This window comes from Salmo salar, chromosome ssa14, assembly GCF_905237065.1.
Source record: "Salmo salar chromosome ssa14, Ssal_v3.1, whole genome shotgun sequence".
Classification (NCBI taxonomy): Eukaryota; Metazoa; Chordata; class Actinopteri; order Salmoniformes; family Salmonidae; genus Salmo; species Salmo salar.
The window spans coordinates 74959412-75031500 of NC_059455.1; the positions used below are offsets into that span (position 1 = coordinate 74959412).

General features: G+C 43.4%; 3 protein-coding genes across 10 annotated transcripts; 1 reads left to right on the forward strand and 2 right to left on the reverse strand.

Annotated features, from left to right (window-relative positions):
- Positions 1-6578: 6578 nt before the first annotated feature.
- On the reverse strand, positions 6579-26606 carry sdhaf3 (succinate dehydrogenase complex assembly factor 3). 2 transcript variants are annotated; one of them, XM_014142445.2, is made up of 3 exons: positions 26469-26606; positions 26042-26225; positions 6579-7537 (listed from the first exon to the last, which is right to left on the reverse strand). In XM_014142445.2, the coding sequence occupies exons 2-3, from the start codon at positions 26216-26218 to the stop codon at positions 7337-7339; spliced, it is 378 nt and encodes a 125-aa protein (XP_013997920.1). In that variant the 5' UTR covers positions 26219-26225; positions 26469-26606; the 3' UTR covers positions 6579-7336. The 2 variants fall into 2 exon arrangements, with proteins under 2 accessions (XP_013997920.1, XP_013997921.1); XM_014142446.2 differs by having other exon boundaries at positions 26042-26572.
- A 341-nt stretch (positions 26607-26947) lies between these two features.
- On the forward strand, positions 26948-38986 carry LOC106570288 (glycoprotein-N-acetylgalactosamine 3-beta-galactosyltransferase 1-like). Its single transcript, XM_014142441.2, has 4 exons — positions 26948-27303; positions 27602-27794; positions 34377-35041; positions 38585-38986. The coding sequence occupies exons 2-4, from the start codon at positions 27626-27628 to the stop codon at positions 38759-38761; spliced, it is 1011 nt and encodes a 336-aa protein (XP_013997916.1). The 5' UTR covers positions 26948-27303; positions 27602-27625; the 3' UTR covers positions 38762-38986.
- Positions 38987-39590: 604 nt separating this feature from the next.
- LOC106570290 (collagen alpha-1(VIII) chain) lies at positions 39591-58647 on the reverse strand. 7 transcript variants are annotated; one of them, XR_006758930.1, is made up of 9 exons: positions 57775-58647; positions 55606-55691; positions 55452-55530; positions 54305-54373; positions 53471-53539; positions 53077-53369; positions 49102-49187; positions 45404-45458; positions 39591-40137 (listed from the first exon to the last, which is right to left on the reverse strand). XR_006758930.1 is itself a non-coding variant. In XM_045694799.1 (9 exons), the coding sequence occupies exons 5-9, from the start codon at positions 53354-53356 to the stop codon at positions 39965-39967; spliced, it is 423 nt and encodes a 140-aa protein (XP_045550755.1). In that variant the 5' UTR covers positions 53357-53369; positions 53471-53539; positions 54305-54373; positions 55452-55530; positions 55606-55878; the 3' UTR covers positions 39591-39964. The 7 variants fall into 7 exon arrangements, 3 of the variants coding, with proteins under 3 accessions (XP_045550755.1, XP_045550757.1, XP_045550756.1); XM_045694799.1 differs by lacking the exon at positions 57775-58647 and having other exon boundaries at positions 53077-53126; positions 53298-53369; positions 55606-55878; XR_006758931.1 differs by lacking the exons at positions 39591-40137; positions 57775-58647 and adding an exon at positions 40885-40963 and having other exon boundaries at positions 53077-53126; positions 53298-53369; positions 55606-55878.
- Positions 58648-72089: the final 13442 nt, after the last annotated feature.

Here is a 72089-nt window from a genome sequence, read left to right on the forward strand (position 1 = left end):
TTTCCAAACGGGCCAGCCTCACCTTTAGCCTGGCGGTCCCGTCTGAACAACCCGAAGCAGAAGAGAAAAGGTCAAATTGGGGCAATGTAAAGGGGGTACGAGCAACCCCTTCCTCCGTGCCGTCCTCAAACTTGGCATCGGAAGGTCAACCCGTCTCCTCTCCTGAAGCCTCCCTCATCTTTCAACGAGAAAATAAATTCTCACTAAACCCTCCCTGACTAGCACCAAAAGCTCAGCCTTTAGGGATTTCATAATGAGAGAGTCCATAATGGTCAGCTATGGTGCAAAGGTCTACTTTACGCAACACCAGCAACCGAACACACGTAACCTAAACAAGTTATCCAAACTCACAACCTTACCACCACGCCTCAATCACCAATCACAGAGAGCTCAGAGCAGCAGGGTCCGGTGGGTTTAATGATCCCGGATGAGCCCCCATTATGTTACGCACTCCTCTTGGAGGGAACGCAACACCCCGCTACATCTCAACTCCCTGTGGAGTAAAAAAGTATGTGATCATAGGTGCGGGGAAGGACAACAGAGGAAGAGATTAGACAGATTAAATACTATGGGTTATGTATGCCCGTAGGCCTCTTGCCTAAACACTCCCAAGGTGCATTCCCCTTCCCCCCCTGGGAACAAATGAAACAGAATAATAACGAATACTTTTAAGTGAAAAATTTCATCAACCAAAAACACTAAGTCCTATTGGCATACACATACCCCTGAAGGAGTGGCTACAAAATAACATCAACAAAACTTTTACTGACCGCCACAACAACCAACACAGGACATAAAAAGTGCTCCTGGAGAAGGAGTGGGTAATTGCAGACAGCTGTATCCTCTGATGAGAGGGAGGGGTCATTACTCCAATCAGCGATGGGGCTGACCAATCAGCTGCTTTGGGAATCCAGGAAGCCATTTCCTGAAATACACACACATACAAACCCACAACAACACAGAAACTGGGGAACGTAACAATCACGGTATAGAACAACATATGCCTCTAAACTATGTGATCATGATGCAGGAGCATTCTTGTTTGTTTGTGTATCTACTGGTCTCATTAAGAGTTCAGTATTACCACATAGACTGACATTGATCAGTAAGAGGGGCAGGTGTGGCTAAAGGGAATATTCCTCCATTCAGCTAACATAAAGACAGCAAATAAAGCTGTACAGGGGCCATTGATTTTTGTCACTTTGTTGAAGATCTTCTCCCCTCGCTCTACAGGGTAAGCAGCAGCAGCGCGTCTGAAAAGTTTCCAAACACGACCCTGGTTGATCACTCCTTTTCTCCTTTCCCAGTGTTCACAGACAGAGGCAGAGAGATTACACGCTACATCGCTCCTCTCGCCCCCTAATCCCCTGGATACACACTTTTTTTCTGGCTTGTCGGAACCACTCAGAGCCAGGTGACATGGTTCAGTATGGATCTATCCGCTGCTCCCTCTGTGTGTGAATCTTGCTGAAGTAAAGAGTGCTGCTTTTAAAGGGATACTTCAGGGTTTTGGCAAAAAGGCCCTTTATCTACTTCCCCAGAGTCAGATGAATTCGTGGATACCATTTATGTCTCTGTGTCCATTATGAAGGGAATTAGAGGTAGTTTCATGAGCAAATGCTAACTAGTGTTACCCCATAGACTTCTGCTAGCATGCTGTGTCTGCATAACATTGTTTGCGTTTCCTGAGCAGGGTGTGTGATCTTAGAGGTTTTGACACCTATCTCCCACTGTGTGAGCGTAAGGTGCAAAAAACTAACCAATTTATGCAATGATGCAATGAGGGAACATTTTCAGTTTCAGGTGTGTGTGTGTGTGTGTGTGTGTGTGTGTGTGTGTGTGTGTGTGTGTGAGTGACAGTACAGCCATACACTACAGACCAGTGGTCCGTCAATGTGTAAGATTGAGTACATAATACTGGGTTGTGAAAACCAAGTATAAAACGTCTGACCAGGCAACAGACAAAAGGAAAAACAGAATGGAACATCGGATGGAATATTGTAGATATGATCATGAAACAGAATCTTTCAGCAACAAAATACATTGATATGAAGAATATACCTCAGGTCCCAGACTGACACCAGAGGGTACTACAGCCTCAGTGCTATTGCGATATGATCAAGCAATACATGAATGGGCGACAGGTAGCCTAGTGGTTAGAGCGTTGGACCAATAACTGAAAGGTTGCAAGATCGAATCCCCGAACTGACAAGGTAAAAAATCTCTATATATATATATATATTTTTTTTTTTATATATATATATAAAAATATATATATATATAAATATATATATAAATATATATATATAAATATATATATATATATATAAATATAAATATATATATATAAATATATATATAAATATATATATATATATAAATATATATAAATAAATATAAATATATATAAATATAAATATATATATATATTTATATATATATTTATATATATATATATATATATTTATATATATTTATATATATATTTATATATATATATATATATATATATATATATTTATATATATATATATATTATATATATATATATATATATTTGTAATAATGACAATTACAACAATACTGAATGAACAATGAACACTTATTTTAACTTAATATAATACATCAATAAAAATCTATTTAGTCTCAAATAAATAATGAAACGTTCAATTTGGTTTAAATAATGCAAAAACAAAGTGTTGGAGAAGAAAGTAAAAGTGCAATATGTGCCATGTAAAAAAGCTAACGTTTAAGTTCCTTGCTTAGAACATGAGAACATATGAAAGCTGGTGGTTCCTTTTAACATGAGTCTTCAATATTCCCAGTTAAGAAGTTTTAGGTTGTAATTATCATAGGACTATTTCTCTCTATACCATTTGTATTTCATATACCTTTGACTATTGGATGTTCTAATAGGTACTTTAGTATTGCCAGCCTAATATCGGGAGTTGATAGGCTTGAAGTCATAAACAGCGCAATGCTTGAAGCATTGCGAAGAGCTGCTGGCAAACGCAGTAAAGTGCTGTTTGAATGAATGCTTACGAGCCTGCTGCTGTCTACCACTGCTCAGTCAGACTGCTCTATCAAATCATAGACTTCATTATAATTTAATAACACACAGAAATACGAGCCTTAGGTCATTAATATGGTCAAATACAGAAACTATCATTTCGAAAACAAAACATTTATTCTTTCAGTGAAATACGGAACCGTTCCGTATTTTATCTAACAGGTGGCATCCATAAGTCTAAATACTGCTGTTACATTGCACAACCTTCAATATTATGTCATAATTACGTAAAATTCTGGCAAATTAGTTCACAACGAGCCAGGCGGCCCAAACTGTTGCATATACCGACTCTGCGTGCAATGAAGTTACACAATTTCCCTAGTTTAATATTGCCTGCTAACATGAATTTCTTTTAACTAAATACGTAGGTTTAAAAATATATACTTCTGTGTATTGATTTTAAGAAAGGCATTGATGTTTATGGTTAGGTACATTCGTGCAACGATTGTGCTTTTTTCGCAAATGCGCTTTTGTTAAATCATCCCCCGTTTGGCGAAGTTGGCTGTCTTTGTTAGGAAGAAAGTCTTCACACAGTTCGCAACGAGCCAGGCGGCCCAAACTGCTGCATATACCCTGACTCTGTTGCACAGAACGCAAGAGAAGTGACACAATTTCCCTAGTTAAAGAAATTCATGTTAGCAGGCAATATTAACTAAATATTCAGGTTTAAAAATATACTGCTCAAAAAAATAAAGGAAACACTAAAATAACATCCTAGATCTGAATGAATGAAATAATCTTATTAAATACTTTTTTCTTTACATAGTTGAATGTGCTGACAACAAAATCACACAAAAATAATCAATGGAAATCCAATTTATCAACCCATGGAGGTCTGGATTTGGAGTCACACTCAAAATTAAAGTGGAAAACCACACTACAGGCTGATCCAACTTTGATGTAATGTCCTTAAAACAAGTCAAAATGAGGCTCAGTAGTGTGTGTGGCCTCCACGTGCCTGTATGACCTCCCTACAACGCCTGGGCATGCTCCTGATGAGGTGGCGGATGGTCTCCTGAGGGATCTCCTCCCAGACCTGGACTAAAGCATCCGCCAACTCCTGGACAGTCTGTGGTGCAACGTGGCATTGGTGGATGGAGCGAGACATGATGTCCCAGATGTGCTCAATTGGATTCAGGTCTGGGGAACGGGCAGGCCAGTCCATAGCATTAATGCCTTCCTCTTGCAGGAACTGCTGACACACTCCAGCCACATGAGGTCTAGCATTAGGTGGAACCCAGGGCCAACCGCACCAGCATATGGTCTCACAAGGGGTCTGAGTATCTCATCTCGGTACCTAATGGCAGTCAGGCTACCTCTGGCGAGCACATGGAGGGCTGTGCGGCCCCACAAAGAAATGCCACCCCACACCATGACTGACCCACCGCCAAACCGGTCATGCTGGAGGATGTTGCAGGCAGCAGAACGTTCTCCATGGCGTCTCCAGACTCTGTCATGGCTGTCACATGTGCTCAGTGTGAACCTGCTTCATCTGTGAAGAGCACAGGGCGCCAGTGGCGAATTTGCCAATCTTGGTGTTCTCTGGCAAATGCCAAACGTCCTGCACGGTGTTGCGCTGTAAGCACAACCCCCACCTGTGGACGTCGGGCCCTCATACCACCCTCATGGAGTCTGTTTCTGACCGTTTGAGCAGACACATGCACATTTGTGGCCTGCTGGAGGTCATTTTGCAGGGCTCTGGCAGTGCTCCTCCTGCTCCTCCTTGCACAAAGGTGGAGGTAGCGGTCCTGCTGCTGGGTTGTTGCCCTCCTACGGCCTCCTCCACGTCTCCTGATGTACTGGCCTGTCTCCTGGTAGCGCCTCCATGCTCTGGACACTACGCTGACAGACACAGCAAACCTTCTTGCCACAGCTCACATTGATGTGCCATCCTGAATGAGCTGCACTACCTGAGCCACTTGTGTGGGTTGTAGACTCCGTCTCATGCTACCACTAGAGTGAAAGCACCGCCAGCATTCAAAAGTGACCAAAACATCAGCCAGGAAGCATAAGAACTGGTCTGTGGTCACCACCTGCCGAACCACTCCTTTATTGGGGGTGTCTTGCTAATTGCCTATAATTTCCACCTGTTGTCTATTCCATTTGCACAACAGCATGTGAAATTTATTGTCAATCAGTGTTGCTTCTAAGTGGACAGTTTGATTTCACAGAAGTGTGATTGACTTGGAGTTACATTGTGTTGTTGAAGTGTTCCCTTTATTTTTGTGAGCAGTGTATATACTTGTGTATTGATTTTAAGAAAGGCGTTGATGTTTATGGTTAGGTACACATTGGTGCCACGACAGTGCTTTTTTCGCAAATGCGCTTGTTAAATCATCCGTTTGGCGAAGTCGGCTTTGATTCAATGATAAATTAACAGGCACCGCATCGATTATATGCAAGGCAGGACAAGCTAGATAAACTAGTAATAGCATCAACCATGTGTAGCTAACTAGTGATTATGTTAAAATTGATTGTTTTTTATAAGATAAGTTTAATGCTAGCAAGCACCTTACCTTGGCTCCTTGCTGCACTCGCATAACAGGTAGTGAGCCTGCCCCGCAGTCTCCTCGTGGAGTGCAATGTAATTGGCCATGATCGGTGTCCAAAAATGCCGATTACCGATTGTTATGAAAACTTGAAATCGGCCCTAATTAATCGGCCATTCCGATTAATCGGTCGACCTCTACAGTTAACCACTGTTCCTAGGCCGTCATTGAAAATAAGAATTTGTTTTTAACTGACTTGCCTAGTTAAATAAAGGTAAAATAAAAAAATGACCCATTAGGTAAAAGCAGGCTCTGTCCACCTTGTTGATAATCCCCATTAATTTTGCAATGTGCCATTCTGTCTGCCTGATGCAATGTCTATTTCTTTATCCCAAAATATTTGCGAAGTGCAACGCCATACAAATTGCTCTTCATTGTAGAATAAAAAATGTGAGCTTTTGAGCAATATGACATGTGTTGATGCACAATGACTTCTGTCACATTGCCTTCACTCCCTTAATCTTGGTTCACAGCGTTCGCTGCTACGCGAACGGACATGTTCATATTTCCACATGACTGACAATGAAACGCAAACACAAAGACAGACACAAAGAGAGACACAAACACGATTCCCTGACAACGGAATAGATTATGCAGGGGGACTGAACAAAGGTGGCGTTATTGATTCAATACTTTTTTTTAAATTCTTCGCATCTTTGGAGGAAAGATGCATCTTCTCTCTTTGCTCTCTCTGTTTCGCCTCTATATTGAGACATGAGTACGCTCCTGCGAGAAGCTTCCCATGAAGCTAATTACTGACAGTGCAAGGGTCCAAAATGGCACCCTATTCCCTAAATACTGCCCATGGGTCCTGGTCAAAAGTAGTGCACTATTTAGTGAATAGGGTGCTAGTTGTGACGCAGCAGTGTGACAGTGTAGTGACAGTTTCAGGTCCTCCACAGGAGCCTCCGTTGTCCTCACAAACACAACGAGAGAAAGAAAGGAAATGAACACAGAGATACTGAGCACGCAGTGGTATTTTTATTTCACAGACAGTACTTTAATATAATTACAACATTTCCTAAAAGCATCCATTTCATTCGGGGCTTGAGTACAGTTAGTTTCTTCTGAGGTGTACCAGTCAGAGTACCTCAGATTTTGCAGCAAGCCTAAGTCACACATCCCTTACTCTTCTCCCTGGCTACAGTGCAATAGTCTAAAGCAGGGGGGCAACTAGATTCAACCGCAGGTCAATTTCTGGCATTTGCACACTGCAAATTGACCAAAAGCAAGCCCAAAACCAGACTATTTGAAAATAACAATAATTCCATACCTTGATTACATTGAGACACCATCACGTCTCGCTCTACATTTCTGGGAATACTTGGGAACAAATTTTCCAGAATTTATTTTTTGGGCTGAATTCCTGGCGATGCTAGTCTTTTTGGCAGGCCAAACAAAATCACTTGCGGTACGGTTTTGCCCCGCGGCTCACCTGTTGCCGACCCCTGGTCTAAAGTGTCTTCCTCCCTCGCCGCCTTTCTTCATCTGCACCGATGAATTGGACATATCTGTGGGGTGTCCACTGTGTGAAATGAAACGTCTCTCTTGAATAAGTGACTAAATGAGACTAACCTGTCATGTAAAAATACAGGTTCAGTGAAAAAAAATAAAAAATGTGTATATGAAGGAGAGGAGACAAGGAAAGAGACACTTTAAACTATTGAGATGCACCACCTCCCTCTCTGTTCAGTATGGGAGCATCCTGTCTACTCCTTCACTTCTTGAATCCTTCCTCCTGGATGTCGAACTGTCTGTTGGGCTTGGTGGACTCCAGCATCAGCTCATACAGCTGTCCCACCTGCTCGTCCTGGAACAGTTTGAGATCCCCCTCTGACAGCTCTGCTCCAAACTCCACCTTCTTCACACGGTCCCTTGCAGACTCCAACACCTGGGTCTGCAAGGTGTCACGGTAGTTCTAGCACAGAGACAGAGAAGGAACATTTAGACTGTCCTGGTAGTTCTAGAGCAGAGACAGAGAAGGAACATTTAGACTGTCCTGGTAGTTCTAGCACAGAGACAGAGAAGGAACATTTAGACTGTCCTGGTAGTTCTGGAGCAGAGACAGAGAAGGAACATTTAGACTGTCCTGGTAGTTCTAGAGCAGAGACAGAGAAGGAACATTTAGACTGTCCTGGTAGTTCTACAGCAGAGACAGAGAAGGAACATTTAGACTGTCCTGGTAGTTCTAGAGCAGAGACAGAGAAGGAACATTTAGACTGTCCTGGTAGTTCTAGAGCAGAGACAGAGAAGGAACATTTAGACTGTCCTGGTAGTTCTAGAGCAGAGACAGAGAAGGAACATTTAGACTGTCCTGGTAGTTCTAGAGCAGAGACAGAGAATGAACATTTAGACTGTCCTGGTAGTTCTAGAGCAGAGACAGAGAATGAACATTTAGACTGTCCTGGTAGTTCTAGAGCAGAGACAGAGAAGGAACATTTAGACTGTCCTGGTAGTTCTACAGCAGAGACAGAGAAGGAACATTTAGACTGTCCTGGTAGTTCTAGCACAGAGACAGAGAAGGAACATTTAGACTGTCCTGGTAGTTCTAGCACAGAGACAGAGAAGGAACATTTAGACTGTCATGGTAGTTCTAGAGCAGAGACAGAGAAGGAACATTTAGACTGTCACGGTAGTTCTGGAGCAGAGACAGAGAAGGAACATTTAGACTGTCCTGGTAGTTCTAGCACAGAGACAGAGAAGGAACATTTAGACTGTCACGGTAGTTCTAGAGCAGAGACAGAGAAGGAACATTTAGACTGTCCTGGTAGTTCTAGCAGCAGAGACAGAGAAGGAACATTTAGACTGTCCTGGTAGTTCTAGAGCAGAGACAGAGAAGGAACATTTAGACTGTCCTGGTAGTTCTAGAGCAGAGACAGAGAAGGAACATTTAGACTGTCCTGGTAGTTCTAGCACAGAGACAGAGAAGGAACATTTAGACTGTCCTGGTAGTCCTACACAGAAAAGATAAATAAAAGGATCATTAACACTTTACTTGACACCTGTCATAACACGTTATGACATGGTCATAACCATGTCTTAACAGCCGACATAAAACTTGTCACAATATGGTCGTAACACTGTCATGACCTATATATTTACACCTGTTGTGACATATATAGCGTTTTATGCCTGGTTATGACACCTACATAAGAGTGTCAAAACCCACATTTATTCAAATGTTATATAACATAAACATAATGTTGACAGTAGGTGATGGTGTAATGGAATGTTTTGCCTTGTGTGGTAGGTTTTGAAAGTCTTATGTAGGTGTCAAAACCAGCCATAAAATAATGCAATATACATATATGTCACAACAACTATAAATACATGTGTCATGACAGTGTTTTTATGCATTTTATTTAGGGCTCTGGCAGTCATGACATTTTGTCAGCCAGTTACTGTCATGTAAAAGACTGCCGGTCTCACGGTAATTGACCATTAATTAACATAAATGTTTAGCATCTCCAGGCTTCCATGCATACAAGCCACTGATGCGTGCTTTTTGAACATCTACAATTTATAAAGTCTAATAAATCAATTTAATATACACCATCACAATAAATCCATTATTTATTTTAGTCAGGTCTAAAGAAACATTATGATATGAAGAAAATGCATTTCAGAAGAACAGAATATGAGTTGGCCTACTGTATGTTATCTGGCCTACTGTATGTTATCTGGCCTACTGTATGTTATCTGGCTTACTGTATGTTATCTGGCCTACTGTATGTTATCTGGCCTACTGTATGTTATCTGGCCTACTGTATGTTATCTGGCCTACTGTATGTTATCTGGCTATGTGCCATGCCGTAGACTGTAGGCTTGTTCAGTTAGCAGACAAGATATGCTTATATGTTCCGTGGCATTATTTTATATTATATGATTTTATAGTAAGAAGAATATTATTGAACTTAGCTGAATAAAATAGAAAGGATATTTATCCCATTACGGAGCGACTGCGCATATGATGTGGCTATGTTGAGTGTAAAAGTGATTTGAAACAGGTCTTATACTCTAGAAACAGGTCCTATATGCTAGAAACAGGTCCTATATGCTAGAAACAGGTCCTATATGCTAGAAACAGGTCCTATATGCTAGAAACAGGTCCTATATGCTAGAAACAGGTCCTATATGCTAGATTTAAAGTTATTATGCTACTTTAGTTGTGAATGATACAAACCTTAGAATGTCTTAGAAATCAAAAGATATATGGGCTGCATGATGCGACTAGAGACTATTGATCAAGTGATCGATCATATTTTCACCCATCAGACTATTCTCAATTTAATCTCCTATTTACTAATACGTAAAATGTCTTTCGATTTAGAATGGCCCATTATCAAATGAGCAGGAGCAGGGGGAAAAAGACATATCTGCATGCAATAGAATAGTGAATGGAGGCGAGTGCTCTCCCACCGGTCCGTTCTGTAGCCTACTTCAATAGAATAGTGAATGGAGGCGCGTGCTCTCCCACCGGTCCGTTCTGTAGTCTACTTCAATAGAATAGTGAATGGAGGCGCGTGCTCTCCCACCGGTCCGTTCTGTAGTCTACTTCAATAGAATAGGAATGGGGCGCGTGCTCTCCCACCGTCCGCTGGTCTACTTAATAGAATAGTGAATGGAGGCGCGTGCTCTCCCACCGGTCCGTTCTGTAGTCTACTTCAATAGAATAGTGAATGGAGGCGCGTGCTCCCACCGGTCCGTTCTGTAGCCTATTAATAGAATAGTGAATGGAGGCGCGTGCTTCCACCGGTCCGTTCTGTAGCCTACTTCAATAGAATAGTGAATGGAGGCGCGTGCTCTCCCACCGGTCCGTTCTGTAGCCTACTTCAATAGAATAGTGAATGGAGGCGCGTGCTCTCCCACCGGTCCGTTCTGTAGTCTACTTCAATAGAATAGTGAATGGAGGCGCGTGCTCTCCCACCGGTCCGTTCTGTAGCCTACTTCAATAGAATAGTGAATGGAGGCGCGTGCTCTCCCACCGGTCCGTTCTGTAGCCTACTTCAATAGAATAGTGAATGGAGGCGCCTGCTCTCCCACCGGTTCGTTCTGTAGCCTACTTCAGTTTTATAATGGAGCATGTGCTTAATATGAGCAGCTGAGAAATAAATATAACACTCATTTCACTCCACACATTACCACTGTTTGAGGTGGTGCTCTCGCTGCGTGACAGGTGATATTCCTGTTTGAGGTGGTGCTCTCGCTGCGTGACAGGTGATATTCCTGTTTGAGGTGGTGCTCTCGCTGCGTGACAGGTGATATTCCTGTTTGAGGTGGTGCTCTCGCTGCGTGACAGGTGATATTCCTGTTTGAGGAGCATGCTCTCGCTGCGTGACAGGTGATATTCCTGTTTGAGGAGCATGCTCTCGCTGCGTGACAGGTGATATTCCTGTTTGAGGAGCATGCTCTCGCTGCGTGACAGGTGACATTCCTGTTTGAGGAGCATGCTCTCGCTGCGTGACAGGTGACATTCCTGTTTGAGGAGCATGCTCTCGCTGCGTGACAGGTGACATTCCTGTTTGAGGAGCATTCTCTCGCTGCGTGACAGGTGATATTCCTGTTTGAGGAGCATTCTCTCGCTGCGTGACAGGTGATATTCCTGTTTGAGGAGCATTCTCTCGCTGCGTGACAGGTGATATTCCTGTTTGAGGAGCATGCTCTCGCTGCGTGACAGGTGATATTCCTGTTTGAGGAGCATGCTCTCGCTGCGTGACAGGTGATATTCCTGTTTGAGGAGCATGCTCTCGCTGCGTGACAGGTGATATTCCTGTTTGAGGTGGTGCTCTCGCTGCGTGACAGGTGATATTCCTGTTTGAGGAGCATGCTCTCGCTGCGTGACAGGTGATATTCCTGTTTGAGGAGCATGCTCTCGCTGCGTGACAGGTGATATTCCTGTTTGAGGAGCATTCTCTCGCTGCGTGACAGGTGATATTCCTGTTTGAGGAGCATGCTCTCGCTGCGTGACAGGTGATATTCCTGTTCGTGGAGCATGCTCTCGCTGCGTGACAGGTGATATTCCTGTTTGAGGAGCATGCTCTCGCTGCGTGACAGATGATATTCCGCCCAAACTATGTATGCCGTGGGCCCTCCAACCTTGTTCCTGCAGCTAACCAGTGCTTCATTTGTGAAACATTAGGACCTGATGGAGGCACAATAGAGCCCTGAGTACCAGGCCGTTAGGACCTGATGGAGGCACAATAGAGCCCTGAGTACCAGGCCGTTAGGACCTGATGGAGGACAATAGAGCCCCGAGTACCAGGCCATTAGGACCTGATGATCGTTAGCGAGTTGGGTACTACCAAGACATGTCCAGAGTGCATGAAAGCAGACTCAACGGTCATATGGAATTTTACTGCTGGCATGACTCATGACTGCCGGTGTGGCGGTAATACAGTCACCGTAACAGTCCTATTTCTGATTACTGTACCCCTAATCACATGCTCAAAGTACCCCCTGATGTGCAAAGGATCAACCGGCTTATGTCTTCCCAAGTACCCTGTGTGGATAGGCCAGGTACACACAGAGAACCACTGCTTTAGACATATCAAAGAAGTAACCATTCCATTCCCCTCCAGCGAATCCATTCGTCTGGCAAACCTATGCCGACAGAGGATTTTCAGTAGCCAATTCCACTGAATTAATGAAAATGATTAAGGAAACACAACAGATGGTGGCACTGGAATCCTCATCTCTCCCAAGTGGACATTCTCTCTTTCTCCCCTGACCCATCTGTCTATCTCCTCATTTGAATTCCATGCTGTCACAATCACTAGCCCATTCAAGCTTAACATCCTTACCATTTATCACCCTCCAGGATCCCTTGGAGAGTTCATCAATGAGCTTGACGCCTTGATAAGTTCCTTTCCTGAGGATGGCTCACCCCTCACAGTTCTGGGTGACTTTAACCTCCCTACGTCTACCTTTGACTCATTTCTCTCTGCCTCCTTCTTTCCACTCCTCTCCTCTTTTGACCTCACCCTCTCACCGTCCCCCCCTACTCACAAGGCAGGCAATACGCTTGACCTCATCTTCACTAGATGCTGTTCTTCTACTAATCTCACTGCAACTCCCCTCCAAGTCTCCGATCACTACCTTGTATCCTTTTCCCTCTCGCTCTCCTCCAACACTACTCACTCTGCCCCTATTCAGATGGTATTGCGCCGTCGCAACCTTCGCTCTCTCTCTCCTGCTACTCTCTCCTCTTCCATCCTATCATCTCTTCCCTCTGCTCAATCCTTCTCCAACCAATCTCCTGATTCTGCCTCCTCAACCCTCCTCTCCTCCCTTTCTGCATCCTTTGACTCTCTATGTCCCCTATCCTCCCGACCGGCTCGGTCCTCCCCTCCTGCTCCGTGGCTTGACGACTCATTGCGAGGTCACAGAACAGGGCTCCGGGCAGCCGAGCGGAAATGGAGGAAAACTAGCCTCCTGCGGACCTGGCATCTTCTCACTCCCTCCTCTCTACATTTTCCTCCTCTGTTTCTGCTGCTAAAGCCACTTTCTACCACTAACTTCCGAGCATCTGCCTCTAACCCTAGGAAGCTCTTTGCCACCTTCTCCTCCCTCCTGAATCCTCCCCCCCCTCCCCCTCCCTCTCTGCGGATAACTTCGTCAACCATTTTGAAAACATGGAATTTCGAAATATGAGCTTCAAAAAATAAAATAAAATACAAATAAAATAAAATGCTCATCTGTTATCATTTGGTCAGATAAAACATGTATGTTTGACACGGCCGGATAAAAAAACCTACCCGATTTAATCTGGTTACTACTCCTGCCCAGTAACTAGAATATGCATATAATTATTGGCTTTGGATAGAAAACACCCTAAAGTTTCTAAAACTGTTTGAATGGTGTCTGTGAGTATAACAGAACTCATATGGCAGGCAAAAACCTGAGAAGATTCCTTATAGGAAGTGGCCTGTCTGACAAGTTGTTGTTCATCTTGGCTCTTTTTATTGAAGACTGAGGATCTTTGCTGTAACGTGACACTTCCTACGGCTCCCATAGGCTCTCAGAGCCCGGGAAAAAGCTGAATGATATCGAGGCAGCCCCAGGCTGAAACACATTATCGCTTTTGGCAAGTGGCCGATCAGAGGACAATGGGCTTAGGCGCGTGCCCGAGTCGACCCCATGCTTTATTTTCTTTCGTCTGTTTACCTAAATGCAGATTCCCGGTCGGAATATTATCGCTTTTTTACGAGGAAAATGGCATAAAAATTGATTTTAAACAGCGGTTGACATGCTTCGAAGTACGGTAATGGAATATTTACAATTTTTTTGTCACGAAATGCGCCAGGCTCGTCACCCTTCTTTACCCTTTCGGATAGTGTCTTGAATGCACGAACAAAACGCCGCTATTTGGATATAACAATGGATTATTTGGGACCAAACCAACATTTGTTATTGAAGTAGAAGTCCTGGGAGTGCATTCTGATGAAGAACAGCAAAGGTAATAACATTTTTCTTATAGTAAATCTGACTTTGGTGAGTGCTAAACTTGCTGGGTGTCTAAATAGCTAGCCCTGTGATGCCGGGCTATCTACTCAGAATATTGCAAAATGTGCTTTCACCGAAAAGCTATTTTACAATCGGACATATCGAGTGCATAGAGGAGTTCTGTATCTATAATTCTTAAAATAATTGTTATGCTTTTTGTGAACGTTTATCGTGAGTAATTTAGTAAATTCACCAGAAGTTTGCGGGGGGTATGCTAGTTCTGAACGTCACATGCTAATGTAAAAGCAGGTTTTTGATATAAATATGAACTTGATTGAACAAAACATGCATGTATTGTATAACATGATGTCCTAGGGTTGTCATCTGATGAAGATCATCAAAGGTTAGTGCTGCATTTAGCTGTCTTCTGGGTTTTTGTGACATTATATGCTAGCTTGAAAAATGGGTGTCTGATTATTTCTGGCTGGGTACTCTGCTGACATAATCTAATGTTTTGCTTTCGTTGTAAAGCCTTTTTGAAATCGGACAGTGTGGTTAGATTAACGAGAGTCTTGTCTTTAAAATGCTGTAAAATAGTCATATGTTTGAGAAATTGAAGTAATAGCATTTCTAAGGTATTTCAATAATGCGCCACAGGATTCCACTGGCTGTTACGTAGGTGGGACGATTTCGTCCCACCGGCCCTAGAGAAGTTAAGTCAAACGACACCGCTGGTCCTGCTCACATTGCCCTACCCTATGCTTTGACCTCTTTCTCCCCTCTCTCTCCAGATGAAATCTTGCGTCTTGTGACGGCCGGCCGCCCAACAACCTGCCCGCTTGACCCTATCCCCTCCTCTCTTCTCCAGACCATTTCCGGAGACCTTCTCCCTTACCTCACCTCGCTTATCAACTCATCCTTGACCACTGGCTACGTCCCTTCCGTCTTCAAGAGAACGAGAGTTGCACCCCTTCTCAAAAAACCTACACTCAATCCCTCCGATGTCAACAACTACAGACCAGCATCCCTTCTTTCTTTTCTCTCCAAAACTCTTGAACGTGCCGTCCTTGGCCAGCTCTCCTGCTATCCCTCTTAGAATGACCTTCTTGATCCAAATCAGTCAGGTTTCAAGGCTGGTCATTCAACTGAGACTGCTCTTCTCTGTGTCATGGAGGCTCTCCGCACTGCTAAAGCTAACTCTCTCTCCTCTGCTCTCATCCTTCTAGACCTATCTGCTGCCTTTGATACTGTGAACCATCAGATCCTCCTCTCCACCCTCTCCGAGTTGGGTATCTCCGGCGCGGCTCACTCTTGGATTGCGTCCTACCTGACGGGTCGCTCCTACCAGGTGGCGTGGCGTGAATCCGTCTCCGCACCACGTGCTCTCACCACTGGTGTCCCCCAGGGCTCAGTTCTAGGCCCTCTCCTATTCTCGCTATACACCAAGTCACTTGGCTCTGTCATATCCTCACATGGTCTCTCCTATCATTGCTACGCAGACGACACACAATTCATCTTCTCCTTTCCCCCTTCTGATAACCAGGTGGCGAATCGCATCTCTGCATGTCTGGCAGACATATCAGTGTGGATGACGGATCACCACCTCAAGCTGAACCTCGGCAAGACGGAGCTGCCCTTTCCATGATCTCGCCATCACGGTGGACAACTCCATTGTGTCCTCCTCCCAGAGTGCTAAGAGCCTCGGCGTGACCCTGGACAACACCCTGTCGTTCTCCGCTAACATCAAGGCGTTGACCCGATCCTGTAGGTTCATGCTATACAACATCCGCAGAGTACGACCCTGCCTCACACAGGAAGCGGCGCAGGTCCTAATCCAGGCACTTGTCATCTCCCGTCTGGATTACTGCAACTGACTGTTGGCGGGGCTCCCTGCCTGTGCCATTAAACCCCTACAACTCATCCAGAACGCCGCAGCCCATCTGGTGTTCAACCTTCCCAAGTTCTCTCACGTCACCCCGCTCCTCCGCACACTCCACTGGCTTCCAGTTGAAGCTCTCATCTGCTACAAGACCATGGTGCTTGCCTACGGAGCTGTGAGGGGAACGGCACCTCCGTACCTTCAGGCTCTGATCAGGCCCTACACCCAAACAAGGGCACTGTGTTCATCCACCTCTGGCCTGCTGGCCCCCCTACCTCTGCGGAAGCACAGTTCCCGCTCAGCCCAGTCAAAACTGTTCGCTGCCCTGGCACCCAAATGGTGGAACAAGCTCCCTCACGACGCCAGGACAGCGGAGTCAATCACCACCTTCCGTAGACACCTGAAACCCCACCTCTTTAAGGAATACCTGGGATAGGATATAGTAATCCTTCTAAACCCCCCCCCCCCCATAAAAATATATAGATGTACTATTGTAAAGTGGTTGTTCCACTGGATATCATAAGGTGAATGCACCAATTTGTAAGTCGCTCTGGATAAGAGCATCTGCTAAATGACGTAAATGTAAGATATTCATACATGGCCTATATCACATCAATATGGAAAGCCCATATCCCTTGAGTCTATAGAGAAACATCATTGGCCTGCTTTACCACCCTCACTGGGGAAAATATGATATGCATGAATCAAGCCATTCTACAGCACGTATCTATTCAATAGCACCACGTATCTATTCAATAGCACCACGTATCTATTCAATAGCACCACGTATCTATTCAATAGCACCACGTATCTATTCAATAGCACCACGTATCTATTCAATAGCACCACGTATCTATTCAATAGCACCACGTAAGGTTGATTGGTAATAAAGGAGTATTCTCTGATTCTTATCTCTGAATTCCTGGACTGACAGTATCATGGGATTTGATACAGACACTACAGGGGTCACTGGCAGGTGATGAGGTCATTTTAAGGGTTAATAGAGGTCATAGCCCACACCTAACCTGCAACGCAGCCAGTCAGACCTGGTCAGAATTGGAGCGCAGGTCATACATAGAGATTGCCGTGTCAAATAAGCAATATACAGTGGTATTTGCAGAGGCGTGTGGTTCAGAACTGTTCAGGGCTAGCAGCAAATACTTTGGCAACTCAATGATGTCCTCCAACATGCCAGTCTGTCACACTACAGTCATTCTCCAAACTTTTGGCCGCGACACAAATATTAATTTTCACAAAGTCTGCTGCGTCAGTTTGTATGATGGCAATTTGCATATACTCCAGAATGTTATGAAGAGTGATCAGATGAATTGCAATTAATTACAAAGTCCCTCTTTGCCATGCAAATTAACTGAATCCCCCAAAAACATTTCCACTGCATTTCAGCCCTGCCACAAAAGGACCAGCTGACATCATGTCAGTGATTCTCTCGTTAACACAGGTGTGAGTGTTGACGAGGACAAGGCTGGAGATCACTCTGTCATGCTGATTGAGTTCAAACAACAGACTGGAAGCTTCAAAAGGAGGGTGGTGCATTGGAATCAATGTTCTTCCTCTGTCAAACATGGTTACCTGCAAGGAAACACATGCCGTCATCATTGCTTTGCACAAAAAGGGCTTCACAGGCAAGGATTTGCTGCCAGTAAAATTGCACCTAAAGCAACCATTTATCGGCATCAAGAACTTCAAGGAGAGCGGTTCAATTGTTGTGAAGAAGGCTTCAGGGTGCCCAAGAAAGTCCAGCAAGCACCAGGACCGTCTCCTAAAGTTGATTCAGACCTGCTGTTTTCAACTCTCTAGAGACAGCAGGAGCAGGTAGAGATACTCTCAAAGATCGGCTATGAAAAAGCCAACTGACACTTACTCTTGAGTTGCTGACTTGTTGCACCCTCGACAACTACTATGATTATTATTATTTGACTATGCTGGTCATTTATGAACATTTGAACATCTTGGCCATGTGCTGTTATAATCTCCACCCGGCACAGCCAGAAGAGGACTGGCCACCCCTCATAGCCTGGTTCCTCTCTAGGTTTCTTCCTAGGTTTTGGCCTTTCTAGGGAGTTTTTCCTAGCCACCGTGCTGCTACACCTGCATTGCTTGCTGTTTGGGGTTTTAGGCTGGGTTTCTGTACAGCACTTTGAGATATCAGATGATGTAAGAAGGGCTATATAAATACATTTGATTTGATTCCGCTGCGGGACCGGGGCACCACCAGCACAGAGCTTGCTCAGGAATGGCAGCAGGCAGGTGTGAGTGCATCTGCACGCACAATGAGGCAAAGACTTTGGAGGATGGCCTGGTGTCAAGAAGGGCAGCAAAGAAGCCACTTCTCTCCAGGAAAAACATCACGGACAGACTGATATTCTGCAAAAGGTACAGGGATTGGACTGCTGAGGACTGTTGTAAAGTATTTTTCTCTGATGAATCCCCTTTCCGATTGTTTGGGGCATCCGGAAAAAAGCTTGTCTGGACAAGACAAGGTGAGCGCCCACCATCAGTCCTGTGTCATGCCAACAGTAAAGCATCCTGAGACCATTCATGTGTGGGGTTGCTTCTCAGCTAAGGTAGCAGGCTCACTCACAATTTTGCCTAAGAACACAGCAATGAATAAAGAATGGTACCAACACATCCACGAGAGCAACTTCTCCCAACCATCCAGGAACAGTTTGGTGATGAACAATGCCTTTTCCAGCATGATGGAGCACCTTGCCATAAGGCAAAAGTGATAACTAAGTGGCTCGGAAAACAAAACATCTATATTTTGGGTCCATGGCCAGGAAACTCCCCAGACCTTAATCCCATTGAGAACTTGTGGTCAATCCTCAAGAGTTGGGTAGACAAACAAAACCCCACAAATTCTGACAAACTCCAAACATTGATTATACAAGAAGGGGCTGCCATCAGTCAGGATGTGGCCCAGAAGTTAATTGACAGCATCCCAGGGCAGATTGCAGAGGTCTTGAAAAAGAAGGATCAACACTGCAATATTGACTCTTTGCATCAACTGCATGTAATTGTCAATAGAAGCCTTTGACACTTATGAAATGCTTGTAATTATACTTCAGTATTCCATAGTAACATCTGACAAAAATATCTAAAGACACTGAAGCATCAAACTTTGTGGAAAATAATATTTGTGTCATTCTCAAAACTTTTGGCCACGACTGTACATTGTACAATATCAGGAAAGGCAAGAGTCTAGGGCTGATAATGACTATAAGAAATATGGGGGACGGGAATCAATTTTTATGTCTAAAATGTCAACCCTTCAGAGTACCCTCTTGCAGCTCTCAAAGCACACATTACTACATAAAGAGGACCAAACCACTTAACTAATACAGTGCAGTGAGTGCACTCCGCATAGTGATCACATTTGTGCAGAACAATCTGATCAATATAAGGGGTTGATCACTGTAACCGTTGGAGTGGCAAATACAGGTAAAAGAACAGTCAACCAATCCTTTTCAGTGATTCCTTTCCCCTGGTATCCTCCTTGCTATGCTACTGGGACAGATGATGTCCATCAAGCTAGTGTGATCTCTGCTGGACCGTGTCCAAGACAACATAGTGTGTCTTGGACATGTTAAATCTGTGTCAAGACCATTTACCAATCATTTACCAATCAACAACAAGGAGAAAACATCTGTTTTTATTCAGAAAAATGAAATACAAATCCCTGTCTGGAGTTGGAACAAATCTTAGGACCTCACATCGAGCCATTCATAAAGACATTGTAAGGTTCTGGAAGCGGTTCAATTTAAGAAATAACAGGCCATTTGTCTAAAAGGCTTTCTCCTGTCTTATGCATAATGGAATTATTTTGAGTGTTGGCCAAGGGGTCAAATTTTCTTGGAGACAGAGGAGAGCAGTCGTGTGCTGGAGTCACTAGTAAAATCATTTTGGGGTTGTCGTGGAGACCCAGGACAGACATTTCAATGTCACATTTATATTAAAACTTTTTTGGAAACCTGTTGACTGTGATGTAGAAATGACTTTCTCAAGGTTACAGTACAACTTTATTTGTCCATTGATAACAACAAATTCAGTATAAAGCTGATATCCAATCTATTCTACTTTCTCAGAGTAAGTTTTGAACAACAGACAATCTGTGTACTTTTTTAATGCATCTCTTCCGTAAACCTATTTAGTCTAAACTACACGACTGGATTTGCTCCAAAGCAATATGGGTAAAGTAGTCCCTAGTCTTGCTAGGGTAGCTTTGGTTGGTCAAAACCTCCCTCTGACTCTAGACAACTCAAACGCATGGTCGGCTGCGAATCTCTCTCTCTCTCTCTCTCTCTAAAGGTAATTCCCACTCCACTCTCTCTCTCCCGAGTCCCTAACATACTGGCTGTATTAAGCAGACCTGGTCCCTGCTTCTGTGGCGTCTCTCCCCCTCATGTGAGAGCTTGTCTGTTTTGATACAGGGCGATTTATTAGGAGCAGCTCTATTCCACGGGGTCCTATGTAACTGAATCAGACTGAACACTCAGTGCTTGTAATCTGGTTAGGAGTCTGTGTGTGTGTGTGAGAAAGAGTGTGTGTATGTGTGTGTATCTAAGAGGGTATATGTGTGGGTGTGTCTAAGAGAGTGTGTGTGTGTGTGTGTGTGTATGTAATCACATTTAGGAGTCTCGCTCCTTGTCTGTTCTTTGGTCTCTGCCTGCCGCCCTTCCGCACTTCCCTGAGGCAGCTTGGACGGAGGAAGGGAGCGGTGGTTCACCCACTCCTTAATGAATGAATAGAGAGAAAGAGAGGGGGAAGAGAGAGATAGGAGGATTCTGAATCTGAATGCATTGGTTACATCAGGGCTCTACAGCGCGACCATATTACTGACATTTGCGACAAAAAAATATGTGCAAAATAAATTGCTGCCGTAGCTATTTTGTTTCACTGCATGGTAATCGCACAAAGAAATACCAATCCCATTTCCCATCTTGCATAGCAGCTGTGCCTGGGGGGGGGGATGTGCGCTACAGTAATCTATATTTTTTAAATGTAGAAATGTTTTATTTAAATTGAACCTTTATTTAACTAGGAAAGTCAGTTAAGAACAAATTCTTATTCACAATGACAGCCTACTGGGTTAACTGCCTTGTTCAGGGGCAGAACAACAGATTTTTACCTTGTCAGCTCGGGGATTCGATCCAGCAACCTTTCAGTTACTGGCCCGACGCTCTAACTACAAGGCTACCTGCTACCCTAAATAGAATGAAAGGACGGGCTTGGAACCTCGAACCCAGGTAGCCTAGTGGTTAGAGCATTAGACTTGTAACCGAAAGGTTGCAGGATCAAATCCCCGAGCTGACAAGGTAAAAAAATCTGTCGTTCTGCCCCTGAACAAGGCAGTTAACCCAATGTTCCTAGGCCATCATTGAAAATAAGAATTTGTTCTTATTAACTGACTTGCCTAGTTAAATAAAGGTAAAATAAAAAAAAATGACTGGTAAACTCAGCGGTACACTTAATGGCTGCCTGGTATTGTGATGCAATAATTTGACCAGAAGAAGATCTGTTTGGCATGGAAACGTTGTCAATAAAGGAGCTTTAACAGTGTGAGGGCCTTCTTGTTCTATACTAGTATTCTTTATTAGCCCAGCACCTATGTTTTTTAAGGATGTGCGTATGACCAAACTTTTCAACGTAAAGGTAACTGCCAAAATAATGGAAACTCTTGCGTATATGAGGGATACTGTCACGTCCTGACCAGTAGAGGGTGTAGTTGGGTCAGGACGTGGCAGAAGGGAGTGTGTGTGTTTTATTGTTTCATTGATTTTGGCCGTGTGACTTCCAATCAGGCACAGCTGTAGAGGGTTGTGGTTGATTGGGAGTCACACATAAGTTGCCTACGTTTCCTTTGTGTTTCGTGGGTAATTGTGCTTGTCATTGTGGTTGCACCTGACAGGACTGTGTTGGCTGTCAGTTTTGTTGTTTTTGTAAATTGCATAGTGTTCATGTAATTAAATATGACGAACCCTAACTCCGCCGCATTTTGGTCCACTTCTTCCTCAGACAGCCGTTACAGATACAAAGTACAGTGTATTTGGAAAGTATTCAAACCCTTGACATTTTCCACATTTTGTTAAGTTACAGCCTTATTCTAAAATGGATTAAATCGTTTTCTTTCCCCTCATACCCCATAATGACAAAGCAAAAATAGGTTTTTAGAACTGTTTACAAATTCTTCATTAAAGATTAACTTAAATATCACATTTAAATAAGTATTCAGACCCTTTAACTCAGTACTTTGTTGAAGCACCTTTGGCAGCGATTACAGCCTTGAGTCTTCTTGGATATGACGCTACAAGCTTGGCACACCTGTATTTGGGGAGTATCTCCCATTCTCCTCTGCAGATCCTCTCAAGCTCTGTCAGGCTGGATGGGGAGCGTCGCTGCACAGCTATTTTCAGGTCTTTCCAGAGATGTTCAATTGGGTTCAAGTCTGGGCTCTGGCTGGGCCACTCAAGGACATTGAGACTTGTTTCCAAAGCCACTCCTACGCTGTCTTGGCTGTGTGCTTAGGGTTGTTGTCCTGTTGGAAGGTGCACCTTCACCCCAGTCTGAGTTCCTGAGCGCTCTGGAGCAGGTTTTCATCAAGGATCTCTCTGTTCTTTACTCTGTTCATCTTTCCCTCAATCCTGACTAGTCTCCCAGTCCCTGCCGCTGAAAAACATCCCCACAGCATGATGCTGCAGCCACCATGTTTTACTGTAGGGATGGAGCCAGGTTCCCGCCAGACGTGACGCTTGGCATTCAGGCCAAAGAGTTTAATCTTGGTTTCATCAGACCAGAGACTCTGGTTTCTCATAGTCTGAGAGGCTTTAGGTGCCTTTTGTCAAACTCCAAGCGTGCCTTTTACTGAGGAGTGGCTTCCATCTGGCCACTCTACCTTAAAGGCCTGATTGGTGGAGTGCTGCAGAGATGGTTGTCCTTCTGGAAGGATCGCCCATCTCCACAGAGGAACTCTGGATCTCTGTCAGAGTGACCATCGGGTTCTTGGTCACCTCCCTGACCAAGGCCTTTCTCCCCCGATTGCTCAGTTTGGCCGGGCAGCCAGCTCGCGGAAGAGTCTTGGTGGTTCCAAACTTCTTCCATTTAAGAATGATGGAGGAAACTGCGTTATTGGGGATCTTCAATACTGCAGACATTTTTTGGTACTCTTGTCCAAATCTGTGCCTCGACACAATCCTGTCTCGGAGCTCTCTGACAATTCCTTCAACCTCATGGCTTGGTTTTTACTCTGACATGCACTGTCAACTGTGGGACCTTATATAGACAGGTGTGTGCCTTTCCAAATCATGTCTAATCATTTGAATTTACCACAGGTGGACTCCAATCAAGTTGTAAAAAGATCACAAGGGTGATCAATAGAAACAGGACGCACAGGATTCGAGTCTCATAGCAAAGGGTCTGAATAATTACGTAAATAAGGTTTTTCTGTTTTGGATTTGTAGGAGATAAAAAAAAAAAAAAAAAAACAGTTAAAAGACGGTAAAAACAGTAGTGAGGCAACATACAGACACAGGTTAGTCAGGCTGATTGAGGTAGTATGTACATGTAGATATGGTTAAAGTGACTATGCATATATGATGAACAGAGAGTAGCAGTAGCGTAAAGAGGGGTTGGCGGGTGGTGGGTGGCGGGACACAATGCAGATAGCCCGGTTAGCCAATGTGCGGGAGCACTGGTTGGTCGGCCCAATTGAGGTTGTATGTACAGTGAGGGAAAAAAGTATTTGATCCCCTGCTGATTTTGTACGTTTGCCCACTGACAAAGAAATGATAAGTCTATAATTTTAATGGTAGGTTTATTGGAACAGTGGGAGACAGAATAAGAACAAAAAAATCCTTAAGAAAAACGCATGTCAAAAATGTTATAAATTGATTTGCATTTTAATGAGGGAAATAAGTATTTGACCCCCGATCAATCAGAAAGATTTTATACAGGCTTCATTGCCTCGTTAGATAGCCTATCTCCACATACTACGCACAGGGGGCTTGGAGCACGCGAGTCACCTGTCACAATAAAGCCATATTTTAGGTAGGACATCAGATTTTCTATAGAATGAGGCTTTTTTCTTTCTGCAGTCTCTGTATTATCAACATCGTCGTTGGGCCTTTTATCTCCCATACTCCTTCCGAAGAAGCTCTCCAGCGACGTTTGTTTGTTTTTATTCATGTCAGGTAACGTAGCTAGCTAGTACAACGTTGTCAGACAACACAACTCACGAAGACTGATGAACTCGCAGCGCACGCATTACTCAAGTTCAAAGTCTGTAAACTGTTGTGGGCCTGACAGAGATATTAGAGTGGTGAGAAAGGGACCAACAGACCAACAGGTACCAACAGACACCAAGTTAATGTAATTACTGCACAAATAGCCTATAATTGTATATAATTATTATTTTACCAATAAAAAAAGATATAATAATAATATTGATCCTTTCCGTGCAGCCCGGTAGCGAATGTCCGCGGCCCGGTGATTTGGGACCGCTGCTATAGACTACAATATTATGCAAAGCTAGTGTTGATGATATTGAACATTTCTTTATTGTCGTTTACATTCTGTGCTACTGCACCCTTTAAGCCAGTGGTCACCAACTGGTCGATCGCGATTTCATGTGTCTGAAGGTACAAATCAAGTGCACTATAGGCCGACCGCTGGCTAATTGGATGGCTCAGATTACCGTGTCTGCATTAACATAGCAGGCGTAAAAGAAATTCACTGCAAAGTTGATACTGTGAGATTTCAAAACATTTAAAACCACGACTAGAGAGAGACTGTCAACGAGCTGAGCAAAGAGCTTCTGTTTTTAAAAGTGAGTTTATGTTTAAGTTCTTACTCAGCACTGTCAACACCTTTTATTCAACACTTTTATAAGCCATAAAATGTGCATTCTTCCTACTTCCACTCCTGCTACAACCAGCACTGCAGCTGTAATGAAGGAGTAGAAAAGTGTATCATGAATTTGTGCATGAGGCGACTCGAGTTTCGCCATCAGCTGGAAGACGGCGTCCCTTTTTGGTCAGTGTCAGTGGAGGAAAGGGAGAGCGGAGGGACGTTGAGAGGTGGACCCTGTGACTGACCATCAGTATAATGTTTTTAAATGGTCTGAACAACAATACATGTGAGCGCTAGATCTCGGCTTGCATTTTGACTCAGAAAGTGATCTTGAGTCAGAAAAGGTTGGTGACCACTGCTTTAAGCTCACCTGAGATAAATGTCAAACTGACAAAAATGGTATGTATGTATAACAATGCAAGGTTCATTTAACAGTAAAATAAGACAAAATGTATTTCAAAATGTAAGCTGTGAATGCCTGAAATCTATTATCTTGATATAGTTAACCAAAATATGTTGCTATTGTGTGACTGTGACATACAGGCTCGACACTTAGCATGAAAAATATTTTCAATTGGTTAATAAATAGTAATTAATGCCAATGAAATGTGCTATCCTGTGCATATATCTGCGCATGAACATTTTAATAGTACATGAAGTATGATCAATTATCTGAGAAGATACAAAACATGTGTGAAAAATGTGTTTATCTGGGGGTCACCTCAACACCAACGTTTTTTTACAGCTTTGAAACTGGTAACTAGTGGTTACTTACACAGCTGTCAATAACCTAATAATAAAACATCTGAATGGCTTAAAATAAAAACGGTTATGGATATAACAACCAGATAAATTGGTTGAACACAAAGATTGAAGTGGGCTCAATGGCTACGTGAGCTTAATAGATACGCTACATGTACTACAATACTGATGATAGATAACATATCTTCATTGTGTGCTGTGCTAAAATCTTGAATCAGAGATGCAGAGATATTGTCCAGGCTCTGGAATTATGGTAAACACCGCCATCGTGCGGCGAGGGATTAAACGGCACATGTTCTTCTATAAAAAAGTGACCAAAGATATTAGTTAAATCTCCTGTCCCCTCAAATATCCTCTATTCAATGCAAGAAATAGCATGACCATAAGTAGAAGGACGTGCTTATCAATTTCATTTATTAGCTACACATGTATATGTATTGATCGTGCACAAGCAGTTCTGTAGTGTTGCCAACTTACCCCCCATTCACTCATGAAGACAGTGACCTCCTCGGGCGCCGCCGTTTTGTTCCTTCTGAATTCATCTTTGACATACTGGTCTCCCAGCGCTCTCAAGTCAATGGGCAGGAACCGGTGCAACAGTAGAATCCTCTTATACAAAGACAAAACTCTTGATACGTGGGAAGGATTCGCCATGAAGTTCCTGGCAAGAGAAACACGCAAAACAAATAAATGTAGTAAGATCGCAAGCCAACTATGTATGACGGTTAGCTACTTGACCTTCCTTCAAAGACAACTCGGTGGCTGATTGTATGACTAATCTGTGACTGCTGGCTCGAACTCACAACTTTCAGGTTTCAAGCTATGCGTCGCGTTCACTACTATGTAAGGCAAGTCCTTTCGTGACAAATGTCGCATGACACATTCAGATAAAAAAAACAAATACCTCTGTAGATGTGCAGTTTTGGCAACTTAGTCACATTAAAATAAGGACAGTTATTCAACAAAACAGCGTTCCCTTGTTTATCCCGGAAGTAGAATTTTCTTTGACCATTCATAGACTTGGATGGGAAAACCTTTTCTTATAGGGCCCCCTAGCGGTGACTTTGTATTTGGACGTAAAGTTATTAACGTGAATTGGTTACATTTATTGGAAATGACTCGCACCAAATTATATATGCATTGCAGCACTAAGCAGTAGCCTAAACGACAAACACCAAATCAGTCAGGGGAATCTCAATGTCCATCGTAGCCTTAGACACAAGTATTATAAAGAGTGGTTATGAAAATGTTATAGAACTGTTACAAAGTTGTTATTTATAAAAACAGGACATTTTTATTTGAGCTCCCTCTCCCAAAATAAAGAGAAAAAAATAAAGGCGACACTGACTAAATCGATGTGTTGTTTCCTAGAACATTCTTGTGATTGCAGGTAAATGGATGAAAGCACGATCCGTGTACCGTTCGTTCAATATCCGAATTTAAACAACAAATACGGATACCATTTGGATCTGTGGATATGATCATGCACTGACTGAAAATTTGTCAATTATAGCCTACTAGTGTACATACATAATTTCAGTCTCATCATCAGATGTATCAGACAAGGCAAACGCAATAACTGCTTGGTAACATTCCATGCATGCGTATTGGAGGAATTAACCGGCCTATAAAACTCACTCCCACCACTATGTGCTCTTATTCTTGTCACTCCATGTTTCTACTCCGGCGTTATCCACAATCAGAGGAGAATATATTTTTTTACATTTTTGTGTGAACTGGTAAGCCCATTTTTTTCATTAAAAATTACCAACGATAATGTCAAAATATTTTCATATCAAAATGTTGCAAAATGTTTTATTGTAACTTAAAAAGTAACAATGACTTTGATTGAGAGTCATTATTACAATCCTTTATTTTAAATACATCCCCCTTGTAAACTGATCTTGAACATGATAGCACAGTCAACGTCAGTTGAATACTGTATATAGCATATTGGCAAATTATTTTTGACAGGTTGGAAGTAACAAGTGTTTGTTCACCTGCCCTAACTCACTTATTTTTTTGTATCACTCACAGGGTTTGGTCTAAAAGAGGGGAATTATGATCACTCTTTCACCTGTACCCTTTGTGTCTGGGCTGTGTATAGGATTTCTGTCTATTCAATACTTTGTTTACTTGGACACCAGCACTGCAAAACCAGCTGTTTTCTCACTGGGTTACTCCAGTGGAGTTCATTATGACAAAAGGGTTCCAAGACACATACACTCAGGTAATTTACTTCTGAACATCCATTCACTGCATTTTATTTGTGGCTTTCTTAATCCCAATATTGTAATAAAATGTTATTCATCAAAAACGAATGTAATGTAAACAAATGCGTTTTGAGGTTTTCTCCACTTGCTATGACGATGTAAGGTCTAAGTCTAAGTAGAAAGCTTTTTTTGTGTGTGTGTGAGAGAGAATCTTCTAACATCTGTGATTCCTGAAAGAATTCTGGTTCCAAGAGGCCAGTGGATTAGAGCACAGTGCTGGGAACACTACTGTTAGGGGTTTGATTCCTGCATAGGCCACATGCAGTTGTTTCAATGACACAACCAAATACTTTGGATAATAGCATCTGCTAAATCAGTTTCCCAAACTCAGTCCTGGCCCCAACTTAAAAATGTGGGTGCTCTAGCACAACACAGCTGATTCAAATACAGTGCCTCCAGAAAGTATTCACACCCCTTGACTTTTTCCACATTTTGTTGTGCTACAGCCTGATTTAAAATTGATTAAATTGAAATTTTGTGTCACTGCCCTACATACAATACCCCATAATGTCAAAGTGGAATTATGTTTTTAGACATTTTTGCAAATGTATAAAAAATTAAAAGCTGAAATGTCTTGAAAAGTTGAAATGTGCTTAAGAAGTCACATAATAAATTCATGGACTCACTCTGTGTGCAATAAGTGTTTAACATGATTTTTGGTACCTCAGTCGAGCAGTGAAGTTCAAACATAGATTCAACCACAAAGGCCAGGGAGGTTTTCCAACGCCTAGCAAAGAAGGAAAACCCACCTATTGGTAGATGGATAAAAACTAAAATCGGACATTGAATATCCCTTCTAGCATCAAGAAGTTATTAATTACACTTTGGATGGTGTATCAATACACCCAGTCACCACAAAGATACAGGCGTCCTTCCTAACTCAGTTGCCAGAGAGGAAGGAAACCGCTAAATGTTGGAATATTGCTGTGGAGACTTGCTTCCATTATGCCACAAGAGCATTAGTGAGGTTGGGCACTAATGTTGGGCGATTAGGCCTAGTTCACAGTCGGCGTTCCAATTTATCCCATAGGTGTTAGATGGAGTTGAGGTCAGGGCTCTGTGCAGGCCAGTCAAGTTCTTCCACACCGATCTCGACAAACCATTTCTGTATGGACCTCGCTTTGTTCACAGGGGCAATGTCGTGCTGAAACAGGAAAGTGCCTTTCCCAAACTGTTGCCACAAAGTTGAAAACACAGAATCATGTAGATTGTCATTGTACAGAATGTACATATAGCTAAGTATAAAGTAACTAGTTAAGAAGATAGATAATAAACAGTAACAGCTGTAATGTCTGCTTCCAACTCACACGCTCTGTAACGCCCTGATCTGTTTCACCTGTCGTTGTGATTGTCTCCACCCCCTCCAGGTGTCGTTGATTTTCCCCAGTGTATTCATCCCTGTTTCCGGTCTCTCTGTGCCAGTTGGTCTTGTATGTTTCCAAGTCAACCAGCATTTCTCCTTTTCTAGTCCTCCCCGTTTTGACCCTTGCCTGTTTCTGGACTTTGTACCCGCCTGCCTGACCATTCTACCTGCCTTGACCACGAGCCTGTCTGCCACTCTGTACCTCCTGGACTCTGATCTGGTTTTGACCTTTTGCCTGTCCATGACCAGTCTCTTGCTTACTCCTTTTGGATTAATAAACACTGTAAGACTCCAACAATCTGCCTCTTGTGTCTGCATCTGGATCTCACCTTGTGTCATGATACGCTCAAACACATAGATCCCCTGAACGCAGCTCACTCCCCATCACCTGAATTCTGATCATCTGTTCACACACCTGTATGTCATTATCACACTATTTAGTTCAGTTCTTTGCACCCCATCTTTGTGAGGTATTGTTTGTTTTGTGACACACTTCTATTCGGAGCTCTGTTTTTCCCCGTAATTTAATCCTCCCATGTATGATAGTTTTTGCCTGCCTCACTAAAAACGCATTTTGCCTATTCTCTGCCTGTACCTTAGCCTATCGGATATTTAGCAGTCTTACTTCCGGTGCCGACAGAGATGGCCGCCTCGCATTGCGTTCCTAGGAAACTATGCAGTATTTTGTTTTTTGTGTTATTTCTTACATTGTTACCCCAGGAAATATTAGGTTTTATTACATATAGTCGGGAGTAACTATTGGATATAAGAGCAAAGTCAACTCACCAACATTACGACCAGGAATACGACTTTCCCGAAGCGGATCCTCTGTTTGGTCCACCACCCAGGACAATGGATCAGATCCCAGCCGGCGACCCAAAACAACGACGCCGCAGAAGGGGCAGACTGAGCGGTCTTCTGGTCAGGCTCCGTAGACGGGCACATCGCGCACTGCTCCCGAGCATACTACTTGCCGATGTCCAGTCTCTTGACAACAAGGTAGACGAAATCCGAGCAAGGATTACCTTCCAGAGAGACATCAGAGATTGTAACGTTCTCTGTTTCACGGAAACATGGCTCACTCGGGATACGTCAGAGTCAGTACAGCCACCCGGCTTCTTCACGCATCGCGCCGACAGAAACAGACATCTCTCTGGTAAGAAGGGCGGGGGTGTATGCCTTACGATTAAAGAGACGTGGTGTGATCATAACATACAGGAACTCAAGTCCTTTTGTTCACCTGACCTAGAATTCTTTACAATCAAATGCCGACTGCATTATCTACCAAGAGAATTCTCTTTGATCATAATCACAGTCATGTATATCCTGCCCCAATCAGACACAGACGGCCCTGAAAGAACTACATTTGACTCTATGTAAACTGGAAACCACATATCCTGAAGCTGCATTTATTGTAGCTGGGGATTTTAACAAGGCTAATCTGAAAACAAGGCTCCCTAAATTTTATCAGCATATCGAATGCGCGACCCGGGCTGGCAAAACCCTGGATCATTGTTATTTTAACTTCCGCGATGCATATAAAGCCCTCCCCCGCCCTCCTTTCGGAAAATCTGACCACGACTCCATTTTGTTGCTCCCAGCCTATAGACAGAAACTAAAACAGGTAGCGCCCGTGCTCAGGTCTGTTCAATGCTGGTCCGAACAATCGGATTCCACGCTTCAAGATTGCTTCGATCACGTGGACTGGGATATGTTCCACAATATGCTGATTCGGTGAGCGAGTTTATTAGCAAGTGCATCGGTGATGTTGTACCCACAGCGTCTATCAAAACATTCCCCAACCATAAACCGTGGACTGATGGCAGCATTCAAACAAAACTGAAAGCGCGAACCACTGCTTTTAATCAGGGCAAGGTGACCGGAAACATGACCGAATACAAACGGTGTAGCTATTCCCTCCGCAAGGCAATCAAACAAGCTAAGCGTCAGTATAGAGACAAAGTAGAGTCGCAATTCAACGGCTCAGACACAAGAGGTATGTGGCAGGGTCTACAGTCAATCACGGACTACAAAAGGAAAACCAGCCCCGTCGCGGACCACGATGTCTTGCTCCCAGACAAACTAAACAACTTCTTTGCTCGCTTTGAGGACAACTTAGTGCCACTGACACGACCCGCTACAAAAACCTGCGGGCTCTCCTTCACTGCAGCCAACGTGAGTCAAACATTTAAACGTGTTAACCCTTGCGAGGCTGCCAGCCCAGACGGCATTCCCCAGCCGCGTCCTCAGAGCATGCGCAGACCAGCTGGCTGGTGTGTTTACGGACATATTCAATCAATCCTTATCCCAGTCTGCTTTTCCCACATGCTTCAAGAGGGCCACCATTGTTCCTGTTCCCAAGAAAGAGAAGGTAACTGAGCTAAATGACTATCGCCCTGTAGCACTCACTTCCGTCATCATGAAGTGCTTGAGAGACTAGTAAAGGACCATATCACCTCCACTCTACCTGACACCCTAGACCCACTCCAATTTGCTTACCGCCCCAATAGGTCCACATACGATGCAATCGTAATCACACTGCACACTGCCCTAACCCATCTGGACAAGAGGAATACCTATGTAAAAATGCTGTTCATCGACTACAGCTCAGCATTTATCACCATAGTAGCCTCCAAACTCGTCATTAGTCCCGTGTGGCTCAGTTGGTAGAGCATGGTGTTTGCAACACCAGGGTTGTGGGTTCGATTCCCACGGGGGACCAGTACGGAACAAAACATTTATGAAATGTATGCATTCACTACTGTAAGTCGCTCTGGATAAGAGTGTCTGCTAAATGACGTAAAATGTTTTTAAAAAATTAAGCTCCAGACCCTGGGTCTCGACTCTGCCCTGTGCAACTGGGTCCTGGACTTCCTGACGGGCCGCCCCCAGGTGGTGAAGGGTAGGAAACAACATCAACACCCCGCTGATCCTCAACACTGGGGCCCCACAAGGGTGTGTTCTCAGCCCTCTCCTGTACTCCCTGTTCACCCATGACTGCGTGGCCATGCACGCCTCCAACTCAATCATCAAGTTTGCAGACGACACTACAGTGGTAGGCTTGATTACCAACAAAGACGTGATGGCCTACAGGGAGGAGGTGAGGGCCCTCAGAGTGTGGTGTCAGGAAAATAACCTCACACTCAATGTCAACAAAACAAAGGAGATGATCGTGGACTTCAGGAAACAGCAGAGGGAGCAGGCCCCTATCCACATCGACGGGACAGTAGTGGAGAATGTGGAGAGTTTTTAGTTCCTCGGCGTACACATCACGGACAAACTGAAATGGTCCACCCACACAGCACAGTGTGGTGAAGAAGGCGCAGCAGCTCCTCTTCAACCTCAGGAGGCTGAAGAAATTCGGCTTGTCACCAAAAACACTCACAAAATTTTACAGATGCACAATCGAGAGCATCCTGTCGGGCTGCATCACCGCCTGGTACAGCAACTGCTCCGCCCACAACCGTAAGGCTCTCCAGAGGGTAGTGAGGTCTGCACAACGCATCACCGGGGGCAAACTACCTGCCCTCCAGGACACCTACACCACCCGATGTCACAGGAAGGCCAAAAAGATCATCAAGGACAACAACCACCCGAGCCACTGCCTGTTCACCCCGCTATCATCCAGAAGGCGAGGTCAGTACAGGAGCATCAAAGTGGGGACCGAGAGACTGAAAAACAGCTTCTATCTCAAGGCCATCAAACTGTTAAACAGCCATCACTAACATTGAGTGGCTGCTGCCAACATACTGACTCATCTCTAGCCACTTTAATAATGAAAAATTGATGTAATAAATGTATCACTAGCCACTTTAAACAATGCCACTTTATATAATGTTTACATACCCTACATTACTCATCTCATATGTATATACTGTACTCTATACCATCTACTGCATCTTGCCTATGCCGTTCGGCCATCGCTCATTCATATATTTTTTATGTACATATTCTTATTCATTCCTTTACACTCGTGTGTGTGTATAAGGTAGTTGTTGTGAAATTGTTAGGTTAGATTACTTGTTAGATATTACTGCATGGTCGGAACTAGAAGCACAAGCATTTCGCTACACTTGCATTAACATCTGCTAACCTTGTGTATGTGACAAATAACATTTGATTTGATTTGAAAAGCTGTTCAGGGTCCTGTTGCTTTCAGACTTGGTGCATCTGTACAGCTTGCCATGCAGTAGCAGAGAGAACAGTTGAAACTTTTTAGGGCCTTCCTCTGACACCGCCTGGTACAGAGGTCCTGGATGGCAGGGAGCTCGGCCTCAGTGATGTAATGGGCCGTACACACTACCCTCTGTAGTGCCTTGGGGTCAGATGCCAAGCAGTTGCCATGCCAAGCAGTTGCCATACCAAGCCGTGACGCAGCCAGTCAAGATGCTCTCAATGGTGCAGCTGTATACCTTTTTGAGGATCTGAGGGCCCATGCCAAATCTTTTCAGCCTCCTGAGGTGGAAGAGGTGTTTTCATGCTCTCTTCATGACTGTGTTGGTGTGTGTGTGTGTGAATCATGATAATTCCATAGTGATGTGAACACAGAGGAACTTGAAGCTCTCGACCTGCTCCACTACAGCCCTGTCGATGTGAAAGGCTGCGTGCTTGGTCCTCCATTTCCTGTAGTCCACGATCAGCTCCTTTGTCTTGCTGATGTTAAGGGAGAAATTGTTGTCCTGGCACAACTAAAAACGCACCTGTATAAAAGACACCTGGGAGCCAGAAATCTTTCTGATTGAGAGGGGGTCAAATACGTATTTCCCTCATTAAAATGCAAATCATTTTATAACATTTTTGACATGCGTTTTTCTGGATTTTGTTGTTATTCTGTCTCTCACTGTTCAAATAAACCTACCATTAAAATTATAGACTGATCATTTCTTTGTAAGTGGGCAAACGTACAAAATCAGCAGGGGATCAAATACTTTTTTCCCTCACTGTTGGTCTCTAACCTCTTCCCTGTCGGCTGACTCATCGTCATCGGTGATCCGGCCTACCACCGTTGTGTCGCCGGCAAACTTAATGATGGTGTTGAAATTGTGCAAGGCCACGCAGACGTGGGCAAACAGGGAGTACAGGAGGTGTCTAAGCACGCACCCCAGGACCGAGTTTGGGACACCATGTGCTAATTGACCACACTTTTTATTCATTATTTTTAAATGATCTCTTTCAGATGAGGACAGGAGTGTTGCAGCCAACCTGTCCCAAAATGTACGACTACTATGTTGGATCATGACTGGGCCTAAGAACCTGGAGTCCAGAACCAAACACATCCGGGCCACCTGGGCCAAACGATGCAATAAAATCCTCTACATGAGCTCAGTGGAGACCGAATTCCCCACGGTGGGGCTCAACGTAAGCGAGGGACGAGACCAGCTCTACTGGAAGACCATCAGAGCCTTCCAGTACATCTACCAACACCACCGCAACGACTACGACTGGGTCCTCAAAGCCGACGATGACACGTTCGTGGTCATCGAGAACCTCCGATACACATTGTCTAAACAGGACCCGGAGAAGCCTGTATACTTTGGGCGAAGGTTCCGCCCGTTCGTCCAGCAGGGTTACATGAGTGGTGGAGCCGGCTATGTCCTCAGTAAAGAAGCCGTCAGAAGGTTCATCAAGGGATTCGACACAGGGAAATGTTCCCACTTCTCCATCATAGAAGACATGGCTCTAGGGAAGTGTATGGAGACTATGGGTGTGGAGCCGGGGGACTCCAGAGATGTGAAGGGAAGGCAGACGTTTCATCCCTACCCACCACACAAGCACCTGATCAAAAAGCCACCCAGAAAACTGCCCTTGCATCTCTTATACGACCACTACAAACTAAGAGAGGTAAGCATAGCCTAACCCTAATGAAGTGGACACTTACATGAAGTATAATCATACATACCATTCTATTCAATTATATTTTCAGGTCTGTATGTGGGTGTGATGCTGTCTCCATGTGTAATCAAATTTTATTAGTCACATGTGCCGAATACAACAGGTGTAGACCTTACAGTGAATTGCTTACTTACGAGCCCCTAACCGACAGTGCAGTTTAAAAAAAAATACAGATAAAAATAAAAGATAAAAGTAACAAGTAATTAAAGAGGAGCAGTAAAAAATAACATATACAGGGGGGTGCCGGTACACCCCCCTGTAGGCCTTCCCTGTAGCTCAGTTGGTAGAGCATGGTGTTTGCAACGCCAGGGTTGGGGTTCGATTCCCACGGGTGGCCAGCACAGGAAAAAAAATTGAATAGTCTGGGTAGCCATTTGATTAGCTGTTCAGGAGTCTTATGGCTTGGGGGTAGAAGCTGTTTAGAAGCCTCTTGAACCTAGACTTGGCACTCCGGTACCACTTGCCGTGTGGTAACAGAGACTAGGGTGGCTGGAGTCTTTGACAATTTTCAGGGCCTTCCTCTAATACCGGCTGGTATAGAGGTCCTGGATGGCAGGAAGCTTGGCCCCAGTGATGTACTGGGCCGTTCGCACTACCCTCTGTAGTGCCTTGCGGTCGGAGGCTGAGCAGTTGCATTACCAGGCAGTGATGCAACCATTCAGGATTCTCTCGATGGTGCAGCTGTAGAACCGAGGACCCATGCCAAATCTTTTCAGTCTCCTGAGGGGGAATAGGTTTTGTCGTGCCCGCTTTACGACTGTCATGGTGTGCTTGGACCAGTTTGGTAGTGATGTGGACACCAAGGAACTTGAAGCTCTCAACCTGCTCCACTGCAGCCCCGTCAATGAGAATGGGGGCGTGCTCTGTCCTCTTTTTCCTGTAGTCCACAATCATCTCCTTTCACTTGATCATGTTGAGGGAGAGGTTGTTGTCCTGGCACCACACGGCCAGGTCTCTGACCTCCTCCCTATAGGCTGTCTTGTTGTTGTCTGTGATCAGGCTGTTGTGTCATCGGCACTGTTGTGTCATCGGCAAATTTAATGACGGTGTTGGAGTCGTGCCTGGCCGTGAAATCATGAGTGAACATGGAGTACAGGAGGGGGCTAAGCACGCACCCCTGAGGGGCCCCTGTGTTGATCAACGTGGAGGATGTGTTGTTACCTACCCTTACCACCTGGGGGCAGCCCGTCAGGAAATCCAAGATCCAGTTGCAGAGGGAGGTGTTTAGTCCCAGGGTCCTTAGCTTATTGATGAGCTTTGAGGGCACTATGGTGTTGAATGCTGAGCTGTAGTCAATGAATAGCATTCTTGTCAAAATAATTTTCTATCCTAATGAAAATAATTAACAATCAATAAGCCTTGATTAATTCCCAAGGTTTGTAAGACAATGGGTTAATAATTAGGCAAGGACTCAGCTTTCTGCAAAAGGTTCGTACAGTTTATTCAGAGAAAGTTCTGCCCAACATTATCAAAGATGTTCATTTTATCCTCTCTCTCCGCTTATGGCCACACCTCCACACAAACAGTATATTACCAACACACACACATACACACAAACAGTAGGTGAACAGTATCTCCCCCTTGACTTCCCACCACTGTTAATCACTATCCAGCGCTGCCTGTTCCTTTCCTCCGAGATTAGGAGAACCTTGAAGGCTACTCGCGGTATCTCACACACACGTCTACTGCTCCCTTGGGCCCACTAAATACACACACACTTTTTTCTCCCTCTCCAGCCTCTACTAGACTTTATGGGACTAACGTTCAGTACATTGATTATGCATTATCCATGCTACATAACTACTAATTAATAATGGATTATTGATTCATTTACCTTTATTAGATCATTCTCTTATCAATTCTCACATAGGTGTTCCTTTTATCCAGGTGGGAAAGGGCAGTGTGTAGCGCAATAGAGACTGCATCATCTGTGGATCTGTTGTGGCGGTATGCAAATTGGAGTGGGTCTCGGGTTTCTGGGATGATGGTGTTGATGTGAGCCATGACCAGCCTTTCAAAGCACTTGATGGCTACAGACGTGAGTGTTATGGGTCGGTAGTCATTTAGGCAGGTTACCTTAGTGTTTTTGGGCATAGGCACTATGGTGGTCTGCTTAAAACATGTTGGTATTACAGACTCGGACAGAGGTTGAAAATGTCAGTGAAGACACTTGCCAGTTGGTCAGCGCATGCTCGCAGTACACGTTCTGGTAATCCGTCTGGCGCTGCGGCCCTGTGAATGTTGACCTGTCTAAAAGTCTTACTCACATCGGCTCCGCAGAGCGTGATCAGTCTTCCGGTACAGCTGGTGCTCTCATGCATGTTTCAGTGTTATTTGCCTCGAAGCTAGCATAAAGTAGTTTAGCTCGTCCGGTTGGCACATGTCACCGGGCAGCTCTCGGTTGTGCTTCCTTTTGTAGTCTAATGGTTTGCAGGCCCTGCCACATCCGACAAGCGTCATAGCCAGTGTAGTACGACTTAATCTTAGTCCTGTATTGATGCTTTGCCTGTTTGATGGTTAGTCGGAGGGCATAGCGGGATTTCTTATAAGCTTCCGGGTTAGAGTCCCACTTCTTGAAAGCGGCAGCTCTAGCCTTTAGCTCAGTGCGGATGTTGCCTGTAATCCATGGTTTCTGGTTGGGGTATGTAGGTACGGTCACTGTGGGGACGACGTCATCGATGCACTTACTGATGAAGCCAATGACTGATGTGGTGTACTCCTCAATGCCATTGGAGGAATCCCGGAACATATTCCAGTCTGTGCTAGCAAAACAGTCCTGTAGCTTAGCATCTGCTTCATCTGACCACTTTTTTATTGATCTAGTCACTGGTGCTTCCTGCTTTATTTTTTGCTTGTAAGCAGGAATCAGGAGGATAGAATTATGGTCAGATTTGCCAAATGGAGGGCGAGCTTTGTATGCATCTCTGTGTGGAGTAAAGGTGGTCTAGAGTTCTTTTCACTCTGGTTGCACATTTAATATGTTGATAGAAATTAGGTAAAACTGATTTAAGTTTCCCTGCATTAAAGTCCCTGGGTACTAGGAGCGCCGTCTCTGGGTGAGCGTTTTCTTGTTTGCTTATGACAGAATACAGCTCATTCAATGCCATCTCGGTGCCAGCCTCTGACTGTACTGGTATCTAAACAGCTACAAAGAAATGTATTGCGTGAAATGTATTGTGAGAGGTGTCATAGATGCTTTGGGATTGACATTCAGTGTGTTATGATTATGGCTTATGAGTAGCTAAAGTAAATATTTACTCATGGCTTTGTACTTATAAGTAAGTAGCCAAGGTTTGTGCGAGCCGGAAAGGCTCGTAAGACAAGAGCCTCTATCTTGTTTCTGTAGCGTGAGGCAGCTTGATGTACAAGTCTATTGCAGGGCCTTATTTAAACAGTTGTATAATGTTCTATACAGGCTTAATAAAGCATTTGGTATACTACCTAAACAACTATTAATATACTTAATCAGACTGTCGTTCTTCTTTCTCCCAGGGCCCAGAATGTTGTTCAGATCACATCGTATCATTTCACTACATCTACCCTGTAGAGATGTACACACTGGAATACTTCACCTATCATCTACGGCCCTATGGATACAAGTACAGGTACAACCCTGATGCTGCAGCAGCTGAAATTGAGAGTAACACCACCACACCTGTCTCTGCTTAACACAGAGATATCACAGACAGACTACTGCACTGAAGAAAGAACTTATTTCTGTGTCATGTTTAAATGCCGAAACAACAGCCTGACATTGCCACTTTCTTTGGTAAGCTGAGCAATGAGACTAAGGAAATGGAACCACTATCAAATTCATTGACATGGTAGTTTTAAACATATTTTGAAGCTATACATTGTATTTGTTGTCTATGTAAACGAACATGAACAATAGAGTAACATAGTTTTTTGTGACAGGGTGAGACAGTTGAACTAAGCTCATAAGGCATTTGCTATTAATTGTATATCATTAATCAAATTTGCATTGAGAAGCAAGGAATCTTTCAGACTTTGCCTTTAACTGTAGGCTTGCACTATCGACCACAACTGTTAATCGTATCATCTGTTTAGGTCTTATCTGTACATATGATATTTATTAAAGATTCTTATGATTCGGGCATTCTATATTTTGTGTATATTTTATTATATATTTATTCAAACAAACAGCTAAGTTCATTCTGTTTGAGTTTCACATTTCCTTCTTTGCTTTTGTTGTACAATATATATATTTTACAACTTACAGTAAAAAAGGTTAACATGATATTTTGTTAAAATGAAAATAGAAGTATGTACTTAATGTGTTCTACAGATTTATGGAGGTCTAGTAAAATATTAAATTCAGATTGTTAGCTAAAAATGTGTATTGAACTTAGAAATATAATTTTATGTTGAAATCTTGACTATGTCATGAGACTCCTGACCTGTGAAAATCTGTTCAGTGTTTTTGGTTTGGAAGTTAAGGTGTCTTCTAATGGACAATTATTTGAAGCAACACAATGAGTAAAAACAAGGGTGTGAAAATATAAAAAATATGAACTGGTTGAATATTTGTACAGTACAGGGGGTGGTTCACAGACTACATAAAGAACACAATAGAGAAATAGAGTATACAGGTCCTCTCTGGAGCATCAGTGTAGCAGTGCTGTCGTTCGCCTGAGCTTTGGTCAAACTGTAACTGATATAGAGTATGTGTCCCGATTCTCCACCCTTATCCCAAAGTATGCACTTACATACTCCACATCCTTGGGAGAATTGGGATGCAGCCATAGATAGATAGGAGCCCATGTCTTCAGTGCATCCCTCTGACATCAACACTGGGAAAGGTGCAGGCTTTGCACACGGCCCTTCTCTCTTTAAACAAAGCACCACTGTCTGTTACGTGCAGTCGCAGGTGCTCCTGCACACAGCTTCCGACTCAAACTGATTTCCGTTGCCCTGGCAACCTCCGTACCAGAACTGGGCACAGGCGTTGACTTCCGGGTCGTAGTACCACCCGACCACATACTGACGACATGGCCCAGGGTCCAACGGCTGTCTGCACCCCACCACTGGAACAGACAAGAGGTTTTTGTAAGACTTTATAAAGTCTTCTACATCATTATAACAAGTTATAAAGCATTACACTTGTTTTATAAATGCTTATATTATAGGACTTTCTATTTTAACAGACTAACAGAGAGACAAATGGGTTAATACCGTCTGTTTGTTGAAGATGTGACAACTGGTGTTGTAACATAAGCTGAACAAGGAAACAGATCTGAGTCTACCATAGACAAAACATTTATAGTGGGTGTATGCAAACGTGTGAAGAAATCCATGTACAGATAAGACAACTTAGCTTGATAAGCCACACAAAGACAAACAAGAGTTGGGAGAGGCCCTGCAAAACACACAAACATTAGTTCAAATCAAATTTATTTTTATATAGCCCTTCGTACATCAGCTGATATTCTCAAAGTGCTGTACAGAAACCCAGCCTAAAACCCCAAACAGCAAGCAAAGCATGTGAAAGAAGCACGGTGGCTAGGAAAAACTCCCTAGGAAAAACTCCCTAGAAAGGCCAAAAACCTAGGAAGAAACCTAGAGAGGAACCAGGCTATGAGGGGTGGCCAGTCCTCTTCTGGCTGTGCAGGGTGGATATTATAACAGAACATGGTCAAAATGTTAAAATGTTCATAAATGACCAGCATGGTCAAATAATAATAATCATAGTAGTTGTCGAGGGTGCAACAAGCACGTCCGGTGAACAGGTCAGGGTTCCATAGCCGCAGGCAGAACAGTTGAAACTGGAGCAGCAGCACGGCCAGGTGGACTGGGGACAGCAAGGAGTCATCATACCAGGTAGTCCTGAGGCATGGTCCTAGGGCTCAGGTCCTCCGAGAGAAAGACAGAAAGAGAGAAAGAGAGAATTAGAGAGAGCATATTTAAATACACACAGGACACCGGATAAGACAAGAGAAATACTCCAGATGTAACAGACTGACCCTAGCCCCCGACACATAAACTACTGCAGCATAAATACTGGAGGCTGAGACAGGAGGGATCAGAAGACACTGTGGCCCCATCCGATGATACCCCGGACAGGGCCAAACAGGAAGGATATAACCCCACCCACTTTGCCAAAGCACAGCCCCCACACCACTAGAGGGATGTCTCCAACCACCAACTTACCGTCCTAAGACAAGGCCGAGTATAGCCCACAACGATCTCCGCCATGGCACAACCCAAGGGGGGGGCGCCAACCCAGACAGGAAGACCACGTCAGTGACTCAACCCACTCAAGTGACGCACCCCTCCCATGGACGGCATGGAAGAACACCAGTAGGCCAGTGACTCAGCCCCTGTAAAAGGGTTAGAGGCAGAGAATCCCAGTGGAAAGAGGGGAACCGGCAAGGCAGAGACAGCAAGGGCGGTTCGTTGCTCCAGCCTTTCCGTTCACCTTCACACTCCTGGGCCAGACTATACTTAATCATAGGACCTACTGTTTTTTTTTTTTGTAAATTGAAATTTGCTATCGTAAATGTTAGCAACACCTCCGCCTTTGCCGGATGCACGGGGGGTATGGTCACTAATGTAACCAGGGGGTGAGGCCTCATTTAACACAGTAAATTCATCAGGCTTAAGCCATGTTTCAGTCAGGCCAATCACATCAAGATTATTATCAGTGATTAGTTCATTGACTATAACTGCCTTGGAAGTGAGGGATCTAACATTAAGTAACCCAATTTTGAGATGTGAGGTATCACAATCTCTTTCAATAATGGCAGGAATGGAGGAGGTCTTTATACTAGTGAGATTGCTAAAGCGAACACCGCCATTTTTAATTTTGCCCAACCTAGATCGAGGCACAGACACGGTCTCAATGGGGAAAGCTGAGCTGACTACGCTGACTGTGCTAGTGGCAGACTCCACTAAGCTGGCAGGCTGGCTAACAGCCTGCTGCCTGGCCTGCACCCTATTTCATTGTGGAGCTAGAGGAGTTAGAGCCCTGTCTATGTTCGTAGATAAGATGAGAGCACCCCTCCAGCTAGGATGGAGTCCGTCACTCCTCAACAGGCCAGGCTTGGTCCTGTTTGTGGGTGAGTCCCAGAAAGAGGGCCAATTGTCTACAAATTCTATCTTTTGGGAGGGGCAGAAAACAGTTTTCAACCAGCGATTGAGTTGTGAGACTCTGCTGTAGAGCTCATCACTCCCCCTAACTGGGAGGGGGCCAGAGACAATTAATCGATGCCGACACATCTTTCTAGCTGATTTACACGCTGAAGCTATGTTGCGCTTGGTGACCTCTGACTGTTTCATCCTAACATCGTTGGTGCCGACGTGGATAACAATATCTCTATACTCTCTACACTCGCCAGTTTTAGCTTTAGCCAGCACCGTCTTTAGATTAGCCTTAACGTCGGTAGCCCTGCCCCCTGGTAAACAGTGTATGATCGCTGGATGATTCGTTTTAAGTCTAATACTGCGGGTAATGGAGTCGCCAATGACTAGGGTTTTCAATTTGTCAGAGCTAATGGTGGGAGCCGTCGGCGTCTCAGACCCCACAACGGGAGGAGTAGAGACCAGAGAAGTCTCGGCCTCCGACTCCGACTCGCTTAATGGGGAGAACCGGTTGAAAGTTTCTGTCGGCTGAATAAGCGACACCGGTTGAGCATTCCTACAGCGTTTCCCTCCAGAAGCCATGAGAAAGATGTCCGGCTGCGGGGACCGTGCGTGGGGGTTTATACTAACGTTACTATCTGTACTGACTGGTGGCACAGACGCTGTTTCATCCTTTCCTACACTGAAATTATCCTTGCCTAACGATCGCGTCTGAAGCTGGGCTTGCAGCACAGCTATCCTTGCCGTAAGGCGATCGTTCTCCTGTATATTATAAGTACAACGACTGCAATTAGAAGACATCATGTTAATGTTACTTAGCTTCGGCTGTTTGAAGTCCTGACGAACCATGTCCAGATAAAACCTCCGGGGTGAAAAAGTTGAATGAAAAAAGTTGAGTGAGGGAAAAAGTAAAAATATACGGTAATGAAAAAGTAAAAAACCGTCAGGTATCAAAGTAAGATCGGCAACAAAAACGCACAGCAGCGTAAACAAGTCTGCAAGTTGTGACAATTTTCAAAAAGAAAAACATTTGACCTTTTTAAAAAGGACACTGGTATTGAAAAGAAACAAGAGATGTTGACAATATGTGTCTGCAAACAGATCTACAGCAAATGAAGGGTCTATGCCAGGGGGTAGGAGCTAGAGGTAGGAGCTAGGAGCCAGCGGTAGGGGCTAGGGAAGGGGTGGGCAAACTTTTTAGCTCGAGGGCCACATCGGGATTTTGCAATTCAACGGAGGGACACATTTTTTGGGGGACCAATTGTTTGTTAAAATCAATTTGCGGGGGCCTCCTGAGTGGCGCAGTGGTCTAAGGCACTGCATCGATCCCAGGTTGTATCACAGCTGGCCGTGACTGGGAGACCAATGAGGCGGTGCACAATTTGCCCAGCCTCCGGGTTAGGAGAGGGTTTGGCAGGCCGAGATTTGAAGACGATTATATTATCAACAGGAGAGTATAGTCTCTCTCGCTCTATGAAGACTATTATATTATCAACAGGAGAGTATAGTCTCTCTCTCTCTACCTATGAAGACTATTATATTATAAACAGGAGAGTATAGTCTCTACCTATGAAGAATATTATATTATCAACAGGAGAGTATAGTCTCTCTCTCCCTATGAAGACTATTATATTATCAACAGGAGAGTATAGTCTCTCTCTACCTATGAAGACTATTATATTATCAACAGGAGAGTATAGTCTCTCTCTCCCTATGAAGACTATTATATTATCAACAGGAGAGTATAGTCTCTCTCTCCCTATGAAGACTATTATATTATCAACAGGAGAGTATAGTCTCTCTCTCCCTATGAAGACTATTATATTATCAACAGGAGAGTATAGTCTCTCTCTCCCTATGAAGACTATTATATTATCAACAGGAGAGTATAGTCTCTCTCTCTCCCTATGAAGACTATTATATTATCAACAGGAGAGTATAGTCGCTCTCTCCCTATGAAGACTATTATATTATAAACAGGAGAGTATAGTCTCTCTCTCTCCCTATGAAGACTATTATATTATCAACAGGAGAGTATAGTCTCTCTCTCTCTCTATGAAGACTATTATATTATCAACAGGAGAGTATAGTCTCTCTTTCTCTCCCTATGAAGACTATTATATTATCAACAGGAGAGAATAGTCCCCTGTGGTTGCCGGGCGCATGCACGCTGACACCATTGCCAGGTGAACGGTGTTTCTTCAGACACATTGGTGCGGCTGGCTTCCAGGTTAAGCGGGCATTGTGTCAAGAAGCAGTGTGGCTTGGCTGGGTCGTGTTTCGGAGGTTGCACAGCTCTCGACCTTCGCCTCTCCCAAGTCCGTACGGGAGTTGCAGCGATGGGACAAGACTAACTACCAATTGGATACCACGAAATAGGGGCAGGAGCTAGGGGCTAGGGATAGAAGCTAGGGAGTAGGGGCTAGGGGTAGGGGAGGAGTGAGAGGGTAGGGGATAGGAGTAGGGTCTACGTGTAGGAGCTAGGGAGTAGGGGCCACAGGGTAGGCGCTAGGGGGTAGGAGATAGGAGTTAGGGGGTACAGGGGAATGGGGTAGAGGCTATTGGGTAGGGGCTATGAGTAGGGGTTACGGATACAGGGTAGGGTCTATGGGGTAGGGCTACGGGATAGGAGATAGGGGGTAGGGACTAGGAGTAGGAGTGAGGAGGTAGGGGGTAGGGGTAGCAGCTAGGGGGTAGGATCTAGGGGTAGGGAAAAGGCTTAGGAGGTAGGAGCTAGGGAGTAGGGGCTATGCATTAGGGGCTACAGGGTAGGCGCTAGGGGGTAGAGGCTACAGGGTAGGGTGCACGGGATAGAGGATACAGGGGAATGGGGTAGGGCCTAGGGGTAGGAGGTATGTGGTAGGATCTAGAAGTAGGGGCTAGGACTAGGGGGTAGGGACTAGGGGAAGGAGCTAGGGGATAGGGACTAGGGGTAAGAGATAGGGGCTAGGGAGTAGGCGGTACAGGTTAGGAGTTAGGTTGGTAGGGGATAGGGATAGGGGCTATGGGGTAGGGACTACGGGGTAGGGATGGGGGGGTAGCCGAACAGGGTTAGGGATTAACGGGGGAAGGAGCTAGGGGGTAGGGGACAGTGGCTAGGTAGGAGATATGGGGTAGGGTCGACGGGGTAGAGGTTAAGGGATACAGGCTGTTTCTGGATTGCTGTGTGTGTGTGTGCAGCTGTTTGCATGCACCTGTGTGTATACCACTTACCTTTGACCCAGGTAGACCCCTGCCAGGAGGACCTGGTAGACCCATCATTACAAAACTGCCAAGCAGAAAAACAGAGACGTGAGATACGCAACATCATGAACCTCGAATGACAGACCAACAATAACCAGGCAAATACAGCAAACACACACAACCTGTTCCACTGATATGTTGAACCAGCTGTCAAAAGCCACATTTCATATTATGAGCCAAATCTACTGTAAAAGAGCGTAATGGGAGTTTACTGCTATTGTCATAAACATATAGTTAAGAAATACCTCTCATAGGATCAACAACTCTAAAAGAGATGTAAAATACAATCATGGGTGGGAGAGCTTACTGGTATTGTTAAAGCATATTGTTCATCTGTCTTTATCCCTAATCAAACAACCTCATGTCACACAATAGTCAAATAGTTTGTAAAGTAATAGAAGCAATACTTATGTCTTTTGAAATCTGAGGATTATGGTAAGAAGGAAAATACTGATAGTAAAAACAAACATTGCATTGTAGTGAAGTAATTTGAGAGGAATTGATCACACTAAAATGCAACCTGGATTCAGAGCATTTCGTATTATAGTGTATTTAAATCTGTGACAATCCATTTAGTGTGATATGTTAGGTTTTGTATGGTATGTATTCATTTGTGGATGTCCATCATGCATTTTGAATGATATGTTACGAATTACAATTTGTATATGTTACAAATTAGAAAAATGTACAATATGTTATGAATTTGCAAACCGTACAATATGTAGCAAATTTGATAAAATGTATGCAGTTACGAATTCCAATTTGTTGTGGTTAACATTAGCTGGGTGGCTAACACTAACTTTAACTAGCTGACTAACAATAGCTGGGTTAGGGATAAAGGTTAGGAATTTGTATAAAAGGTTAAGTTAGGGTTAGTTAAATGGGTTAAGTTTAGGGTTAGGGGAAGGGTTAGATAACATGCCAAGTAGTTGCAAAATAGCAAGTAGTTTAAAAATGGGTAATTAGCTAAAATGCTAAATGAGATTTGAACACGCAACCTTTGGGTTGTTAGATGTTCGTGTTATATAGCCAAGCCAACCACCCCAACCAACCACCCTGCCTTAAGTAACTTTCTGTCTCATGAAACCATACCAAATGTAACATGTCACACTAATTTGAGTGTCCAGGATTTAGATTTGCTATGTTATGTCCAGTGGTGACCCGTATTTCAGTGCAGGTGGGGCCCCAAAAACATTTTGGGGGGGAGCTTTTCTGTTTTGCATGTTATTTTGGCATTAATACGTGTCACATATCAGTTTGCAAACAATGTAAAATAATATATATAATTGAGATAATAAAGCCGCATAGAAACGTGCTCTCTTTTCTGTTTTCTTGAGTAAGGCAGCTCCAAAATGCAGGTGTTTCAGCCTAGCTAAGTGTTTTCTGTGGTGGTGTTGTGCCGTGATTGTCTCAGTGTTCTGTCACTCATGAGGACACTTCGTCATCGCCAAGTCTAAGGGTAGAGCTAGAAAATTCTAGCCCCTTGGGTGCTGCCATAGAGTTACAATAGAAGTGCCCATCCAAGAAGACTCAAGGTCATTGGCCACTGATAATATGATGTCAAATCACATTACATCTACAATAGCTTTGATTGCACTGACCATGTCAACATCATACATCTTAGCTAACCGTCATCATCATGAATCAAGTCGACAAATCTACTGGCAAATCATTTTTAATCCTTGTCATAATGAAGAGAAATAATGAAGAGAAATGATAGATAAAACTTATCGGTGCTCATCGGCCATTGGACATAAACAATACACAATAAGTTGGAAATTGCAAATTCAACAATGAGTGGTTAGGAAGGAATCAGTGTGGATAACAATCAATCAGTGTGGCTAGCAATCACTAGCCTGCTATTCAGTGGAGTGGATGTGTGGTCCAAAGTCTAAGATTAAGAGTCTCTTTTCCTAGTTTAAAACTATAAACATTAAAAATTGGCCATGCTGTCAATGAAGCATGATTTGTGCCGTGCTCAAAACAACTTAACTTGGAACTGCAAAATCTGACTTTAGTGAGTTCAAGACAACTGCGAACTCGGGAAAAACGAGCTATGACTGGGAAAATACATTTTGAACTTTCATCCAACTTGGAATTGTAAATTCGGAACACGGGCCTCTTTCAAAAGCTACGACCTGAAGATCACTGACGTCATCATGATTCAACCCCCCAGGGTTCCCAGTTGTCTTGAAAGCACCCTAAATCCAGAGAATGACAGACTTTGATGACAAAGTTTGATGACAAAGTTTTCCCACGAAGGACCGCCGCGCCACCTTCCTGTTCAAGTGAGTACAACAAGGTGTGTCCAAAAAATGTATTGTACGCTGCTGCATAAATTATGTAATATGCCAGGGAGATACAGTTGAAGTTGGAAGTTTACATACACATAGGTCGGAGTCATTAAAACTCGTTTTTCAACCACTCTACACATTTCTTGTTAAAAAACTATAGTCTTGGAAAGTCGGTTAGGACATCTACTTTCTGCATGACACAAATATTTTTTACAACAATTGTTTACAGACAGATTATTTAACTTATAATTCACTGTATCACAATTCCAGTGGGTCAGAAGTTTATATACACTAAGTTGACTGTACCTTTAAACAGCTTGGAAAATTCCAGAAAATGATGTCATGGCTTTAGAAGCTTCTGATAGGCTAATTGACATAATTTGAGTCAATTGGAGGTGTACCTGGGGATGTATTTCAAGGCCTACCTTCAAACTCAGTGCCTCTTTGCTTGACATCATGGGAAAATCAAGGAAGAAGCCAATGCTCCAAAACCGCCATAAAAAAGGCAGACTACGGTTTGCAACTTTACATGGGGACAAAGATTGTACTTTTTGGAGAAATGTCCTCTGGTCTGATGAAACAAAAATAGAACTGTTTGGCCATAATGACCATCGTTATGTTTGGAGGAAAAAGGGGAAGGCTTTCAAGCCGAAGAACACCATCCCAACTGTGAAGCACGGGGTTGGCACCATCATGTTGTGGGGGTGCGTTGCTGCAGGAGGGACTAGTGCACTTCACAAAATAGATGGCATCATGAGAAAGGAAAATTATGTGGATACATTGAAGCAACATCTCAAGACATCAGTCAGGAAGTTAAAGCTTGGTCGCAAATGTACAATGTCCCCAAGCATACTTCCAAAGTTGTGGCAAAATGGCTTAAGGACAACAAAGTCAAGGTATTGGAGTGGCCATCACAAAGCTCTGACCTCAATCCTATAGAAAATTTGTGGGCAGAACTGAAAAAGTGTGTGCGAGCAAGGAGGCCTACAAACCTGACTCAGTTACACCAGCTCTGACAGGAGGAATGGGACAAAATTCACCCAACTTATTGTGGGAAGCTTGTGGAAGGCTACCCGAAACGTTTGACCCAAGTTAAACAATTTAAAGGCAATGCTACCAAATACTAATTGAGTGTATGTAAACTTCTGACCCACTGGGAACATGATGAAAGAAATAAAAGCTGAAATAAATCATTCTCTCTACTATTATTCTGACATTTCACATTCTTAAAATAAAGTGGTGATGCTAACTGACCTAAGACAGGGAATTTTTACTAGGATTAAATGTCAGGAATTGTGAAAAACTGAGTTTAAATGTATTTGGCTAAGGTGTATGCAAACTTCCGACTGCAACTGTATCTCTCTCCACTCTTACCTTGGTTAGGGGACAACAATGAGAGGTAGCAGTCACCCATGCAGGCAGAAATCCATAGCCTTCACATGAGAAAGCCTGGAGAAAACCTGCTTTAAAAGATTGATACTAAGAAATCACACATTATTTTGTTTCTTTTTTATTTAGTTGTTTTTGAAGTCTTTTTGAAATTAGGTGAAGAATGCTGAAGGGAGGGAGTACATAAATATTGTTTACAGTGAAAGCCTACAAAAGATTCAGTGTCCCTTTCAAATCGCTTAATGAACAAATGGTATGGAATATTTTTATTATATTGTACATCTTTGCTTGGCACCATGGTTACCACAAACACAGACTGTGGATTTAATCAAACACTCATTAATGAAACATATATTCTGCCCTCAAATCAATTTTTGTTGACCTAACCCCCCAACAGGTGTATGTAAACTTCTGACTTCAACTGTATGTATACTGTAGCTAAGAAAGTAATACAAAGTGTATGTTGTGTAGTAAGCTGTTAGTAGCCCATGTGCCTCACCCTAATAATTTGGTCTATTTACCCCTCTTAATGTCTGCTTATATGCCCCCTTTATTTATCCTACGGTTCTGACTTCTGTCACTGTACATTTCAAAAGTGCTGAACAAATAGTTATATTGACTACGTCCTCCTAGCTCTCTCATTAATGTCTTAATCGAAATTATGGATTGCCTCTTATCCGCTTGTCGTCCTCTTCTGCCTTAGTTTGTACATCTCAACTGTCAGTAGAAACCACATTTGTTTAAGCAAATCAGCCATATCAGCTATGTTTTTTTAAAGGCAGTAAATGAGGCTGAATGAACTGTTTCGCTGCCAGACAAGGCTCCGCTGATAGCCAGGTGTAGCGGTGGTAAGGTGTTGGGACTGCTCAAATCAAATAACATTTTATTGGTCACATACACGTGTTTAGCAGATGTTATTGCGGGTGTAGCAAAATGTTTGTGTTTCTAGCTCCAACAGTGCAGCAATATCTAACAAGTAATATCTAACAATTTCACAACATATACCCAATGCACACAAATCTATATAGAGGAATGGAATTCAGAATATATAAATATGTGGACGAGCAATCTCAGAGGGGCATAGACTAACATACAGTAGAATAGTATAGAATGCAGCATATACTGTACATGAGGAGTAATGCAAGAAATGTAAACATTATTAAAGTGACATTACTAAAGTGACTAGTTTTCCATTTATTAAAATGGCCAATGATTTCAAATCTGTGTATATAGGCAGCAGCATCTCTGTGCTAGTGATGGCTATTTAACAGTCTGATGGCCTTGAGATAGAAGCTGTCAGTCTCTCTGTCCCCGGGGTGAACAGGCAGTGGCTCGGGTGGTTGCTGTCCTTAATTATCTTTTTGGCCTTCCTGTGACATCGGGTGCTGTAGGTGTCCTGGAGGGCAGGTAGTTTGCCCCCGGTGATACGTTGCGCAGACCGCACCACCCTCTGGAGAGCTCTGTGGTTGTGGGCGGTGCAGTTGCCGTACCAGGCGGTAATACAGCCCAACAGGATGCTCTCAATTGTGCATCTGTAAAGGTTTGTGAGGGTTTTGGATGACAAGCCAAATTTCTTCAGCCTCCTGAGGTTGAAGCGGCGCTGTTGCGCCTTCTTCACCACACTGTCTGTGTGGGTGGAGCATTTCAGTTTGTCAGTGATGTGTACGCTGAGGAACATAAAACTTTCCACCTTCTCCACTGCTGTTTCGTCGATGTGGATGGGGGGGTGCTCCCTCTGCGTTTTCCTGAAGTCCACGATCATCTGCTTTGTTTTGTTAACGTTGAGAAGAGAGGTTATTTTACTGGCCCCATACTCCCAGAGCCCTCACCTCCTCCCTGTCGGCTGTCTCATCATTGTTGGTAATCAATGCTGATGGGACTCTGCTGTTGGGACAGCTTTATGTAGGCCCTAACCAGTTTGTGGGCACCGTTTGTCACCGTTATCGTGCAATTAATGTATTTTTTTGTGTTGTGTAGTGGCTTTGCTGGCATGCATCCCAGCATAGATTTGTTTCCCCCACCAAGATTTACATGCTAAAATCACCACTGGTTATGTCTAGTCTATGATACCAGGCTGTAAAATGCAGTGAAGCAAAACAGCGGTTGCTGGCTTCTTGTTAATGCTTCTGGGAACCCTTGGGGAAACAGCGCACATATTTGGAATATTGGGCAGGCATTTGCATAGAGGGCCTGATTCAAAATGTAAATAGGCAAAACTCAGACTTCCTTGATGTCAATGGGACACTTTCTTAAAAATGTTGTGTGAAGATCTCAAGACCGAAAAGCACCCAGACTGAAAAAGTTGAAGAATTCCAAGTGGCATTCCACACATGTAACTTGACTGAGAACCTCAGATGACACTCATAACACACATATTTATTTTTGTATTTTACTTTTATTTAACTAGGCAAGTCAGTAAAGAACAAATTCTTATTTTCAATGACGGCCTAGGAACAGTGGGTTAACTGCCTTGTTCAGGGGCAGAACGACAGATTTGTACCTTGTCAGCTCGGAGATTTGATCTTGCAACCTTTCGGTTACTAGTCCAACACTCTAACCACTAGGCTACGCTGCCTAATCGAACCGTAAAGTTAGCCCCTAGAATTCCCTTCAAAAAACACTTCAAACCAAACCCAGCCATAAATCCTAATGCCTCCTCTATTAAAGATGACCCGCCTTAAACCCTAACATTCTCTAACATCTACAGCAGGGATGGGCAACTTTGATGGGGGCCACTAAAAAAGCGAACTCATAAGGGGCCCCAGTGGCTTGTGGGTCTGTGTACCCATATCCATACCTCTCCACCTTGTGAGCAAAACATTTTAGCGGCCCCCTCCTAATAACGAAAGGGGGAAAAAAATCGGTTTTAAAGTTAATTTACACATTTTGCACATTTTGCCATGGGGCATAGAGAAAATGTTGCAGTTTTAAAGCAAGTTTGCTACATTTCTAATCATCTTGCCATGGAGCGGAGATAAAAATGTACAGTTTTACAGCTAATTTCCTGCAATTCTACACAATTTGCCATAGGTTGAAGGCAAATGTTTGCAGTTTTTAACATGATAGCTGATGATCAATGGGCCCCCACCCGGTCGGTAATTCGACCATGCTTACTACAAGTTTAGATAGTGACTGGTGATGACTGGTGATGCACAACCAAATTTCGAAATTGCACCTTGTGTATTCTATTAACTTAACTATCAACAGTAAGTTGAGACTGAGGTTTTTTTGGTGGGGGAATTGGTAACCCTAACATTGTTAACCCTAACATTTCCCATATTACCTGCTCAGGTAGCTAGCCTATAACTAGGACCTGGACAAATTCTTGACCATTTTGGTCGTCATTGTCAAAGGTTTCACTGCAGAAGTCATAGAAAGGACCCAGTTCCACGAGAGTGCAGTGGACCACACTTTAAGGGTATAAGATGCTATTTGGGACACCCAACCCTGTCTGGATTCTCTGAAAGCACCACTACTGTGTTTAAGCTTCCGTTATCAATACAGGTGCCATTCATACCTTATCAAATTTCATTAGGCAATATAATATTGCTTGGAACTGCCTTTTAAAGGTGAAGCACCAGTCAGGGAGTCTAGTTGTAGTTGATATATATTGACTTTGTGTTCAGGAAATGTTTATTCAGCCAGCCTGACGTATAGGGCATGTTCAATATTTTGTCACCCAGGAGAGGGTGACTGGTAAACTCACTCAATTAAGTTTTATAAGACACAGCACAATATTTGTCCATCCTGTACTTCAAAGGTTGACTATTCAGGATATCCTCTCTTGTATTGCTTAAGTTTGAGTTAATCAGTATGACTCTTATACTGGAAGCAGACAATGCTGTGTTTAACGTAGGTGTATGCAGGTAGGCCAGAACTACTAAAGGTTTCTATAGGACTCTGGGTGGTTGTCTGGGTAAACATTCTAGATCCCTAAACCTTCAAAAAATAGAACTCTACCTTTTCTCCAGGAATTCCTTTCCCAGGCGCACCCTCTATCCCTCGCAGTCCTGGCAAACCAATCTCACCATGTTTCAAGACAAAGAAAATGAAGACAATAAACAAGTTAAAAAGTGATGTAATAACTATTTCAAATGTCTGTGCTCTTTATACTGTGTAGTAGATGTACAATGGTGCCCAATGAACTTTGACCTCTAAATGAACTTCAACACCTTGCTTACCTTAGGTTGGACCGCTCCATCTTCCCCAAGTATACCAGGTATCCCAGAGGATCCGTCATGTCCTGGTTCACCCTGGAGACGACCACAGATCAGACACTCACCTCCACATTCAACACCTGCTCATCTCAGCTGTATATTGTATGCTGCATTGGAGACCTTTGCCATCCACTCACCTTCGGCCCTGGCTCCACAACTCCTCTCTCTCCCTGTGGTCCGTGCTGCCCTGGGAAGCCCTGGTCACCCTGTGGAGAAGACAACTGAATCAGTCCCTGATTAGAGGACCTGGACCCTCTCTAAAATTATCTGCCACAATTGTAGCAACCCCTATTACTAGCCTGTTCAACCTCTCTTTCGTATCGTCCGAGATTCCTAAAGATTGGAAAGCTGCCGCGGTCATCCCCCCTCTTCAAAGGGGGAGGCACTCTAGATCAAACTGTTACAGACCTATACCTATCCTACCCCCTCACTAACTTTAAACATCAGCTGTCAGAGTAGCTCACAGATCATTGCACCTGTACATAGCCCGTCTGTAAATAGCCCATCCAACAACCTCATCCCCATATTGTTATTTATTTTTTGCTCCTTTGCACCCCAGTATCTCTACTTGCACATTAATCTTCTGCACATCTATCACTCCAGTGTTTAATTGCTAAATTGTAATTACTTCGCCACTACGGCCTATTTATTGCCTTACCTCCCTAATCTTACCTCATTTGCACACACTGTATATAGATGTTTTTTCTATTGTGTTATTGATTGTACGTTTGTTTATCCCATGTGTAACTCTGTGTTGTTTGTGTTGCACTGCTTTGCTTTATCTTGGCCAGGTCGCAGTTGTAAATGAGCACTTGTTCTCAACTAGCCTACCTGGTTAAATAAAGGTGAAATAAAATTAAAATAAATAGAGGTGAAGAATGAAAACCAGCAGTACTAAGCACCTCGAAGTCTGGATTTGAGTAAGGGGGCAATGTACCATATCACCCACTCCCATATTTAGTTCTACTCACCTTCGGGCCGACTATTCCCAGACCTGGTGGCCGACGAGGGCTGAAAGACCCAGGTGGACCATGGTCTCCCTGCAGGGAGAGAGAGGGACATAGATTACTCAGTTCAGTTATAAGTGAGTGATAGAACAAACCAGAATGGCAGTGGGATACAAATCAAAATAATGGAACACAGTGGAAAAAATTGAATCATTTGATAGGCCTGCCATTTCTCCTAGAAAACCCATCAATCCTGACAACCCTGGGGCTCCTGTGTTTCCCTGGAGGTCAGAAGTTAGAGGATCAGGGGATAAGAGGTAATCCCTTAGTGCAGGGGTTCCCAAACATTTTTTTTGCGTCGGGACCCCATTTATGATAGCAACCTCATCAAGGACCCTGTCATAATATCAGAACACAACTCCTACTACAGTGTGATAAAAATGGCATACAAGAGGTTTTACTATGACTTCTGCCGTGCATGGCTGGACTCAAGTCTCGGCCCCAGGGACTGAACATTTAAAAGGCCCCCCTCTTGGCATCAGAGAGACAATTTTCCAGTTTTAAAGCACATTTCCTGCTATTCTACAAATTTAGACTTGGGGCAGAGAGACAATTCTGTCGCCGGACCCCTGCCTTACTGTACGCCATGTTTTCATGACCATCATCACCATAGACACACAGCACTTCAATACCTCGCATCTTGAGGTGGTTTAGGTTAAGGTCAGGGTCAACAATCACCAGTCCAACCCTCCCCATCCCAGTCCCCCTATCCCAGTCCAGTCCAACCCCCCATCCCAGTCCAACCCCCCCATCCCAGTCCCAAACCCCCATCCCAGTCCCACCCCCCATCCCAGTCCCATCCGGAGACACCAGAAACCCCACCTCTTTAATGAATACCTGGGATAGGATAAAGTAATCCTTCTAACCCCCCTTCTGGGAACCCTTGTGTTCCCTGAAGCCCTGGACGACCAATCAGACACTAGTAGACATACTAAAGAAGATAGAAATTATTTTTATCCATCAGCAAAGAGCAAAGCTCAATTATTTACAATATGTCTCACCCTAGTGGATATCCTGACACATTGCAGGGTAATTCTACAAGAGGGCTATGTCAAGCATTGACGTAAGAAAGATATCTAGTCATAAAACCTAAGGAACACTGTGAACTTACCGGCAGTCCTGGTTCACTCATACCCATGGGGACTGGTGGGTCCAGGTCTTCCCTGGTTTCCTTTATCACCCTAGGTGTTCTGACACAGGATAAATTAGGATTAGAGTCAGAGATGACTAGAGAGATCGTATGACAGAAAAGAGGTAGAAGTCACCTCTAACAACAGATTTCAACTGGCCTTAGGTGTAGGAAACCTGATGCCAGTATCCCCAGGAGGTTCCGTCACTCCACTAGGTCACCCTGGGAAAGAGGGGCATCATTCACCTTTCCCCAACTTTCTCTGTACATTTTAGCTGTATCTTTATCTAGAACATTTCTGGAGGTATAGGAAGTTTAGCATAATCCTTACTTTGGGTCCTTCAGGGCCCTGGTCCCCAAGACCTCCACTAACTGGTGCAGCGGTCTAAGGCACTGCATCTCAGTGCTAGAGGCGTCACTACAGACCGTGGTTCGATTCCAGGCTGTATCACAATCAGCCGTGATTGGGAGTCCCATAAGGCGGCGCACAATTGGCATAGCGTCGTTAGGGTTTGGCCGGGGTAGGCAGTAAATGCAAATAATAGTTTTTGCTTAACTGACTTGCCTAGTTAAATAAAAATGTATTAATTAAAACCTGTTGGGGCTAGGGGGCAGTATTTGCACGGCCGGATAAAAAACGTACCCGATTTAATCTGGTTACTACTCCTGCCCAGTAACTAGAATATGCATATAATTAGTAGATTTGAATAGAAAACACTCTAAAGTTTCTAAAACTGTTTGAATTGTGTCTGTGAGTATAACAGAACTCATATGGCAGGCCAAAACCTGAGAAGATTCCATGCAGGAAGTGGAAATCTGATTTGTGGAATCACCTTCAACACTTTGCCTATGAAACACACCGTGAGTTAGGATTCATTTAGCACTTCCTAAGGCTTCCACTAGATGTCAACAGTCTTTACAAAGTGGTTTGAGTCTTCTCTGGTAGAAACTGACCGAACGAGAGGCCTGGAAAGTTGATCATAGAGGGAGGGCCATTACTACTATGACGCGGGCGCCCGTGGGTACCCTTTCGTTCCGAAACGTTTAGTAAGACAATGCAATCGTCCGCCTTGAATATTATTGAAGCTCTGATTGAAAAAGGCCCTAAAGATTTATGTTATACAACGTTTGACATGTTTGAACGAACGTAAATCTATTTTTTTTGCACATTCGTGACGACAAGTCCCGCGCGCTTCAGTACATTATGAGTAGCCTTCGGAACGCGCTAACAAGAAGGAGCTATTGGGACATAAATTATTAACTTTTTCGAACAAAACTACATTTGTTGTGGACCTGGGATTCCTGAAAGTGCCTTCTGATGAAGATAATCAAAGGTAAGGGAATATTTACAATAGTATATTTGATTTTAGATGGTTCCAAGATGGCGCTAACCTGTATCGCCTAGCCTATTTTTCTGAGCATAGCACCTCGTTTATTGCAAAGTGTGATTTCCCAGTAAAGTTATTTTTAAATCTGGCAATGCGGTTGCATTCACGAGATGTTAATCTATAATTCTTTGAATGACAATATTACATTTTAACAATGTTTTCGAATAGTAATTTTGTAAATTGTAGGGCTGATTCACCGGAAGCATTTGAGGGAAAATATTTTCTGAACGTCACGCGCCAATGTAAAATGCTGTTTTTATGCATGTATTGTGTAACATGATGTCCTAGGAGTGTCATCTGATGAAGATTGTCAAAGGTTAGTGCTGCATTTAGCTGTGTTTTGGGTATTTGTGAAGCATGCTAGTTGCTTTGAAAATGGCAGTGTGATTATTTTGGGCTGGGTACACTCCTAACATAATCTAATGTTTTGCTTTTGCTGTAAAGCCTTTTTGAAATCGGACAACCTGGTTCGATTCAGGAGAAGTGTATCTATAAAATGGTATAAAATAGTCATATGTTTGAGAAATTGAAGTTATAGCATTTATGAGGTATTTGTATTTCGCGACGCGATTCCACTGGCTGTTGACTAGGGTGGGACGCAAGCGTCCCAGGTTCCCAGACAGGTTAAAAAAAAATACAAAAGAGGCAAGACAAACACCTCGGTCAATGCATGAATATAAATCCTCTGCAGTGGGCTATAATCACAGGGCCTTGAGGTTTTCACAAATACTGTATATTCCCAAATAAGAAAACCAATCAGTCAGGGCCTCCCAAGTGGCGCAGCGGTCTAAGGTACTGCATCGCAATGCTATAGGCATCACTACAGACCCGGGTTCGACCCCATTGAACTGTCATTGAACCCTCTAAGATTATTTCTCTTGGAAATGCGTGTGGTTTAGTCATGCATGCTACAGTACCTCGATACCCTCCATCCCAGGCCTTCCATTGATGCCAGGTTCCCCCTACAGTGACACCAGAGACCAGACGGTTAATGCATCCGTACATCCATCAACCTATGTAAAAACATTCCAACAAACATCAACGTATGTAAAAACACTGCTTCTGTCACTACAGATTCATTTAGGACAAAACAAAGAATTTACACGAAATCCTTTAGGACTTGGAGTACCGTCAGATCCAGACCGGCCTGTTTTCCCCTGCAAATTACACAGGAATGGAGATATCATTCCATCAGAGGACAGATCATTGGACAGAATATATTTTTTGGGGCCCTTTTTCATCCCTGGTTGTTCCCATAACATCCCCATGGTGTTTGTAAATGCGTGTGTAGGTGACTATGATCGTTCGGTGTGTAAATCCTCTGTCTATGCTCTTTCTGTGACCTCTGTTTATTATCAGCCTCAAACCCTGAGTAGTAGCCTATACAGTCTCAGTCAACTCAATAGTGTCAGGGGCCTCTGTGCCGTAAAACCTCAGTCAACTCAATAGTGTCAGAGGGTTCTGTGCCGTATAACCTCAGTCAACTCAATAGTGTCAGAGGGCTCTGTGCCGTATAACCTCAGTCAACTCAATAGTGTCAGAGGGTTCTGTGCCGTATAACCTCAGTCAACTCAATAGTGTCAGAGGCCTCTGTGCCGTATAACCTCAGTCAACTCAATAGTGTCAGAGGGCTCTGTGCCGTATAACCTCAGTCAACTCAATAGTGTCAGAGGGTTCTGTGCCGTATAACCTCAGTCAACTCAATAGTGTCAAATCAAATCTAATTTTATTGGTCACAAACACACTGTTAGCAGATGTTAAAGTGAGTGTTGTGAAATGCTTGTGCTTCTAGTTCTGACAGTGGAGTAAAATAACAAGTAATCTAACAATTCCCCAACAACTACCTAATACACACAAATCTAAAGGGGTGAATGAGAATATGTACATATAAATATATGGATGGCCGAGCGGCATAGGCAAGATGCAATAGATGGTATAAAATACAGTACATACCTTTGAAGTCGGAAGTTTACATAAACATAGGTTAGAGTAATTAAAACTAGTTTTTCAACCACTCCACAAAATTCTTGTTAACAAACTATAGTTTTGGCTAGTCGGTTAGGACTTTGTGCATGACACAAGTAATTTTTCCAACAATTGTTTACAGACAGATTATTTCACTTATAATTCAATGTATCACAATTCCAGTGGGTCAGAAGTTTACATACACTAAGTTGCCTGTGCCTTTAAACAGCTTGGAAAATTCCAGAAAATGTCATGTCATGGCTTCAGAACCTACTGCGAGGCTAATTGACATCATTTGAGTCAATTGGAGATGTACCTGTGGATGTATTTCAAGGCCTACCTTCAAACTCAGTGCCTCTTTGCTTGACATCATGGGAAATCAAAAGTAAACAGCCAAGACTACAGAAGAAGAATTGTAGACCTCCACAAGTCTGGTTCATCCTTGGGAGCAATTTCCAAATGCCTGAAGGTACCACGTTCATCTCTACAAACAATAGTACGCAAGTATAAACACCATGGGACCAGCCATCATACCACTCAGGAAGGAGACGCGTCCTGTCTCCTAGAGATGAACGTACTTTGGTCCAAATCAATCCCAGAACAACAGCAAAGGACCTTGTGAAGATGCTGGAGGAAACAGGTACAAAAGTATCTATATCCACAGTAAAACGAGTCCTATATCAACATAACCTGAAAGGTCACTCATGAAGGAAGAAGCCACTGCTCCAAAAGGCTTGCAAGCCAAAGAACACCATCCCAACCGTGAAGCACGGGGGTGACAGCATCATGTGGTGGGGGTGCTTTGCTGCAGGAGGGACTGGTGCACTTCACAAAATAGATGGCATCACGAGGAAGGAAAATTATGTGGATATATTGAAGCAACATCTCAAGACATCAGTCAGGAAGTTAAAGCTTGGTCGCAAATGGGTCTTCCAAATGGACAATGACCCCAAGCATACTTCCAAAGTTGTGGCAAAATGGCTTAAGGACAACAAAGTCAAGGTATTGGAGTGGCTATCACAAAGCCCTGACCTCAATCCTATAGAACATTTGTGGGCAGAACTGAAAATGCGTCTGCGAGCAAGGAGGGCTACGAACCTGACTCAGTTACACCAGCTCTGTCAGGAGGAATGGGCCAGAATTCACCCAACTTATTATGGGAAGCTTGTGGAAGGCTACCTGAAACATTTGACCCAAGTTAAACAATTTAAAGACAATGCTACCAAATAATAATTGAGTGTATGTAAACTTCTGACCCACTGGAAATGTGATGAAAGAAATAAAAGCTGAAATAAATCATTCTCGCTACTATTATTCTGGCATTTCACATTCTTAAAATAAAGTGGTGATCCTAACTGACCTAAAACAGGGAATATTTACTAGGATTAAATGTTTAAATGTTTTTGGCTTCAACTGTACACATGACTTCAACTGTACACATGACTTCAACTGTACACATGATATGAGTAATGTAAGATATGTAAACATTATTGAAGTGGCATTATTTAAAGTGTGATTGTTTAAAGTGACTAGTGATTCATTTATTAAAGTGGCCAGTGATTGGGTCTCAATGTAGGTAGCAGCCTCTCTTAGTTAGTGATTGCTGTTTAGCATTCTGATGGCCTTAAGATAGAAGCTGTTTTTCAGTCTCTTTGATGCACCTGTACTGACCTGGCCTTCTGGATGGTAGTGGGGTGAACAGGCAGTGGCTCGGGTGGTTGTTGTCCTTCGTGATCTTTTTGGCCTTCCTGTGACATTGGGTGCTGTTGGTGTCATGGAGGGCAGGTCGTTTGCCTCCGGTGATGCGTTGTGCAGACCGCACCACCCTCTGGAGAGCTTTGCGGTTGAGGGCGGAGCAGTTGCCATACCAGAATGTGAAACAGCCTGACAGGATGCTCTCGATTGTGCATCTGTAAAAGTTCGTCAGGGTTTTGTGTGACAAGCCAAATTTATACAGCCTCCTGAGGTTGAAGAGGCGCTGTTGTGCCTTCTTCACCACGCTGTCTTGATGATGAGCTTGGAGGGTACTATGGTGTTGAATGCTGAGCTGTAGTCAATGAACAGCATTCTTACATAGGTATTCCTTTTGTCCAGATGGAATAGGGCAGTGTGCAGTGTGATGGCGATTGCATCGTCTGTGGACCTGTTGGGGCGGTATGCAAACTGAAGTGGGTCTAGGGTGGCCGGTAAGGTGGAGGTGATATGTTCCTTGACTCTCTCAAAGCACTACATGATGACAGATGTGAGTGCTATGGAGCGGTAGTCATTTAGTTAAGTTATCTTTGCCTTCTTGGGTAGAGGAACAATGGTGGCCATCTTGAAGCATGTGGGGATAGCAGACTGGGATAGAGAGCGACTGAACATGTCCGTCAACACACCAGCCAGCTGGTCTGCACATGCTCTGAGGACGCAGCTAGGGATGCCGTCTGGGCCAGCAGCCTTGCAAGGGTTAACTCGGAGGAGGAGAGGGGGCACAGTCCTTGTTAGCAGGCTCCGACAGTGGCACGGTATTATCCTCAAAGCGGGAAAAGAAGGTGTTTAATTTGTCTGGAAGCGTGACGTCGGTGTCTGTGACGTGGCTGGTTTTCTTTTTGTAGTCTGTGGTTTCCTGTAGACCCTGCTACAAACGTCTCGTGTCTGAGCCGATGAATTGCGACTCCACTTTTTGTCCTTGTACTGGCATTCCGCTTGTTTGATTGCCTTGCGGAGGGAATAACTACACTGTTTATATTCAGCCATATTCTCAGACCTATTTCCATGGTTAAATGAGGTGGTTCGCGCTTTCAGTTTTGCGCGAATGCCGCCATCCATCCACGGATTCTGGTTAGGGTAAGTTGTAAGTCACAGTCGGTACATCTCAAATGCACTTCCTTATAAACTCACTCACCGAGTCAACGTATTGATCAATGTTGTTCTCTGAGGCTGACCGGAACATATCCCAGTCCGCGTGATCAAAGCAATCTTGAAGCATTGATTCCGATTGGTCAGACCAGCGTTGAATGGTTCTAGTCACTGGTACATCCTGTTTGAGTTTCTGCCTATAAGACGGTAGGAGCAAGATGGCGTCGTGGTTGAATTTGCCGAAGGGAGGGCAGGGGAGGGCTTGTATGCATCGCGGAAGTTAGAGTAGCAGTGATCGAGTGTATTACCCCTGCAGGTACTGCAATCAATATGCTGATAGAATTTAGGTAGCCTTGTTCTCAAATTTGCTTTGTTCAAATCCCCAGCTACAATAAATGCAGCCTCAGGATATACAGTGGCTTGCGAAAGTATTCACCCCCCTTGGCATTTTTCCTATTTTATTGCCTTACAAGCTGGAATTAAAATAGATTTTTTGGGGGGTTTGTATCATTTGATTTACAGAACATGCCTACCACTTTGAAGATGCAAAATCTTTTTTATTGTGAAACAAACAAGAAATAAGACAAAAAAACGGAAAACTTGAGCGTGCGTAACTATTCACCCCCCAAAATCAATACTTTGTAGAGACACTTTTTCAGCAATTACAGTTGCAAGACTCCTGTTTACATAGAGTCCAGTGAAGTTCCTTGAGGGCCGTCGTGGTGTCTGCTTGAGGGGGAATGTACACAGCTGTGACGATAACTGATGAGAATTCTCTTGGGAGGTAATATAACCGGCATTTGATTGTAAGGAATTCTAAGTCGGGTGAGCAGAAGGACTTGAGTTCCTGTATGTTGTTATGATTACATCATGAGTCGTTAATCATGAAGCATACACCCCCGCCCTTCCTCTTCCCAGAGAGGTTTTTATCTCTGTCGGCGCGATGCATGGAGTAGCCCGGTGGCTGAACCGATTCCGACAACATATCCCGAGAGAGCCATGTTTCCGTGATACAGAGAATGTTACAATCTCTGATGTCTCTCTGGAAGTCAACCTTTGCTCGAATTTCATCTACCTTGTTGTAAAGAGACTGGACATTGGCGAGTAGTATACTCGGGAGCGGTGGGCGATGTGCACGTCTATGGAGCCTGACCAGGTGGCCCTTCTGCCGCACTGTTGTTTTGGGTCAGCTTCTGGGAGTAGATCCATTGTCCTGAGTGGTGGTCCAAAAGAAGATCCGCTTCTGGAAAGTCGCATTCCTGGTCGTAATGTTGGTAAGTTGACGTCACTCTTATATCCAATAGTTCTTCCCGGCTGTATGTAAAAAGACTAAAGATTTCCTGGGGTAACAATGTAAGGAATAATACATAAAAAAAACTAAATACTGCATAGTTTCCTAAGGACTCGAAGCGAGACGACCATCTCTGTCGGCGCCATTTTGGGGCTTCTGTGCTGTATAGCCTCAGTAAACTCAATAGTCAGGGGCCTCTGTGCCATATAACCTCTTTCATCTCCCCTAATGCCCCAACTCCCTAACGCCCCAACTCCCTAAAAGTCTCTTTAAGCCTCTCTTCAAAAGGCCTGCTAGTCAAAACACACAAATGCCCTCTACGCTATAATTTTATTTTACGTCATGACACTTTGCCTCTCGCACAGTACAGGCCTGCTACACTTGCAGTGTGTGTGTGTGTGTGTGTGTGTGGGGGGGGGTAGAAATGGGGTGCTAACCCTGGGAGAGCCCCTGGTTGCATACAGAGGGGTGTGTAGGGGGATTATAGCAAATGGTTGTCCAACTGGTGAACTTTCCAGCAATAACACAGACCTGTCTGAGGATTACTGCTCCTCTGTACTGCAGAGTAAACCACTGTCAACCTGGACACTTCAGACACACCAGATCTGACACACAGACACAACACTGGGAAATATGAAGGGCGGGTTTGAGGTCAATTTCATGTAAATTCAGTCAAACCAGTCATTGCTTTTCAAAAGGAAAATTGGAATTGAAATTCAGTGTACTTCCTGAACTGATAGTTATAGTGTATGACGTTTACTGGCTACTAGAGGAAGCTTTTGATTAATTAAGGTCACTAATTTGTAAATAACTCCTTTCACCTGGTCTTAATTGAAAGGAGGAAACAAAAACCAGCAGACACTGGGATTTATGTGGAATGAGTTTGACACTATCTAGGTTAGCTGATGAGACAGATAAGGAAGTGGACTCACTAGGCTTCCAGGGGGATCTCTCTCTCCTATATCACACAGACAAGACTTTGGCTGTGGGCACTGAAACCAAGATAAATTGTCAATTTATTTTTGATTTAACCTTTATTTAACTAGTCAGTTAAAAACAAATTCTTATTTAAAATGACAGCCTACCAAGAGGTAAAAGGCCTCCTGCGTGGACAGGGGCTGGGATTGTAAGCATTTCACTGTAAGGTCTACACCTGTTGTATTCGGCGCATGTGACAAATACAATTTGATTTGATTAAAAATACAAATGTAGGACAAAACACACATCACGGCAGGAGAGACACCCCAACACTACATAAAGAGAGACCTAACACAGCAACACAGAATGGTAGCAACACAACATGACAACAACACAGTAGCAACACAACATAGCAGCAGCACAAACATGGTACAAATATTGTTGGGCACAGACAACAGCACAAAGGGCAAAAAGGTAGAGACAACAATACATCATGTGATGTAAGAGAAGCAACATTTAAATATACACCTCAGAGATAATTATCTTTGCATTCCAAATGGATGATTACAAAAAAAGGCACTTACCCCTATGTTGACAAGTGCTTTCTAAAAAATAATAGCACACACTCAGTGCTCAGTAATGTATGTTTCAATTTAGCCATTTTAATCCTGTTCAGTCATCTCACTGCATGAACTCTACTGAATTGGGATTTAGGGTTTGAGGGAAAATATAAACATCTAGAATTGTATAGGAATGTTGGTATCCTTGAGGACAGATCCCTCCCACCACTCACCAGTTCTTTAAAGAGTTTATCCTCCAGCAGGTTGTCTGTGAGGCTGAGGACGTGCTGCTGTGGTGGGGTGCTGGCGATGGAACGTAGCCTGGCATTGGTGGGCCAGTCCCTGCCTGGGTAGTCCCTACAGCCTGATGGTGAACAGACAAATGTTGTGGTTCTTGGCCTCGGCCGCATCACTGGGGCTGCGGGGATGGTCCACGCTGTCGGTCATCAGCAACTTCACCCTCAGGCAACTTCCCATGACAGACGGGACAAACATCTGGTTGGTGGTGGGCTGGCAATCAGTGTGTTGCTGGTATTAGTATCCCACTGTAGATGTAATCTTCTGCCCTTCTGCCCACAAGCAAGGCACTTAACCCTAACTGCTCTCCATCTAACGGCTCTCCATCTGCATCCTTTGACTCTCTATGAGTACTATGACGTATATACACACTAGAGGGCGCCAACACCATAATACACAACACTAAATAATGCCAGATCAATTTGGGCCAGTGTGATATCATAATTTGTTTGCAAGCAAAGGGAACAGGTTGCACATGAAGCCTCCAGTGAGGGAATAGCTGGCGGTGTAACTTAATGACTACCCAGGGAACCAAAACCACTGCTCTCTGTCAGATCCTCTGTTTCATTCACCAGATAGAATAGATTCTGATGCCAAGTTATTCCCAGTTACCTTTTGCCTCTATAGCAGTAATTTGCAGGATATGGTCAAACACCATTTTTTCTTCTGAAATGTTCCCCATTTAGTTCCAAAAAAGTTAAAAATTTCTTGAATTCCATTTCAATTGATTTATTTCATATCAAATATTTAATTGTAAATTTGTTATCATAAATGTATAAATCCTGAGAATTATTCTGAGAACTAGTTAAAACCTGTTGGGGCTACAGGTTAGCAATGAACCCCGAGTCGGGATTGCTAACAAGGCTGGAAATTCAAAACATCAAAAATCGAATAATTTCAATTTCTCAAACAATCAACTATTTTACACAATTTAAAAGATAAACATCTCCTTAATCTAACCACATTGTTCGATTTTCAAAGAGGCTTTACGGCAAAAGCATAAAGTTAGATTATGTTAGGACAGTACATAGCCACAAAAGTACAAACATCCATTTTCAATTCAAGGTCAGGCGTCACCAAAAGCAGAAACCAGCTAGAATTATGTACTAACCTTTGTCAATCTCCATCAGATGACACTCCTAGGACATTATGTTATACAATACATGCATTTTTTGTTCCATCAAGTTCATATTTATATCCAAAAACAGCATTTTACAGTAGCGTGAAATTCAGATTTTTTCTTCTCTGAAATGCTTCCGGTGAACATAACAAAATTACTATTCGAAAACATTGGTAAATTATAATATTGTCATTCAAAGAATAATATATTATCATCTCGTAATTGCTACCGAATGGCCAGATCTCAAAATAACTTTACTGGGAAATCACATTTTGCAATAAACAGGGTGTTATGCTAAGAACAATAAGCTATGCTATACAGTTAGCATCATCTAAAATCGATAATAACATTGTAAATATCCCCTTACCTTTGATTATCTCCATCAGAAGGCAGGCATCCCAGGTCCGGAAGGCATCCCAGGTCCGGAACAAATGTGGTTTCTCTTGACAAAGTTCATAATTTATGTCCAAATAACACCAAGTACTTAGCGTTCATTATGCTCCCACAAAATGTGGTGGGGGGAGTGTAAAATCACGCCGAAAAGCTAAAAAAACCTAGTAAATAATCTATTTATGTTCGTTCAAACATGTCAAATGTTGTTTAGCATTAATCTTTTGGTCCATTTTTAACGTTAAACATCAGTAATATTTTCACACAACCTATCCTATGTCTAGATAAACAATGATGACAAACTCACGCTTCTCAGATTTATGCGCAGGCGCAAAAAAATGAAGTGATGACATGTCAACTTCCTTGGATTCTAATTTGCTCTCTGTTTATCATAGACGCTTCAAACAACTTTATAACGATCGTTGACATCTAGTGGAAGCCGTAGGTGTTGCGAAATGAATCCTTTCTCACTATGGTATCTATAAAACAATGACACTAAATAGTACAGTCACAAAATTCACATTTTTTTTGGATCTATTTTTCACAGGTTTTTGCCTGCAATATGAGTTTTGTTATACTTACAGACACCATTCAAACTGTTTTAGAAAATTCAGAGTGTTTTCTATCCGAATGTGTTAATAATATGCATATCCTAGCTTCTGAGTTGGTGTAGGAGGCAGTTAAAAATGGGCACATATTTTTTTCAAAATGTCTCAATACTGCCCCCGAGCCCCAACAGGTTTTAATGCTCCCAAATCAATGGATTGATTAATTTAAAAGCACAAATAACCCTCAACCCATCATAAAAATGACAGGGTTACCCATTATCATTTTTAAAAATGGCATTTCAATCTGCAACACAACACGCAACACATGTGATTGTCATTGGATAGCCTACAACAAATTTCTCTCTGGAAATGACTTGATGTTCAATAGCCTACAGTCCACTTGACACAAATGTTACATAACATAGTTTCAAATCAATTAAACCGTACCTTGATTCTTATTTAAATACAATGAATCACAGTAATAGTCAGCTAATTTGGTCTGAATTACATAGTCCGGTGGGCAACCTTTTTATCCCCTGTTTAGTCCTAAAGCAGGAGAGAGCAACCGTGATCAACCTGCTCGAATCGATTCAAACCTGCACGAGGGGGCTGCACTGGGAACACTGAATTTTTATGAAGCGCACCGACAATCACACTGTTGTCAAACGGATTGATGGAAAGAAATGAATGTTGGTTATTACACATTTTTGATGTTGATAACAACAATAGTTAATCCGTTTTTTTTCACTCTACAATATTGAGGTCAGACCACCTTGTTTTCTCAGTCATCATTCATACCAACTAAACCATGTTGCGGCCTATCAATGTGCAACATCCCTCCCACCCATCCTCTGTTATTAATGTGCTACAATGAAATAAATAACGTTAGTTGGACTACTGTATATGTTTATATTCATATCTGTACACTACGGAGTCTCATTGAACCCACAGACAGTCACGGTGAACCTCTATTGTCCCCTGTCCCCTGTAATCCATGGCTTCTGGTTGGGGTATGTACGTACAGTCACTGTGGGGACGACGTCCTCAATGCACTTATTGATAAAGCCAGTGACTGATGTGGTGTATTCCTCAATGTCATCGGAAGAATCCCGGAACATGTTCCAGTCTGTGATAGCAAAACAGTCCTGTAGTTTAGCATCTGCTTCATCTGACCATTTTTTTAATTGACCGAGTCACTGGTGCTTCCTGCTTTAATTTTTGCTTGTAAGCAGGAATCAGGAGGATAGAGTTGTGGTCGGATTTACCAAATGGAGGGCGAGGGAGAGCTTTGTACGTGTCTCTGTGTGTGGAGTACAGGTGATCTAGATTTATTTTCTCTCTGGTTGTACATTTAACATGTTGATAGAGATTTGGTAGAACTGATTTAAGTTTCCCTGCATTAAAGTCTCCAGCCACTAGGAGTGCCGCCTCTGGGTGAGTGGTTTCCTGTTTGCTTATTTCCTTATACAGCTGGCTGAGTGCGGTCTTAGTGCCGGCATCTGTCTGTGGTGGTAAATAAACAGCCACGAAAAGTAAAGCTGAAAACTCTAGGCAAGTAGTGTGGCCTACAATTTATCACAATATACTCTACTTCAGGCGAGCAAAATCTAGGGACTTCCTTAGATTCCGTGCACCAGCTGTTGCTTACAAATATGCACAGACCGCCCCCCCTCGACTTACCGGAGTGTGCCGTTCTATCCTGCCGGTGCAGCGTGTATCCCGCTAGCTGAATATCCATGTCGTCATTCAGCCACGATTCAAGTGCACCTCAAGAGTTTGAGTTATAATGTTGACTTAGGTCTGGAGTACATGTATGTCACCCAACTGCAACACTTAGAAAAAAGGGTTTCTAAAGGGTTCTTCGAATGTCCCCACGGGACAACCCTTTTTGGTTCCATGTAGAACTCTCTGTGGAAAGGGTTCTATCTGGAACTAAAAAGGGTTCTTTAAAGGGTTCTCCTATGGGGACAGCCGAAGAACTCTTTTAGAATCTAGATAGCACTTTTTTTCTAAGAGTGTAGGGATGTTCTGTTAAAGGAAAGGCATAGGATGAACATATTATTGATCAATGACCATTGAGCAACATCTTGAACCCACTCCAAGCAGCAACCCCACTGTTCAGGGACTAGCAAGCACCAGACCTCATCTGGATGACTTCAATGTGAAAGAGACATCATCACTGTACCTGTCTCCTTCCTATAACTCACAGCACAGAGACATGACCGAGAGGGTTGTCATGCCAACTCCTGAGGATGTACAGTCGTGGCCAAAAGTTTTGAGAATGACACAAAAATGCCTCAGTGTCTTTAGATATTTTTGTCAGATGTTACTATGGAATACTGAAGTATAATTACAAGCATTTCATGAGTGTCAAAGGCTTTTATTGACAATTACATGAAGTTGATGCAAAGAGTCTATATTTGCAGTGTTGACCCTTCTTTTTCAAGAATCTGCAATCCGCCATGGCACGCTGTCAATTAACTTCTGGGCCACATCCTGACTGATGGCAGCCCATTCTTGCATAATCAATGCTTGGAGTTTGTCAGAATTTGTGGGTTTTTGTTTGTCCACCCACCTCTGGAGGATTGACCACAAGTTCTCAATGGGATTAAGGTCTGGGGAGTTTCCTGGCCATGGACCCAAAATATCGATGTTTTGTTCCCTGAGCCACTTAGTTTCACTTTTGCCTTATGGCAAGGTGCTCCATCATATTGGAAAAGGCTTTGTTCATCACCAAACTGTTCCTGGATGGTTGGGAGAAGTTGCTCTCGGAGGATGTGTTGGTACCATTCTTTATTCATGGCTGTGTTCTTAGGCAAAATTGTGAGTGAGCCCACTACCTTAGCTGAGAAGCAACCCCACACATAAATGTTCTCAGGATGCTTTACTGTTGGCATGACACAGGACTGATGGTAGCGCTCACCTTGTCTTCTCTGGACAAGCTTTTTTCCGGATGCCCCAAACAATCGGAAAGTGGATTCATCAGAGAAAATGACTTTACCCCAGTCCTCAGCAGTCCAATCCCTGTACCTTTTGCAGAATATCAGTCTGTCCCAGATGTTTTTCCTGGAGAGAAGTGGTTTTTTTGCTGCCCTTCTTGACACCAGGCCATCCTCCAAAAGTCTTCGCCTCACTGTGCGTGCAGATGCACTCACACCTGCCTGCTGCCATTCCTGAGCAAGCTCTGTACTGGTGGTGCCCCGGTCCCGCAGCTGAATCAACTTTAGGAGATGGTCCTGGCGCTTGCTGGGCTATCTTTTCTTGAACCGCTCTCCTTGAAGTTCTTGATGATCCGATAAATGGTTGATTTAGGTGCAATCTTATCGGCAGCAATATCCTTGACTGTGAAGCCCTTTTTGTGCAAAGCAATGACGACGGCACGTGTTTCCTTGCAGGTAGCCATGGATGACAGAGGAAGAACAATCATTCCAAGCACCACCCTCCTTTTGAAGCTTCCAGTCTGTTATTCGAACTCAATCAGCATTATAGAGTGATCTCCAGCCTTGTCCTCGTCAACATTCACACCTGTGTTAACGAGAGAATCACTGACATGATGCCAGTTGGTCCTTTTGTGGCAGGGCTGAAATGCAGTGGAAATGTTTTTGGGGGATTCAGTTCATTTGCATGGCAAAGAGGGACTTCGCAATTAATTGCAATTCATCTTATCACTCTTCATAGCATTCTGGAGTATATGCAAATTGCCATCATACAAACTGAGGCAGCAGACTTTGTGAAAATTAATATTTGTGTCATTCTCAAAACTTTTGGCCACGACTGTAAATAAAAAATGTCTGAGAAAGAAGGGTTGCTCCAACTGAAAAGGTTAACAATCTTCTCATGAGATGTATCAGGTTTGGTCCTACAGACCAGATGGCCTACAGATGTTGACGCAATATGTTTTTCTGAAGATGTAATGAAGACACCTAGTGACTTCATCAAGGTCACTCACTATCACAAGATCCCAGGTTCGCAAACTTGCTCAAATGACAAATTACCAACCTATATTGACAATAGGACACAGGTGTTGGTGGCATTAGTAGCCTCATATATTTGTCTTTCGCAGTACTTAAAATGTCACCCTGAGGAATCGGCCATAAACTTCCCTAGTTGAAGGTTGCTCATTAGCTGGAGGGGGGCAGTGATCAACATCTACACTGTGACAGGGACCATGCTGCTTCTTCTTCCAGGCATTATAAAGATGTCAAACCACAGAACATGCCTGCCAAAAAGTTCTACTTCTGAGAATGTTGAAGGAACGTTACTTGATAACTGCATGGCTGGAATTGAAGTACTGTGTTGCTCTATTGGTTAGAGCAGGAAACTAACAAAATCCAAGGTTGTGGGTTCAATTCCCACAGGGATTACAAAGGCCTACACAAAATGTAAGAACTGTACTATGCTGTAAGTCGATTTGGATGAAAGTGTCTGCACAGTGGCATATAGTGTCATTATTATTCAGTGTGGTTGTTGTGAAAGCCATTCTCTGGCACTGTGAGAGTGAGTACTGTGTCGGTAACTGGGCTCAGGCTGGGTGTCTGGGCCAGGCTATGTTAAACCAACAGACCGATGCCAGCCCTGCCACCACCGGCCAGGGAGTTTGAAGGGCGGCTTCTTGCCATCTCTTGGGGTGCAGCAACTAAACATGAGACTGAGATAACAATGAAACAAAACTATAGACAGCAGGCTCTGATGGAGAATAGAGGAATCCAACCCAGGTTGTCTTGTCTCTCCATCACTTGGAAGTTTGTACAGTCTGTCATCCAAGAGGCAAGAACACCAAATATGACCAGACATGTTGTTCAACAGAGTCCAATGTTCAGAGCCTTGCTGCAGATATAAATATGGTAACGTTCTAAAGGTTCCATGTTCTATCTGCAACATTCTAAAGGTCTGTGTACCATCAGACACATTCTAAAAGGTTCCATGTTCTATCTGCAACATTCTAAAGGTTCCATGTTCTATCAGACACATTCTAAAGGTTCCATGTTCTATCAGACACATTCTAAAGGTCTGTGTACCATCAGACACATTCTAAAGGTTCCATGTTCTATCAAACACATTCTAAAGGTTCCATGTTCTATCAGACACATTCTAAAGGTTCCATGTTCTATCTGCAACATTCTAAAGGTCTGTGTACCATCAGACACATTATAAAGGTTCCATGTTCTATCTGCAACATTCTAAATGTTCTACTGAATAAGACCTTGGGCAGGACTAGCAGTGGCATCCATGGTATTGCACTAAATACATTCCATAGAGCTCTTCTGCCAAGGCCCGTCATTTAGAGAGACATGAAGCTGCA

Bases quoted from the DNA above. Each gene is read 5' to 3' on its own strand.
- sdhaf3 (XM_014142445.2), bottom strand. From the start codon at position 26,218: ATGGCGAATCCTTCCCACGTATCAAGAGTTTTGTCTTTGTATAAGAGG. The intron at 7,538-26,041 runs GTAAGTTGGCAA...TCTCTGTGCTAG, and splicing joins TCTTCATGAGTGAATGGGGG to AACTACCGTGACACCTTGCA.
- LOC106570288 (XM_014142441.2), top strand. From the start codon at position 27,626: ATGATCACTCTTTCACCTGTACCCTTTGTGTCTGGGCTGTGTATAGGA. The intron at 27,795-34,376 runs GTAATTTACTTC...GATCTCTTTCAG, and splicing joins TCCAAGACACATACACTCAG to ATGAGGACAGGAGTGTTGCA. The intron at 35,042-38,584 runs GTAAGCATAGCC...TCTTTCTCCCAG, and splicing joins ACCACTACAAACTAAGAGAG to GGCCCAGAATGTTGTTCAGA.
- LOC106570290 (XM_045694799.1), bottom strand. From the start codon at position 53,356: ATGACGGATCCTCTGGGATACCTGGTATACTTGGGGAAGATGGAGCGG. The intron at 49,188-53,076 runs GTAGAGTTCTAT...CTTTTAAAGCAG, and splicing joins AAGGAATTCCTGGAGAAAAG to GTTTTCTCCAGGCTTTCTCA. The intron at 45,459-49,101 runs GTAAGAGTGGAG...TCTGCTTGGCAG, and splicing joins ATTGTTGTCCCCTAACCAAG to TTTTGTAATGATGGGTCTAC.